Genomic DNA, 72089 nt, shown 5'->3' with positions numbered 1-72089 from the left:
CGAGGAAAACCCTGGGCGGGCCCCCACGACCACCATGCCTTATGTGACCTACATCTAAAAGCTATGGATACACCGGTGTGCCAGCAGGGTTTGATCTGGTGCCTTGATCACAGCACCCTCATAGCTGGCCACTCCCATGGTAGTGTTATATATAATGTATATTATTTATATAATATATATTATATATAATATTATGCTATATATAATGTATTATATTATATAGTATGTATATTATGCTATATATAATGTATTATATTATATATTGTGGTATATAATATATATACTGAGAAATGAACATACATGGCCCTCTTTTCTCGTTCTGCCCTGTTAGGCCCCATAGTTTGAAGTGTTTTATGATAGATTTGAACCATTAGATGTGTTTAGCATGCTCAATTTAGTGGGAATCAATTCTTGGATCATGTTTTTTTGATGAAAAATATATTTTATGAGCCTAGAAAAATTGATGCCTTCATAGCCATTGATTTTGGATCACAGGAAAAACCTGTATACATGTCAGATTCTCGTAATCCAAAAGTCTGTCCCACTAAACAAGACTTATAAATCACATCTATGATGCTAGATGTGAGCAAAAATATAGAAAACTATGATTTTTTAAGGAGCCTAACAGGGCAGAACATGAGCATTACTCATATATATATATATATATATATATATATATATATATATATATATATATATATATACACACACGGGTTAAGCCGGGCCAAAAGCCTGGTTTGGGCCGAGCTTTGGCCTAATTTATAAGCCCAAAGCCTGGGCCGTGAAGGGCTGGGCAGGGCTGCCCGGCCTGATGCTCACCCTTAGGTACACCTCTCTCTCTCTCTCTCTCATAGTTGGAAGCTTCTTCTGATAGTTGGTAGAATCCTGTGGGACTTAAAAATCTTATGAAAATCCCATTGCCTAAGACCATTGTGGTTTTAAAAGAAATTGATTGTTTTCCTTCAGGCAATTATGGGATTTAAAACCTGTAAACCTAGATGGGGTTGGTATGCATTCATTGGCTCACCAGACTCAAAGTCAAGAGCAGGAGATTAGGTGCAAGGGCCCAAGGGCTTGGTTAAGTCAGAGTCAAGATGCAATTGCTAACCTGTTAGCGTGGAAATGAAGGCTACAATTTCATCATAGTTTGAACTAAATCAGGTTGTATTTGAAAAAAAGGAAACCTTGGCAAGAAATAAACACATCAGCATATGACTATTGCCAAACATATGCTGAATCACAAAGATACCAACTCTCATTTTCTTTTATTTTAAACCTTTAGGCCCCCTCACCCACAATAGTTTAATGGTTTAAGGGAGAGTTTAGGTCCACCAACTGGTTGTTAGAGGATTTTAACACCTTAACTAGACTTCAACCACAAGGGTAGTAGCAACTAACAAGCCAACCGCCAACCCTTAACCAAACACAAGAAAACTCAAGGACATTGATGGCCCTTGACTTTGCCAATTGACAAAATGACCCTCGAAAAAACCATAGAATCCAACTCCCCCTCTTGGATTTGGAAACTCATGGCTCAATGCAATGATCCAACATAGCCATGTTAATCTAGTGCTCATAACTAGCATTGCATTTGATTGCCTGGGATCTTAGATATGATATGAAAATTAAAATCTTTTTAGTATTTTTTGCTTACATGGGATCTCAGTTCCTCGAATCTAAGGCAAAAAAAGTACCTTTAAATTTATGAATCTCTAGCTTGAGGGGCGGTTGCAGGGACAAAGATTCGTGAATTTCATGTTCATGTTTTTCTCTCTTATCAAATATCTAAGATTCATATCCAGTTTAAAACAATAGGATCTAAGATATTAGGATATCTCACATTTGTATCTGACATCTAAGGCAATCAAACAAACCGTATGGGTAAGAGTGTCAACGGGTCGGGTTTGGTTCGGACCCAGGTGGTACCAGACTTAGACCCAGTTTTCAGGTATGGTATCCAGTCCGGACCCAGGTATAATCAGGTCCACTATAAGAAAAACCATACCCGAACCCGTTAAAAACTACATGAACCAGACCCGGACCATACCTGGTAAAACTATATTTTTTTATCATTTTTACATTGAAAATTTGTGGGTTTTAATCAGAACTCGGGTCGGGTCCAGGTCTGGTATAAAATTTTACAAACTATACTTGGGTCCATGTATTAATCGGACCTTCGGGTCCGGGTCTTAATCGGGTCTTATTATTTATCACCATACCCGAACCCTATAAGGTTTGGTTGGGGTTGGGGTCGGGTCCGGGTAAACCAGGCCCATTGACACCCCCTACCTATAGGACTTGGGAACACAGCTAAGTGCCTTTTTTTCATGCCAAGTCAAGATATTAGATGACAAATACTAGAAGCTCCAAGATTTTCAAGATTTGTGATTTTGTGCTTTACCAGTACAAAATCCGATTTTGCGATATCATCCCAATGTTTAGTCAAATCCACTAAACATTCACAACCCTTCAAGACCTTAGCACTCTCGTAATCTCACTACTAGTGTAGGAAATTAAAAAAAAAATCAAGGAAAAAACTTGAGTTTAATAGCATCCAACCTTGTCATTATGACATTCATAATGGGGTTGAACTTAAAAGTAGGGGTGGCAATCGTGTCGGGTTGGCGGGTCGACCGGACGGGTTGGCGGGTCAGCATACATCAACCCGAACCCGACCCATTTATTAAACTGGTCGGCTGTGGCAAACACGAACCCGACCCGTTTAATAAACGGGTAACCCGACACGACCCGCCAACCCATTTAATAAATGGATTGGGTCGGGTAAACGGGTTCTCAGGTTCGCGGGTCAGGTTGACGGGTCGGGTTGATGGGTTGACGGGTCGGGTTGGTGGGTCGACGGGTCGGGTTGGCGGGTTGCCGGGTCGGGTTGGCATGCCCCCAACCCGAACCCGACCTGTTTAATAAACGGGTTACGCAGGTCGACCCGTTTATTAAATGGGTTGGCTTAAACCCAACCCGAACCCCCCTAAGAGGCGGGTTGGCGGGTCGTGTCAGAAATTGCCACCCCTACTTAAAAGAGCTCTTCTAACCCTATTTGGAGCTCTTGCTATCCATCAAGCCTTGGGCCCTACAACTGACAGAAGCCAAGCCAGTGAAGACTTAAGACCCATAATGGTCACTTAAGAATTGAGGGTTGTGACTGTCCTAAACAGAGTAAAGGGCCTTTTTGAAGGCTACCCTTTAAGAAAATTGAGTTCAATTGGTACTTGTTGAGGGGAGGAGCGTAGGGTGTCCTTTGGGGAATTCCTACGATAGGGAGGCCTCGTCTTTAAATTGGTGATTTTTTATATATTATTAAAAGAAAATTTGTTGCTTTAGGGCGAAGTTAGGGATGGCAGTGGACGGGGAAATGGGTTTCGATCCACCTCGCTCCATGAGGACATGAAACAGGAATTGAGTCGGGGATGAATGTTAAAATCAAAACCCGTGCGAAGATGGACTTATGCTTTTTCTTGCCCCATTCATCCTCTATTTTTGTTAATAAACTCATCAAAATACCTTTGGACTGAAGAGAACTTTTTCCTTTTTAAATTGTAGAAGAAAGATATGAGACCGGAATGGAGGTTAAAATCAAAACCCGTGCGTAGAAGAAGGCAGAATTTTGAGACGGGGCGGTGGTGAAGACCCGGTCCACTGCCATTTGAAGTCTCACCTGTGAAGTGTGAATGATTTGATCATTAAAAAAAATAAGTGGAAAAAGGGGGCAAAAAAATGAGGAGAAAAATAATGTATTTAAATGATTTGCGTGTCTTTGTATCTCCCCGATGATTGCTCTGTTTCTTTGCGAGTTCTTTAATCGGATTTTTTAAAAATTTTGATGGTCTCGGGATCGGGTTGTCTCCGTTTAGGGGGTCGTCTCTCTTGCGGATTCTCTGCAAATTTCTCTCTTTTCTGCCACCCATTAGACCCACACAACGCACAAAGACAGAGCCAGAGAGAGGTATGTATTTTTTACTTTCCTTTCTGGGCGTTTCTTTATCCATTGCCTGAGCACCAACTTGATAAAATTTTGTTTTCTTTGTATGGTGATTCTTTTTTTGGTGTGAAATAGATTGAGGAGTATTTGGGGTTTTGAAAGATCGGATTTTTATCATGTTTTTTGTCCTTCTTTTTGGATTATTTGTTGATTTTGCGAATGCCCACTTGGTATGTTTGGTGTCAGTTGTTTAATGGAGAATTTGAAATGGTGGATATTGTTGTTGTTGTTTTTAAATGTTTTTTTTTTTTGGGTTTCTCTCTGAGTTCTCTATGGATTTTATGAATACCAACTTGATATTTGTGGTGGTTATCCATGTTTGGTTATAGCTGTTTATTGGAGGATTTGAAATGTTTGGCGTTCTTGTTGGGTTTTAGGTGCTGTGGTGTCTGTCTTTAGAAGGGATTTTTTTTTGGGTTTGTGTTCAAATGGAGAAAAGTTTGGTTATTTGAAACTGCTTTGGCTGGTTGGTTTTTGTTTATTTCGTTCCTTTCTGTGAGAACTTGGTACAAAAGATGTGTTCTTTTTGATACCTTTTGTCACTGTGATTTAGGAAGCATCTTATATGATGATTTTATGGGTTTCTTTATGGTTGCATGTTGTGTCCTATTATTGCCTTAAGCGTTGTTAGACTACTAACTTATTAGACCATCTTTCTTTCTCGTCTTTGTTAAGAAGCTAAATTTTGTTTTTGGTCTCCATGGTGCTGGATTTCTTTGGCCTTTTTGGTAGTCTCCTATCACTCATGGTGCATGAAACTGTTGTTTGCTATTCCTAACGGATAAGCTTATTCATTTTATGAACAGTGTTCTGCTACCTTGGAAACTACCTTTCTAAAGGCTTTGAATATCAGTCGTCGTTTGAAAGCACAGATTTTGGTGAGTGGTACGGAAAATGTTACAGTGGCTGCAGTTTGATTTTGCTGAAAGGAAGAGGTGTTGGAAGACTTCTGTTCTCTGAAGTTTGAATTTTAAGACTGCTGGAAATCCTTGTTCGAATTGGTGGTGGTTTTCTAGCTACCTCGGTCTGGAAGTTCACTCCTTGCCTACAGGTATGGTGGTGCATTTGATTGCTCTCGGTTGATCTCCTGGTTTGCTGAATGGTGTTAAACTTGTACGCTGACGTGTCCGTGGTGCTATTATTTGCAGAATAAAAAGAATGGGAAAAAAGAAGAATAAACACCTTTGATACCGTTTTGATCATTCTTCTAAGCTATTGTTTATGCTAGGAATATGCAACTCGTAACTTTTGTGCATTGGTGTTTGATGCATATGCTTCTTGATGCATCTCATGGTGTTTTCTTGACAAAAACATGACTCTGTGCTAAGCATTGGTTTTTATATCTCAAGTCTGATGAATTATTTCTTGTATATGGCCTTTTGCAGCCAATGCTTTTCTTCCCAAGGAAACACCCTGTATTTGGTGATTTAAATGGAACTTTAATTGGGACAGTGTTATCAATGCAAATTCATGTAATTGTTCTAGGCCACTACTGCTCTTGTTTTACGACTATGCTTGTTCAAAATTGAATCTTCCAAGCAGGATTCATGAAGCATATCATGGATACATACTACTCTGGTTCTAGTAGCCAACGAGAAGTTGTGCCTACTTTATATCTGAAGGATACTAGTCATTCTTTGTATCCAGAATCAACACTTCCTGGTAACATGACGTTTATGAACTATTCGACGGCCAACAGATATTCAGAAAGCTTGGCAGGTCATCCTCAGTCTCCACAAAATTGTGTTGAGCTTCCTGTTGCTGGTGCTATGGTATTACAAGATTCACCTGCCGAGGTTTCACGGCCAACTGCATCTCATCCAGGCATCCTCTCAAATTTAATTGCATCCCGCCTTGGGAACAATGTTTTTAATGCTTGGAGAGATGGTAAAAATGAGATGTTAATGCAACAAAGAGTTACCCTTACTGGTATGCAAGGTATTGAAGGACAAGTAAACAATAGCGATGATTTGGTACGCAATGTTGTTAGCACGACTCCTGATGTCAGCATGCGGATGCAATTGGGCATTTTGCAAGGTGGACAGAATTTGCAATTGCAGCAGTCAGATGTCTCAGCTGTGCAAGGGCAAGGACTATCTTTGAGCCTTGGAACACAAATCCCATCAGCTATTTCAGTGTCTTCTCTTCAGTATCGACATGAAAACCCTGATGTTTCATTTATGGGTTCAGAACATTCAAATTTAGAGCGCGATCACCACAAGGATGATAGCTCCAGTGGTATGCAATCAAGTAGCGATAAGTATCTGTCTGCCTTTGCTGGAGCCGATCACATAATAAAAGGGCATGTCTTGAACAACTTTCAATCTCCACCTGTGATGAAACAAATGCACATGAACCCCTCCCCATATGGATTGTCAAACCTTGCAAACACTATTCCAAATTCCAAGTATCTGAATGCAGCACAGCAGTTGCTAGATGAAGTTGTGAATGTTCGGAAGACATTGAAGCCTGAAATTAACAAGAACCCGAGCTTTCAGAATTCCACAGAAGTAACTGGTTCCAAGAAGATGGATGCGGGAAAAAATGCCTCTGAAAACCCATCCTCTGGAGGGGTTGTTCAGGAATCAACTGTGAATCCCTCCAGTGAGCTCTCTGCAGCTGAAAGGCAGGAGCTGCAGACAAAGCTGACACAACTTTTATCTATGCTGGATGAGGTGCATCTCTTTCTCTCATGTATATGTGACACCATATCTTGATCTTTAACTTGATATAATCATATTAACATGTTTTAGCTTACCTTCTACAGTTATGAGATATGTGTATCTCAAGTAGGAGTTTTCTTTCCTTTTCTCATGTCATTGGTTATGGCATTTTGTAACATCTTTCGTAGAAGAATGGCATATTGCTTGTTCTCTGTGCTAATCTACTGAGCTTCACATTTCTTTTCCCCTTGTATGGTGTCTTAACATAGTATATAGTGTATAATATATTACATAAAACAGAAACCACACCATCTATATGTGTTCATGCTTTCTTTGTTTCCTTGCTAATGTTGTTGCTCACATGCATGTTCAATTGTAAATTATTCACCAGTTTTGTGAGACGTGATTGTTGGTTTGACTTTTAAAGCAAATTTATTGAAATGGTATCCCTTCAGAGCACAATTTCAAAAGCCAAGACCCTACCTACCATTAGAGGCCATGCACCTTAAAATGCAGCAATGGAACTTAAGATCAAGCTTCTCTTCAAACGATATGCTGATGTGTTGCACATGTCTGTTAGACACATGCACATAAGGGCATCTGATCATTCAATCTGGAGTGACATACTCCACCTCCCACAATTAGTTTTTCAACTTGAACTGTACATTTTTCTCATAGTGATTCACTGATCAACATGTGCTTGTAATTACCAGTTGTCTAGGACCTTCTCGTTCTTTTCTATATTTTTTAACCCGATCTTTTTTTTAAAATTTTAATATATAAAATATTCATGAAATTTAACCTCTTGGGAAACAATTTTATGTTTAAAATTAACTTCACATATTATTTTTTGCTGTCTTTTTCATTTCCCTCTCATCAGTTTGCTTTTTCTATTTTCGAAGCATGAGATTGCTCACTGAAGAATGCAAGCTCCATGCCTAGTTTCAGTCAACCTAGAGTTTATGCATCTAGTTGGACGTGCAAGTTCCATGCTCCAAAATTTCTTGCTAAAGCATGGCATGGGTCTGAGCATTCTATGTAGCATGTGTTTTGCCACATTAGTCATGGAAATATTTGTTCATATAAAAAAGCACGTACCTAATGAGTATACAGCAAGCAGAATAGCTCATATAACATACTGTTCTTGGGTTTGGATTTCCATTGTAATGTGTTAAGCAATATGTTTGTGGATGTAATGCTTGAAGATGACAAGCCCACCAACCTGTCCTACATGCTATGCACTCAAAGTTACATACCGATATCGTTTTGGTTGAGTGACCCAACACCCCTGAATTTATGTTTAGTTGTCAAATTGTGGATGAATATATATCTAAGTAGTATGGAAAAAGCCATGGCATCTCATGGAGGGTCTTGGATTCAGATTACCCAGGAGTTAGCTACAACCTCAGTTTGACAAAAAGAAACTACATGTAACTAGTTTTAGGCATTGAGTTGTATCATGAAGGTGTATGTACATTTATTTCAATTTTCAAGATGAGGATGGTAGTGAAACTTTTCCCATCAGCAGTTCCTGGATTTTAACTTTCCGAATAGATATATTAAAGGAATGGCCAGGTTTGTGGATATGATGGCATACATGCTGCATTTTGTTATAATTCTTTCCTTTAATAATGTTTGATGCTAGTTTTGATGTCCAGAACATAACAAGCTATGTATGGAGTCTGGACGTTTACAGAAAGCTACCTGTACCACAAACTCATATTAGGATGTCTAGAACATAACAAGCTATGTATGGAGTCTGGACGTTTACAGAAAGCTACCTGTACCACAAACTCACATTGGGATCAGGTAGAAGACATGAGGAATTATTTTCAGATTTAAAGTAGCTGTCATCTTTGAGTATTGTATTAAGCTAGAGGCCAGAAGAACACACCTCCTTTTTTTGCTCCAAAAGAAAATAAGAACATCTTCTTTAAGCTGGATCAGGGTCATCACTCATCCTTCTTATGTCCTATTGTCCTCTGCTCAGTTCTTTTTTATTCTCTGGAGTCTGATGCAGCTCTTCTGCTGGATGGTTTAAACTCTCATCTTTCAGAAGGCCAATAAGCATCTTTTTGTTACATATGCAAAACAACAAGTAACACCAGCTTCATTTGGGCATGGAAACCCCTCTGCCTGTGATCTGTTTTCAACCAGTTTGATGTATATGACACTTATTATCGTGGCTCTTGTGGTCTATGTGTGTTGCAGGTGTTCGTTTCATAAAATTCTGAAACTTAGAAATTCTTCTATCAAGCTAGCACATGTTCCCATCTCTTATAGGCCATTGTTCATATTTATATAGAAACATAATGTTAAAACCTGTTTAAAGGTTAAGGAAAAAAATGGCAGTTTTTAGCACTTTGAGAGCATTCATGTTAATGTTCTCTAGCAAATATTTTAAGTCTAAATGGCTCTTTTATTAACCTCTCACTTCTTTAGGTGCCAAGATTGGTAGAGACTTGAATAGTAATATTATCATTGATCCATAGGTTCTATATCTTACATATCAGTCTGCATTGAAGATTATATTACTTCTAAGCTTGGACCATAATTTTGTGGTACAGGTTGACAGAAGATACAAACAATATTACCATCAAATGCAGATAGTTGTTTCATCCTTCGATGTAATTGCTGGATGTGGTGCTGCTAAGACATACACTGCACTTGCCCTTCAAACTATTTCCAGGCACTTCCGTTGTTTGCGAGATTCAATCAGTGGCCAAATACGGGCAGCTAGAAGAAGTCTTGGTGAACAAGACCCATCAAATGGCAACAGTGATGGCATTTCTCGTCTTCGTTTTGTGGATCAGCAGCTTAGGCAACAGAGGGCTCTGCAGCATCTTGGAATGATTCAGCAGCATGCTTGGCGGCCACAGAGAGGCTTACCGGAAAGTTCTGTTTCAATTCTTCGTGCTTGGCTGTTTGAACACTTCCTTCATCCGTAAGACATTTCATGGTCACTGTTTCTTTTTCTTTGTTCATATATGTGATCATTTTTTTGGCCTAACATTGTAATATTTCATTGCCAGATATCCAAAAGACTCCGATAAACAGATGCTGGCACGACAGACAGGCTTGAGTAGAAGCCAGGTACCATCATAAGGGCTCTCTCTCTCTCTCACACACACACATACTAAATGTGATTTCTGTTTAGGTCTCCAACTGGTTTATAAATGCACGTGTTCGTCTTTGGAAGCCAATGGTTGAGGAAATGTATAAAGAGGAAATTGGTGAGACCGAGCTGGATTCAAATTCTTCATCTGAAAATGCAGCTGGAGAAGGTGATTCAAAACGAGATTCACAGGAAAAAGAACTGCAGGGTGACAGACGGGTCGCTACAGACAAAAACCATGCCAGCCAACAGAGTGGAACAAAGTCAGATCTTGTAACAAATACGGAAATGGCAGGTACAACTGAATTCAATAGAGGTTCACATGTTGAAGACAGAAACAACCATGGAAACACAAAATTCGGGGACCAGCGGTCCAGCACCGATGAATGCAATCTTCTCCAAGATGTTCTCTTGCATTCTGATGCTAATGAGAGGTTCATTTCATATCAAATGGCAGGTTTAGGGAGGTTTGGGAACGATACCAATGCTGCCAAGGCACATGCAAACGGTGGTGTTTCACTCACTTTGGGTTTGCATCATAGTGAACAGCAAAATTTTATGTCAATTAGTGGGGAGGATGTGTATAATCCATCTTCTATTAGCACAAGCACTTCAAACTATGAGTCGATGGATCTGGGGAACAGAAGACAAACGTTTGGTCCCTCCCATATGTTGCATGATTTTGTGGCTTGAATGAAGCTTGTTAACCGTTTAATATGTTATTAATGGCAATTAAAGCTGTTTCTCAGCATTCTTGTTCCATGTCTAATGGGGCCCCAGTATGAAGCAGTGTAATATATAAGAGGTTAGAGGTTGTATTGTTACACACTGTAAAGTAGTTTGCACATTCCTGTAAAATTGTGATGCTGGGTACATGTGAAGAGAAAAAGGAAAATTGCTTCTGCATTGTAGTGGAATGTTGTTGTATGGAGAATGTTGTGTAGTTGAATTAGAGATCCACGTTGTGTCAGAGAAAGGAAGCATCATATGGACTTTGTAAATTGCAGTATGTGGTTGACTTAACCTTGTTCTGTTGCAATACCAAGTTAAAAAGCAGAGCTCTCTCTCTCTCTCTCTCAGCCCATGCAGACTTGGAACCCGAGACCCCTCAGTTATGATAATGCGACCTGATCATCCAACTCTCTCGTTCGACCCCAGCCAATGCCATGATCTGTAAGAAAGAAAATTGTGCATCTTCCAATGATCAAACTTCAAATCTTCTTTTGGTTGGCTTCTTATTTGAGTTCAAGGCACTGCATACAGTCATAACCAAGAGGTCCCCGGTTCCAATCTTATGGGGCCTAAACCTCCTCAGCTTGCCTCGGTCCACGTGCAGTTGCACCCCTGAAAACAAAAGTGATGCATGGTATGTGCCAGTGGGCCCCACAAAACGTGGTAAGGGTTTGTTAATGTTTGTGGGGCCCACAAACTGAATCCAATTCGGTTAGCAATTTTAGCTTGAATCAAGCTATTCTCTCGTGGAGACATTTTGTGGAGTCCAGTGTCTCAAGGGCAGTCGCTTGTGATGAGAGAACCATAGTGTGTCGATCATTGAGAGTGAAAGGTTCAAATAATGGAGTTTCAGTCCATGATGCTACTTGCAAATGCATCCATACAAGAGAGAGAGAGAGAGAGAGAGAGAGAGAGAGACCTCCCACTAAGTTCTCTTGTTGGTTTGCACGAACGGTTTGTACTTTGTACATCCAACCGATTCATAAGCAGCCTTTAATGACCATAGGGACCAATCATTAAACCAATAATTGTAATCTTGGTCTTAGCCGTACACTGAACATTAGCTACCATCAATTGTATGTACTGGAACCCATTTGTCCTTTTTTATCCTAATTCTTTTAATAATTAAGCTGGGGTTAGGCTGCTTCTACCATTGAAACCCCATGCTCTGGAAGCTTTAGTCTTAGTTGTCTTGTGTTGGTAACCATGGTAAGACCATGCCTTTTGTGGATGTGGTGGGTCCCACCAAAGCAAATACACTTACAACTGACACAATCCTAGCATGAAGATACCAGCGTCTTTTTTTTTTAGGATAAAAAAATATCAGGATATGACGCCAACATCATATTTAAACTGCACTGCTTTCAAGCAAACAGGCTTGTTTTGTTCTTAACGGCAATACTTATAACCACGTGTTGGGATCAGGTGCAATCACAATTCACAAATGCAAATAGCCGCTGAACCTGATCACCATCCATCTGCTGCTGGGCCCCACTCTAACAGGCTTACAACAGAAGATGGAGGGTGATCAGGTGCAGCCGCACATTTCAGTTGTGCAAAATGATTGCACCTGATCCTGACTCTATAACCACTGAGCAGGTGCTAATGCATAAATTTTGACGTGGGGAGTGGTAAATACGGCTCATTTTTTTAGAAAAAAATAATGGGTGCAAGTGTGGCCCACTGACACTGGTTCTGCAGACTGGGCCAGGCTCTTAGCTCAAAGGAGCAATGATGAAATTCTTGAAGAAAGCCAGGAATCTAACAGCGTGGGAACTTCAGATTCGGTGGTGGGAGAGGGAATTAAGGGCAAAGACGAAAGTGCTTTTAATCACAGGATGGATGCTTTAGATACAAAAGTTAAGATTTTGGAAAAGGACAGTCCTACGTCCCATCCCTTTCCATCCTTGTTTCACGGCAGGCGCCCACTCTCATCCTTGGGAAAAAGATATTCCCCTTTCCTTAAGACAAGCACATCACCTGCTTTTAACGTAGGGAAAGAATCATGAACCATCATTGGCCCTGCCTAACCCCCTGACCACTGATCTCGTACATGGAGCAACAGCAACAAAACCATTTTGTTTTTTTGTTTTGTGCTGTTAAAGACACGAGAGAGAGAGAGAGATGATTGGTGCATAACACTGAACTTCCAGTGAGAAGCAGATGTTAAGGGCATCGTTTTTAGTGAGAGAAAACGAAGTGTTGTGTAAGTTGGACGACTTTGGAGCAAGTAATAAAAGCATTTCCTCTCTCTCTCTCTCTCTCTCTCTATATATATATATATATATATATATAGAGAGAGAGAGAGAGGCAGTGATGGATATGCGTCACTGAGCTAAAATTTTCGATCAGGCGTTAAAGGCCAACTTCATCTAGAAAAAGGGAAAAAACATCTCTGGTTCCGAAAAGACAAAGATGCAGCTCACCAAGTTCTCTGTCAACTGCAATTTCATGCAGAGAGAAAATAAAGACATGTTGCGTGGTGGGGACCACTACCTCGCCACATTTTTTTACATGGTCTTTGGGTTTTCACCGCCTCGAAGGACACCTTACCTGGACAGTTTTGTAGGAAGGATTCCAAAGAGGAGAGATTGCTTTGTTTCTTTAAGCCAGATTGTAATTTCATGTAATGTGAGTAAGGTCGGTGTACACAAACTAGAATTTGGACTTAGTTCATGTGGGGTTATTTCTTCCTGTGATTCTTATCTTTCTTTTTGGTGTTCTGTTTTTAAATTTTAAGAAGGTTGGGATGTTTTTTGTGTCTTCTTATTCTCATATAGATTGTGGTACAGATTAAAAAGCAAAAAAGTTCTTTTTATTTGATAGTTTCCTTCTTTTTGAAATGTATTGTTACTTTTTTGGTGATTCTGCAGATGCTGTGCTTGGTCAGTGTTCTCTGTTTCTGCTTTTCCTGAGATTGTAGTGATTGTTGTATACTAGTCATGTTATGTGGGATACATGGTAACAGTAAAAAAAAGGGTTAACCTTCTTTTCTTAATTTTGTTGGGCTTTAGCCTTTGGAAAAAGAAAATTTGTTGGCCTTTAGATGTTTAGTTAATTTTTCTCTGCATATTTGGCATTGAACTGCACCTGTTCTAGTGATCCGCTTAGGGACCTTACAAGAGAGCAAAAGAAGTATTATTTTATCTCTTATTATCTGTTTCCTATTACTTCTTGTGATTAGTTATGGATGCTTTAAATGGGCATTAGAATGAAAAGTTGTGCAGATGAAATCTTTTCACCACAACTGGGTTTTCATGTTACCTGTGTCGTTTTTTTCTCTATTTTGATTTCCCACCAAGTTTTCATTCTAGTCAGCTCTGTTCATGAAAATTGAAGATTGTTTGGGAGGATTGACTGGTTATACCCAGAAAATTGCTTAAGTATGGTTTCTTTTAACATGATTTCTTCTGTTGCTACTTTAGTTCTGCTTCCTCTTCTTTAAGATTTGCTTGAAACTTGGCACAGAAAGAGGTAACTACTTATTAATCACCCTTTTTTATTTCCGTCCCTAACCCGTATGCAATTTTTGATGTAACAAAAAGAAAACTATACACTGCATCATTTCAATACTGTTGTGTATCCTTTCCTAAAGATTGCAATCTTGATCAACAGTTCAATTTGCAGCCAACTTTCAGCTTGCCAAGTACTATTGAGATGGTGTTGCAAGATTCACCCCGGGAATCCCCTTCATCTGTTCATGCTGAAAACAGTGAATATGATTTTCAGTGGGGTGAGATAAAGAGGATGACATGCGTTGAATCATGTATCTTGCCGAGTGTTCAGTCACTTGGCGAACGCATCTCTAGCTCCGTAAATCTTCTCCATACTCCAATTATTGAGAACACTGGGATGGATTTAGGTGAACGCATTTCCAGTTCCATGAATGGGCTTCATGGTCCAGCTATTCAGGGTGCTGAGATGAGCATGGGGAGACACTCAACTGCATTACAAGTTGGAAGTGAGAGAGATTGTGGGAATTGCTCTTCTGAAGATAGACATGATTTATCATTAAGCCTTCACTATTGTCGTCCATTACTAACCGGCATTCCCTCACAAATCAGGCAAAATGACTTGCACATGAGTTTCTCAGTATCGAACAATTTGACTGCAGAAGGCTCAAGGGGTGATCATCAGAGCCACCACATGAAAAAGATTGGGAGAAGTAACTTGTTTGGTGGGAAGGAGTGCATTATGTATGCTTCAGCCTCATCAGCGGCAATGCAGATCCATTCTGGTTTCACGTCATGGGAACTAGCATTGTTCAAAGCAAACATTAAGAATTCGCGGTTTCTAAAGCCAACCCAGTCCCTGCTTGATGAAGTTGTGAGCTTCAGCAAGGATGCTGACTCCGAATCATGCATGCAGTGGTTCTTGCCTACACCTAGCAATGCAACTGATAACCGGTCAGGTCTTGCTATGAGCAACTTGACAGGCCTGGTTGATAATCACAAACGAATCGTTGCAGATTGCCATCACGAGTGCTCATCAGCCAAAAGAAAGGATCTCCCCATTAGAATTGAGAAGCTCTTCATCTTGTTGGATCAGGTTTGCAGTAGCTTACTTTAGTGTTTACTTCTCGTTTTGCCTTCTTATGCATTCCCTGTTGCATATTTTGTGCTTCATAATTTTAGATGCTGCTATACTACAGCTACTGATCTCATGTATAATTGTTCTATACAAATAGCAGGACCATACCAACAAAGTCCAAGAGATTCTTCAGAGTTCAACCCCAGGTTTTGCAGGGATTCTCCGTAGCTTGACTATTAGAAAAAAAAAATGTTGGTGAATGTGTTACTAAGATTAGAGATGGTGTAACTCATAAACAGTAATGGGTTCATTGGCAACTAGGGCTGACTCATTAACAGACTAGAATGGCTGTTGACTGCAGTATTACCTTTATGTTGAAACTGAAGTTTGAATAACAGCATTTTACACAATCAACTGCTGCTTCTCTTACAAACACCCTTTGATTTTGTGATACTTGTGTCTGGCATCTTTTTCGAATCGTGAAGAAGATAAGGAGATGCGGGCAGCATGCCAATATTTTAATGCTAAATGGTCATACCATCTTGTGTATAGATTATTACATTGAGAACCTGATACATGGAGCACTAGAAGAGTCGAGAAAATGAAACTTCCAACAGATGAAAGGCATAAACCATCTTTTCTGTTCCACCATTAACTGAGCCACTTAAATTCGGTTTATTATTGCTAAATGGTTCTAATAGATGTATCATCCCTGGTTTCAATAAACTAATAGAGTGTGTCTAGAAGAGTTTTCTTTGATACATAAAGGGTACTAAAAGGATCAAGAAAATGGAGCTTTAACAGATGAAAAACATGAAAACGTCCTCTGCTCTACCATGTCCTGAGCCAATTGAACTAGATTTATGATTGAACTAGATGGCAATAGAAAAAGGGGGAAAGAGCAGAAATGCCAGTGAAGAGAATTAAATGTGCAGTAATTTATTCATTTCACCTCCAGATGTTCATAGGAAAAAAATAAAGAGCGTTGAGTAGAATACCAGCATGGTAGAGTTGAAATTCAACAAGTGCTTTTATGTTCACAAAGGTCCTGCTACAGTGGTGCTAATGATATGAAATAGGATGTCACAAGCAAACAATGATGATACATTTGTTATAATTTAATGGATTTTAGACAACTCAAGTGGGCCTTACTATAAAGGTAACTGGATAAAAATGGCCCAAAATGTATAGTTCCAAGTAGTGGGTTGAATGAAAGATGGACTAATTCACGCATTGTCATGAGTTGGCTCATCTTGCGTTTTCCTTGTAAAATATTTGGGAGTGATATCAAATAAGTTTCATCCAAGATCAGACTGTTACGTTACTTGGTGTATCATAAATAAGTATAAATAAGGGAAATATGCAGTAAAGTACTTACAAACCATTTACAGAGCTTTGGACAAACATATCACTGATTTGTCTCCTTGTAAGTCCTCAAATGCTAACGTCTAGCATCTTCTCCAGTTGACAACAAATTTCAGTCTGTCTCAGAAGTTTTTTATTTGTTCAATAACTTTTTTTTAAACATTAAAAACCTCAAAAAAATTGGGCTAAAATGCTTCATTTTGAAACTTGAATAATTGCAATTTGCAATTCGAACCTCTTAGGGCTAGGACTTGCATGGATCAGAAATTCTCATTTTTCACACCAACTTACAAGATCACAGCGACCTTGCCATGTGCCATCTGAAGCAGCAAATTTCTGTAAACTTGACATTCATCATTTGACATAGCTTCCTACTTGATTATGTGTCAAGAGAAAGATATCCAAGGAGAATTATCAATACTTATCAAAATGACATGAATAACTATATTTTGTCACATTTGAAAACACAATGTTTAGTGTCTCTGTGTTACCAAAGTCCAGATAATTTACCTTGTAAAAATAAGGACCATTCAGTGGCTAAAGTAGTCTTTTAGACTAAGTTGGTTCTTGAACTGTAGCTCAGGTTTGTTCTCACATGCTACCATATGTAAGAGTAGCTGCGCTTTCTACATAAGAAAGTTTAGGTTTCAAACTTGGAGATCACCGATCTATGCAAACTGATGAGCACAAAGATGTGTATCATATTAAGCTTAGGATTGCATGTTGCCTTTTAGTAGATTTTCGGAATACAAATTTGTGTCTGCACAAGTTTACATTCATCTTAACATGCTGCTGATGATCATTGTTTTATTTTCCTTTTAACATCTGAGTTAGAAAAGAATGCCTACATCACACAGCCATTTTCGCGGTATATTGATGCCTTTTCATTCGCATGTGTTTTCATTCTGCCTTCTTCTTTGTTTTCTCCTGTTCTTCATTGGGTATACATTTTCCTCGTCAGTGCATTGTTTGGCTCATATATTTTGGTTTTCATTTTGATTCATTACGAGTGGCATCTATTAACAACAGTTCACGTAAACTACTGATAGTATGGTTCAATTTGACAATCCTCTGCTTGCATGGTAGACATGATTCTTCCATCTTTGAGTCATTTCATCACTTGTCTTTCTTAGGTTGAAAACAGATATCAACAATACAGCTGCCATATGAAGGAAGTCATAACACTGTTTGAGGATGCTGCAGGCAGTGCTGCTGCCAAGTCATACACATCACTTGTGCTGCATGCAATAATCAGACAGTTTCAATGCTTGAAAGATGCTATACTCTCCCAAATCCATGCAACAAAAAAGCGTCTATCAGTAGATCCACAGAACTACAAAAACATGACATCTGAATTTTGTCCAATTGACCTGCACATCAGACAGAGAAAAGCTCTTCCGCATTTGGACATGTCCCATCCCCAACAAGGTTGGCGACCACTTAGAGGATTGCCGGAAAACTCGGTTGCCGTTCTACGTGCTTGGCTGTTCGAGCACTTTCTTCATCCGTGCGTACAAAACTCATGACTCCTGTAACTTTCTTCCTTGCTGTGCAGATATGCTAGCAGTTTTCATGCTCTTTTCTTTCCTTTTTCAGCTACCCTAATGATTCTGAGAAGCTTGCACTGGCATCAAAGACAGGCCTGACCAGAAACCAGGTAAATATCATCCCTGCTTCTGTGCCTACCTTATAATCAATCTAACATGGGATCTGGAGGTCCTTACTATCCCAAGGTCCCAAGTAGGTTATCCTGAATCTGCACGTGATAGTAATCTTAGAGCAGCAGTGACTTGGACTACTGTTTCTTCATTGGACCAGGTTTCAAACTGGTTCATAAATGCACGTGTTCGCCTATGGAAGCCTATGATTGAAGAAATGTATAAAGAGGAGATTGAACAGGCTGAAGCAAATGCCAATCCGTCATGCTAAAGTATGAATGTGGTGTATAGTACTGAAAGCATAGATCATGGACCACCTCATTCCTGTTACAAACACTTGACCACATCTGCTGAGAAATCCACCAATTCTGAAATTTTGTTTTTGTAGCCATGAAAAAGGCCCACTACCCTTTTCCCTATTTCATGCAGTGCGATATGGAAAGGCTGTAATGGCACTAATTCTGCATGCTTCGCCAAGACCCCCGTTTCATAAGAGAAAATGAGTTTGGCCAATCAAAAAAAAAAAAGAGAATGAGTTTACTGAAACTTGTTTCCACCTAATTCTGCAGAAATGAGAGGGATAGCACCTAAATATTTGATATTTTATCATTCATGGAATTACAGGAGAAGTATGAGTCCAGCCAAACTTCGACCAAAAAGAAATCTGTTGCAACTAATAGATTATGAGGTCACATAATCAGTCTCCAGCCAAAACTATCCGCTTGTACTAGGGCCCTACATAGGAACTGCATTTGCAGATGCATGATGAGCTCTTGAGCATCTGTGGTGCGAACCTTTTTTTTTTTGGCATTACCATCTTGAACCAACTAGGCCAAAATCATGCAGAATCCAAGAAACACATTTTCAGACCAGTATGTTTGAAATTCCATCTGTGTTTTGGACATCATGCAAAGTTTAAAGACTGTGTTGTGTGTTTGTGTGCATATGTGTTGCGTGCACAAAACCATCAAAAAATGAATTATGGTCTCAAGAAGAATCCATGCATGGCCGGAAAAGGAGATGGATGGCACGTAGCAAATTGCAGCAGGTGCGCAAGAACCGTTCAACACAAAAAAAACAGCAAATGTGCAAGACCAAGCATGATAATGCAGGATTGACTCCTTTAAACCAGGCCAGGCACCAACTGCCCACTGCATTTTATTATCCATCATAACATCTGCTCTTAGTGGTGTTTGTCCCCAAAACTGAAACCTGAAAATGCCATGCCAAGAGCTTTGTGGTTCATCAGCACCTACATTTGAAATGATCACGTGTTCCCATGTTGCAAGCTGGGTTAGAAACAAGGTTATCTGTATTTTACCGTTATCGTACGATACATATTGTTATTATATAAAAAAATGATACGATACATACTCATATCGTATTCATATCATATGTATAGTACGATATGGGGTGTATCGTACAATAGAGGCTCGACACACTTAAAAAGAGCCAAAAAAATAATATTTTCATTTTTGGGTTTTAAAGACCTCATGAGGGTCAAGTCCCTCGTTTGTGTACAGGTATCCACACACCCTAAGACTCGTGAGAGCGATTTGAAGGCCGATCTGTGTGCAAGGGAGAGGGCTGTTACAATTTCATGAAGTAAGAATGCATTTCCAACATTTTTTCACTCAAGAAAGTGGGTTAAGGTTAAAAAACCTTACTCTTTGCTTTTTATTGAGCTTTTTGAGGAGAAGATAGCATCAAATTATCTGGCATGGTAATGGGGCACTTGAATAATGAATGAAAAGTGGTTGAAAATATAGTACAACTATTATCATTTCGGGTGGTATCTCTAGGTTGAATCATCATTTAGTTGGGTCATATCTCAATATTGCGGCTTGTACGTCAAGAAAATTGTTGAATGATGTGAAATGACAATGTTAACAATTACTTACTGGTTTGAGAGAAAAAAAACAAGAAAAAGAGATGAGTGAGGCATAAATGAGGCATGTGGAGCCTTGAGAGGACAAAAAAGAGCTCCCTGCTTATGATCCTACAACCCTTAGCGTAGCATTGGAAGTAAGAAGTTCTGTAGCGAAGGAAAAATGTATGGCTGGTCCTAGTAGTAGTGCCGCAGGCACAAAAAGAAAAGAACGAGAAAAATAAGAGAAGAAGGGAGTTCTTGAAGAGGTAGAGTTATAGGCTCTATTAGGAGTTTTTTTCTTCTTTTTCTCCTAAGACTGCCTTTGGGATGCAATCCGATATTTGTATTGAGTCACTCCTTAGCATTTAGTCGAGCAAACGAATGTTGTAGTTTGAAGATAGTTTTATGATGCCTGCATTCATTTCAATGCGGCAAATTCATTTCATTTTCAGGTTATGACACTAGTATTGGGCATGCATACAAGATGCCTTCATATCACAAAAAAAATTTAGATGCTAATGTGAATGAAGTGAAAGCTTATTGTGATGAAATGAGGCAGTCATGGAGAGAGACTGGGTGTAGCATCACGACAAATAGGTGGACTGACAAAAAGTCAAAGACTTTGATAAATTTTCTTGTCTATTGTCCCAAAGGAATTATGTTTTTAAAATCAATTGATTTGTCTGATACGCCCAATACAACAAATGTAGTGCTTAGAGTTTTTGAAATGATTGTGAAAAAAGTTCAACCTCAAAACATTGAACAATTTATTAATGATAATGCAACGAATTATGGAGCAGCATGCAAAGAACGGGTAGAAAATTATGGGTCATTATTTTGGATCCCGTGTATTTCCCATTGCATAGTCCTCATGCTTGAGGACATTGGCAGCATAGATTAGATACGACATATAATCATGCATAGGTTTTGAACTTAATGAAGAAGTATACTAATAGTGTTGAGTTGATTTATAGCGCAATTACTAGATTTGCTAAGAATTTTTTGATAGTGCAGAGTCTTGTAAATAAGAGAAGTGCACTTAAAAAGATGTTTTCTTCGAATGAGTGGAATGCATACCCCTCTTCTTAAAAAAAAGCCAAGAGAAATTATAGATATTGTATTCAGAAGTGAATTATGGGATTTATGCGTGAAGTTGTTGAGATTCACTGTATTTTGGTGAAGGTGTTTCGATTGGTTGACAACGAAGACAAACCAGTTATAGGTTATCTCTATGAGGCTATGAATAAGGCAAAAGAGAGCATTAGAGATAATTTAAATGGAAAGAAAAAAATGTATTTGCTTATATGGAACATCATTGACCATAGGTGGACTGAGTAGCTTCATCAACCTCTTCGTGCTACAACGTATTATTTAAATATTGCATTTAAATAATCCCCTACATTTAAGATGAACAGGGAAGTCAACAAAGGTCTCTTGAATTGCATTAAAAGCTTGAACCCTGATAATAGCATTCAACATCAGATTCATACAACAACAACAACTACGCCTTCATCCCAAAACAATTGGGGTCAGCGATATGAACCAAAAAGAATTTCATTTTGGGTCTTCCACATGAATCCTTTTCCTCCAATCATTTCTATCCAACGCCATGTCCTCGGTGAGGTTCAAAGCATTCATATCCTTTCCTATCATCTCCATCCAAGTCTTCCTAGGCCTACCCCGACCTCTTTTAACTAATATATTTTCCCATTTCTCCAACCTTCTAACTGGAGCATCATTAGGCCTTCGCCGAATATGTCCAAACCACCGTAAACGATTCTCTCGCATCTTATTTTCAATGGGTGCAACACCTACCTTCTTACGTATCTCTTCGTTCCGAATCTTATCTTTTATTGTATTTCCACACATCCATCTAAGCATCCGCATCTCAGCTACACTCATTTTTTGAATATGATGTCTCTTGGCAGCCCAACATTCCGTACCATATAGTAAAGCGGGTCTAATAGTCGTCTTATAAAACTTTCCCTTCAACCGCAATGGCATTCTACGATCGCACAGCACTCCAGTAGCACTTTTCCATTTCATCCACCCAACCTTTATCCTATGATTTACATCTCCATCAATTTCTCCATACTTTTGAATGATGGATCCTAAATATTTGAAATAATCATTCACCGATATATCTTGCTCACCAAGCTTCACTACACTCCCATCACTACTTCGTTGCTTACTAAACCGACATTCCATATATTCAGTCTTACTCTTACTCAACTTAAAACCTCTAGCTTCCAATGTCTGTCTCCATAATTCTAACTTAGCATTAACCCCAGCTCTAGACTCATCAATCAAAACAATATCATCAGCAAACAACATACACCACGGTACATTTTCTTGAATTGATCTCGTAAGTTCATCCATCACTATCGCAAATAGGAAAGGGCTTAAAGCAGATCCTTGATGTAACCCAACCGTTATCGGAAAATTGGTTGTCACCCCTCCACAAGTGCGGACATTGGTTACTACTCCTTCATACATATCTTTAATTATACTAATGTACTTGAGAGAAACACCTTTCTTCATCATTGTCCACCAGAGAACGTCCCTAGGTACTCTATCGTATGCCTTCTCTAAATCAATAAAAACCATATGCAAATCTTTGTTCATCTCTCTATATCTTTCAATAAGTTGTCTAAGAAGATGTATAGCTTCCATAGTTGATCTTCCAGGCATAAAACCAAATTGATTCTCCGATATCATGACAACCTTCCTCAACCTAGACTCAATCACCCTCTCCCAAAGTTTCATAGTATGACTCATGAGTTTTATACCACGATAGTTTGTGCAATCTTGTATATCACCCTTATTCTTATATAAAGGCACCAAAGTACTCTTCCTCCACTCATTAGGCATCTTATTTGTTCGCCAAATCAAGTTAAAAAGATTTGTCAACCATTCTAAACCTTTCTCTCCCAAGCATTTCCAAGCCTCGATAGGTATACCATCTGGGCCAACTGCCCTTCTTGATTTCATTTTCTTCAACATCAGATTCATAAGAAAATAAAAATTTACGATAATGCATTGTATGATATGGGAAAACCTGCAACAATATGAAACCGTACCACAATGCGCCTAGGTAATTTATTTGTCTATTTCAATTTTAATTTTATATTGTTATTTAGTTATGATATTTTGTATGATTGTATGATTTGTATAATTTATCTTATTGATTTTTCATTTTCTTGTTTTTTCATACATGTGGTGGACTAGGTTTGGAAGTAATGTTCCAAACCTAAGAGTTTTTGTTTGCCTCCTAAGTCACACATGAATTGCAAGTAGATGCGAAAGAAATTGGAGTGTCTTTGTGCAGATTCATACAAAGTGACGAAACATATTAGAGCATAAAAGGCTCAATGACCTTGTGTATATTCGCTACAATCTACGACTGAGGCAAAGACAATTTTAAAATTATAAAATTTATTTGTCATATTCATATGTTATTTAATGTTTTTTTATCCATATAAAACTCAACTAATTATAAATTTTCTTAGGAAAATACAAAAGTTGTCATCAAGAAAGCACAAAGAATAGTTTTATCCCATCAATTTAGAGAACTTCGATGTATTAGATGAATGGGTTCAAGAAGAAGCATACCTCCTGAATGAAGAAGACATTTAATGGATAAACATGGAAGGAGCTCAAGACGTAAATGACGAAGACCCCACATATATTGAAGATGATTTGAATGTCAAAGTAGCAGTAGAAGAAGAACAAGAAGAAGATAATGATTATTGATGGTATACTTTAAAACTTGGTTATTATTGCAATTTATAATTGTTAAGTATTGATGAACTTGGCTTTTTTGTTTTTTGATAAATCTCGTGGCATGTTCTTAATTGAAGATATTACTATTTTTGCATTGTTCTTGTGAGATTTGATGATTGATGATGTGTTATGTGACTCATAGAGACTTATGTGACTCATAGAGACACGAATGCTTCGCATGTGATTTTATGGTTGCATTTTGTGCATTTCATCATTATTTTGTGTTGTGATTTTTTAAATTTTTTTGCTATTTTTTAAATTTTTTATCACTTTTTTTAGAATTTTAAGTTTTTTTCAAAATTTATGATTTTTTAAGATACATATCTTATTTTGGGCAGGAACGATACATACAACCTTAGTTAGAAATCTTCAAACGGGATAAAACTTAAGTAATTTAAAGAAGGATTCAGGAACATCTACATGTTCATCATGACTGATTGTCTATGATTTGCATGAATGTCTGCAGGTTTAAAGAACCTAAATTAGATCTTAAAGCTTTGAAGTTGCTGCAACTCCTCTAAGCTAACCATTTGCTGCGCCAAACTTTAGATGAGCTTAAAACTCCATGCACTTACTAATACTGGAATAAGTATATCTTTTGGACTCCAGAATATACTAATTACACAAGTGATTGGCCACCACAAACCAGCAAGCCAACTTTCAAGCTGTCACATAGGTGCAGGTGTGGGTGCGGCGATGCAGCACTTTGGGGTGCAGAAAGGGTATATATATATATATATATATATATATATATATATATATATATATATATATATATATATATATATATTAACATTTTTAAATTAACACTAAGTGTACGTGTGTGCATTTATGTATTTATATATATAAATATAATATAGATAAAACTAGACTTGATTAGGGTTAATTAAATCTACTTTTGAATAGAAATGGACCTCAGTGTGGTTGACTTCACCTAACACAAAGGAAGTTGTGTCCAAGTGTTGCACCCACCTGGGTGCAAGTGCAGTGCCCTGTTAGAAGAGTCCATGTGACATAGCTTTCAAGGTGTTCCCTCATTCAACGATAATCCAGTTCATTTCATTTTTGAGATAACTAAACATTGTTAGCTAAATATCCTCATTCAACGATAATTCAGTTCACTTCATTTTTGAGAGCTAAACATTGTCCGCTAAATAGCTTCCCTTTGTGAAATTTACAAACTGAGATCAATGGTATATATTTATATATACAGACATAGGAAACCCTTTACATTTGATACAGATCTTGTTTATCAGATTAACAGTATATCTGATCCACCTGAACAATGGTACACAGGAGACAACAGAGTGACAAGCCACTCAAGCATGCAACCGCATGAGTCCTCAAAGTTCCTGGAAAAAGTGGTGGACAAAGAAAATAAACTAACAATCACTGGAAAATGGGTTCAATAAAATTGCAGAACTGCATAATTTAATGAGGATAGAAGAACCAAAATGCTCACAGCAATGAAAAAGAAAGAACCACAATTGGCAGAAAATCAGTTCAGAATGCTTACAGTGAATACGAACCAGATACTCCTGAACTTTGAGACAGCTTGTAAACCAAAATTTAACCCAGATGCCAGTTCTTGCATTAAAGGAAGCTGCAAGCTGCATGTCCAGAGAGAAAATCTGCCACAAGATGAAAGCCAAAATTGATCCCAGATGGTAGTTCTTACATTTCATAGAAGCTGCATGCCCAGAGAGAATTTCGGCCACAAGGTGAAAGATAAAATTGATTCCAGATACCATGTCTTACATTCAGACAAGCTGCCAGCTGCATGTCACATAACCCCTTCACTAACAAGGCTTCTTCATTGCAAAATGTTGGAAAGGAAGATGAAAAATGTGAAGAAAAGAAGATACCGCCTCAAGCCTGTGTAATGAAGTGCCAAATGAGTGAGGCGATATCTCCAAGAGCAAGCACGAAAGCACGCACATACACAAGAAGCCACTAATGGGCAAGATTGCAACAAACCACAAAAGTGGTAAAACACACAAAATAAGGTGAAAAAATATATTCCACTCACATGAGGCTTCACAAGAAGCAATACTTTACAATGGGGAAAACCCCTTTATTTATAGACAAAAGAGGAGGCCTTGGAAGGGATCCAACAAGAGACGTCGGAGCCCTTCCAACGTCCTTCTAGGGGGGGGGGGGGCTTTCAAAGGTGGAAAAGAAAGAAAATAAGGAAAAGCGAAAAAGGAAGAAAAGAGAAAAAGTAAAAAAGAAAAGGAAAAATACAAGTTGCGTGAAAATGTAAAAAGACTATTTTGCCTCTAATGGGTATTTACAAAAGAAATATATATATATATATATATATATATGTGTGTGTGTGTGTGTCATAATCTATATATATAGACATATATATATGTATAACATATTTTAACAGCCTGCATTAACCGATTCAAGTCATGGTGATAGTGGCTAGGGGTGGGCAACGGGCCAACCCGCCCCACCATGGGTCGGGTTTGGGTCAAAGTTTTAGACCTGAGCCCGTTAGCTACCAGGCCGAAACCTGGCCCACAATATAGTGGGCTGGGTCTGGGTTGGACTGCAGGCTACCGGCCGGCTGAGCTATTTATTAATTATTAATAATATAAAGAATAAAAAATATTTAATTGCATAGTAACTTGGTAACTATTATTATTTACTTAATTAGTTGCATTAATTTTATGAAAACTAGAAAGATAATTAGTTGGGTATATGGGAACCTGTTAATTATTTATTATTTACCTAATTAGTTGCACTAATTAGTTGGGTTTGGGCCCGGCCGCTCCACCGGGTCATGGGCTGCTCTTCAAACCTGATCCCGCTACCACATAAGCAAATCAACTCAAATCAGCTAAATCAGGCAGATTAACCTAGAAAGTAGCAAGTTAGACCAATTCTAGCGACATCTGGACAAAACTAGTTACATCAAGAAAGCTTCTAATGGATCTAATTGCAGCTGGGATAAAAGTGTTGGGCGCAAAATTTAAGTTAAACAAACAAAGACTTGCCATAAAGTAAACCATAGCGAATCACGAGTCTAGTGCTACAAGATTTTATAGCTTTGCAAACCTTTTGCACTCTTCATATTTGCAAACCCGAATAGCTCAGTAGCTCATCTGCAAAAAACCATGATCTGTTATTATGATGAATAAAGAAATAAAGAGCAAAACATATGTAAGGCCAGACAGAAACTTCACCGAATATATAGTGCCTTTATATCATCCTTTAGTAGAGGGCTTTCTAAGAATGCATCCTCACTATCAGATATGTCAATCTCAGTCATCTGGAATGCCTGAGGGCCACAAAGCTCAGTCCACTCAAACCACACCTTAGCTATCAACTCCTTCCTAAAAGAAGTGATATGGTCTTCCTCTTCTGGGGAATCAGCAGCGACTAATCTATATACATAGACCTTCTTATTCTGTCCTGGTCGAAATGCACGCCCAACTGCTTGACGGGTAACAGACGGATTCAGATGGACATCCAAAAATAATACACGTGATGCCCCAACCAAAGATATCCCTTCACCGCAAGCTTTAATTGAACCAAAAAGCACCTTTGCATTTGGTGACTCGTTGAATTGCTCCTCTGTGATTGCTCTATCCCCAGGTTTAGAGTCACCTGAAATCACAAAAATTTCCCTTCCTAGAGTCCATCCTTTTTTCTGAATGAGAACCCTCTCCAAAAATAGCAAAGGACGAAGATACTGACTGAAAACAAGCAGCTTTTCTCCAGTGCTCTCAGTTAAAGAAAGGATGTCAAGGAAAAACTTTGATTTGATCCCATCATTCACATCCAGCTGTTTTATGAGTCCATCAAATTTCCTCCCATCAATGGTATGTGGGATCTCCTTCAAGGATGGATGCATATATACAGAACTCTCTAACCAACTTTTCTTAAACTTGCCACCTTCCACTTTTTTCATCTCTTGAACTGATGATTTTTGCTTAGGAGTTAAATTTAAAATGACTGTGAAATCTAGAAGCCCAGGAAGCTCTTCTAAAAAATCTCCCTTATAGTAATGAAGTATATCATTCGTCAGTTTCCTCAGTTCTTGTATAACGATGGCTTTTAGTTTTGGCTCATCGCTCTGCAATGCCTCTTCAACCAAGTCAAAGAAGGAGTTGTCTGTGTGGATTTTATACGACCTTTTACCACCAAATGACATCTTTATTCTGCTTGAGAGATGTCGAATAACAGTGCGAGAAGAGTCCAACTTGAAAAAGTTTGGTCTCACAAGTTTCACAATGTTGAAGACTTCCTTGACGTGGTTCTGAAACAAAGTCCCTGAAAGAACTACCTTGCGTGGTGTTAGAACTTTAGCAAGGGAGTGCAGCACATCTGTATCCTCATTCCTTGGGGTGTGACCTTCGTCCAGAATAAGAAGGCCAGGTACTTTCAACAGTATCTCCTGACAGGCAGCTGTAAGCTTATTAGGATTTGCATCACAGATAATACTTGAGAATTGCTTGTATCCTGAAAGTAGGATGCTCTTTTGATCTTTCCAACTTCTTAAGATCTCCAACTGCTGGGACCGAGTCTCAGCCTTGTACATAGAGCATAAAGGTATGTCCTCAATTCTCCATTTCTTGAATTCTTTTCTCCATGTCTCTATAATCCCTTTAGGGAGGATAATTAGTGGCCTGGCGTTCGGGTACTTAGTCAAGAAACTTTGGATAAAACTAATGACCAACATTGTCTTTCCTGACCCAGGTGCATGTGCCAGAATGCACCCACCTGGTTTATCTGTGAAGAGGTTCTTCTGCAGGAAACTAAAGCCCTCCAGTTGATGGGCCCTCATTTGTTTAGAATGTCGTGGGTGTATTGGAAGATCACCCTGATTGAAATCATTTTCAGACTCCAGAGGATTGGATAATAAATCTGATTCAGTTCTGTCAGGTCTGTTCCCAGTTGATAAGAGGTAGCAAGAGCCAGACAAGGAAGTGTTTGGAATCTTTGAACTCTGCAATAGACAAAATGTTAAGGTGAAAGTTACAAATTCATAGTTTTTATGCACTCTAAAAATAATCCTAGGGTGTCAATGCAAAATAAACTACTGTGAGGATTTACGGCAATAAGATATTTAACAGGATTTTTTAAGCAAGAGATTTATTCATTTCAACAAAACCTAAAAGAGAGGTCACCAATTCAAACAACATAAGAACTGCTGGAAACAATAGAACAACAAATCTTGGAAAAAGTAACCAGTTCAAAATTACTGAATGGATCTTTTATGCAAACTCAACTTTTTATCAAGAAATTTAATAGATAATACACAAGGATGGTGATTATAAATCCCTGACACTTGAGTATATAAATTTGTGTTCACACTGTTTGAGGAGACCACTTTGCATGCCTGAAGAACACAAACTGGTACAAGATAAACCTTTGGGAGAATAACACATTTTTAACAGTTTAGGAAGCCATCACACACGTTCCATTTCTGGATCCTAGTGTGCACTCTAATTCTGTTACTTAAACTAGCACACATAATATTGGTTAAGCTTGTTACTACAGGGAGATCAGTATGATACTGTGAAACACACACACATACATATATATATATATACACGTAGATCATTTTCACAGCACAATTTATTACATTTTGAATTCCAAAATGAATGAACAGATGCACCATTATTTTATAAAGAAAAACATCATCAGATATTTCACGACAAAAATGTAAATTTGGCAAAAAGGCTGACAAGAACCAACTTATGCACTGTGCTACTTTCTGTGTCCAGATGTCACAGTAATTAAATTATTATGTTGCCATTCACAAAGTAACTAAACCAGCCACTTTGACCAACAGGCACTGGGCCCACATCGCATCAATTACATCCCCTTCCAAGTGAAAATTCAAATATTATCAATACTAGACTCTAAGGAAGAAAGTGTACCACACATAAAGTGCCTTTAGTATAACCCCGATCATCAGGTTTGACAAGGTGGATGATGACATAAACTCCCTCAAAACTAGAATTGTACAATCTCACGTCTAGCAAAGTTAGCAATGTATAGAATCTAATCTCTAATAATGTGAAGAAAAGAGGTTCTGAAGCTTCACATGTAACAACTGCCCTATCATCAATAAGATGAGGTAATGTGGCCAAAATAGAAGCATATATAAGCAGTGGCAACTATCCTTTACTGGAATATGCCATGATCAATCCCATAAAATATCTCAATTTCAAGAAAACCAATCTCTTCATCTTGAGAGTAGTTTGCACCTGTTAAGTAATGTAGATCGCACGAGACGAGAGTCACTGACCCTAATTACAGTCAACAGACTAGACAAACATATATTTTCCATCTGACCGTGTTGACATGGGTACGGGTAACGGACACACCAATTTTGTGTGTCCTATATTATATTATATTATATATTTTCAGTATATAATATATATTTTTGATATATATAATATATATATATATACATATGTATCTGTATCCCCGTACCCACATTTTTTGCAGTTGAATGTTTCTGTCAGACGAGCTCTCCAAAAAAGCAATGATGAATGATCTAGTCCGTGCATACTATCAATTTTTACATTAGTGATTAGCCTACTTATTCTAGTAAAATGGTTACAGGTCTCCATTGTAGGTCACAACCATTATCCGCATTCCTAAATGTCTCACGATTTTTTGCAATTTTAAATCATATTTTTTTAATATTTTTCCTTTGTTCTACATAGTTCTTACTTTACCAAGATTTTCGGATAATTACTCAAAAGTACATTTTTAAAAAGTACAAATTCTCATTGCAGTATATATATATATATATATATATATATATCTATATATATATATATATATAACACTAGGGCAACCCATGACTGATGACTGTATTTATCATGAATTGAAATATTGAATAGTTAATCAACCAAAAATTTGTCTGAATTGATGGTTATTGATCAGCATGGCATACAACCAGCAAAGCTAGCTCTAAAATGCAGGCATTTTTGTTTATACAGGATAAATAAGTAGCACTGTCAAAGAATACAAAAATGATTCTGACTATTTTCAGTCATATGCAGAATAAAAAATTGAAGGAAAGATGGAAAAAAACAAACAGCATACAAGATATAATGCAGAATGTCAACAAGAGACCAACTGTGCAAATTGGTCAGTAAATCCAGTAACTGACATTCAAATCATGCTGCAGAAAATGTCTAATTTTTCATCTTTAAGATAAAAGAAGCGTGATGTGCCCAATGTGACCTTTATTTTCAACAATATAGCAATAATATACCACAATAGGTTCCAATTTGCATTAGGAAATACATGTTGTCTATGGTAAATGAATGGAACCAAAGGAAGATTTCAAAAAACAGCTTAAAATTTTTCAAAACTTATTTTTCTAGATCTTCCATACCTTATTCCATTGAAATTCAAAAATCATATCAATACTTTTCAGAATAACACCACATGACTTGCAATATAGGCCCAGGTCATCTTCCAGAGTAACAGAATGCTCACAAGTCTTCTTTTCATTTTCCAAGACTGAGGCATCATCAGGAGCAGAAGTCTACCAAAAGAACAAATTAAAGTGAGTGGAATTCCTTTAAAGGAATGAAAATGCTAAGAAAACAACTGAAGTTGGAAGCTAAAGCATGCAAATTCAAAAGGAACAAAAAAGAAAAACATTATGAAACTTTTACATTCATGAACACAAAAAGTAAAATAACATGCCCGCCCTTTTAAACTGGAATTTTGGGAGATCATGTCCAATGTTTTGAAACCCAGTGCCTGGGGACTTGGCAGAATCTGACTCGTGACTTAGTGACTCGGCCAAGTCATGTTAAGTTTCAAATGTATTGAATCAAATAGATATATAGGTAATTACATATATAAATATATACAATGTACAGTTACATTAGTATACTTACATATACATTATGCAAAGTATATACATTATTACATTGCATCTCATACAATATATAAATAAATACACAAATAATGTACATATGCATATGACTCGGATAAGTCATAAGTTGACCCAACCAAGTCATAGCCGAGTCATATGAAAACACAGCTCACTCGGCCAAGTCTTGTAGAAAACCTGGTCAAACAAGTTTTTTGTCCAGGTGAATGGGTGAGCTGAGCCGAGTCAACCGAGTCACTGAGTTTTTAAACATTGAGCATGTCCTTGATGCCCCAATAGTCAATCGTAGAACCCAATTCTCATGGACCCTAATTCATTATGCACATAGTTTAACCAAACAAAGGCCACTTTTTGAAACACAAGTAATTGTCTATGGATGCTATGAAATCTTATGCTAACCAAGACAGACTGAATAATGCAATTGCATGTCACCTGCTAACGCAGGGCATTACGTTACTTCTTAATTCTCACCAAAAATTTGTCAAGATGTATGCTCATGAACAAGTGTATTCAAATCCAATAAGACAGGAAACGAAAACAAAATGAATGAAAAATGAAATCATCAGCATGAAGTTTAGTGATTACTAGTGACAAAATTGCAATCTATAGAATGATATATGTTAAAACCAGATTTAACACATGAAGAATGCAATATAGAACAATCATACCATTGAACATCCCACAGCTATGTCCATATCAGCCCAAAGATCTCTATTATCATCATCTTTGATATCATTTCCATGATGATTTTCCAAAAACTCAGCTGGTATACCAATGTCCCTTTTGAAAGGATGCTGTGATTTCAGTGGGATATCTTTTCCCTTATGACTAACACCATCCTGTCAAAAAAGAAAGATAGAAACAAGCGAATAGACTCACCAAGGAATGTTTTAGAGATGAAGAATGAGAATGGACAATTTCAATGATAAAATACTTACTACAAAGACTTCTGGTGCTTCATTCCCAACCTTTTCATTGAGGTTGCCTGGTGAAACTTCTAATCCATGATCTTGAAGATTATTGATATTTTGTTGATAATCCCCGCATACAGGGTGTGACATGCCTCTGTCACTTCCAAAATCATCCAAATCATGTTGTAATAGCAAGTCAGATTTTTCAAGCAGTGAAGATACAGGTTGAATTTTAGGGGTAGAGAACTTGTTCTCAGACACTGGAGTGCTCCTAATTTCAGTGGGACCTTCACAATCATCTTCATCAGAATCAATAACTACTACAGGAGTATCCAATTGTTTTACAGATGTCACCAACTTATTAGGTGTGTTGTGAACTGAAGCTGAATGACGAGCGCAGCTTAGAACATCTCTAAACTTGAGCGAACAAGCAAAAAGTTCATTCATGTCTTTTGTAACACTACCATACTCTCCATCATCCACATCAGCGAAAAGATTGTTTTGCAACATAGGGTCAGGGGAGTCACAGAGATTCTTATCATACCATGCTCGCAACCTTTTGTTCTGACTTGAAAATAGTTCTAATCGAAAAGAACAAACAGAGAAAGAATACATTAATCTTTAATAAAAATAATATTATTTAAAAAACAACAAAATTCATATATAGAAAAATCAACTAATAGAAAACGTTTCAAAGATGGCGAGAAAAGAAACTTTCTATTTAAATATAGCAAACCTACAGTAGCTGGAGCGAAAATCTCTAACAAACTCGCAAGTTTCAAGAGGGGAAAAAGGCCCTCAAAGAAAAACACAAACAGAAAACATGTTTACTGAGAATACCAACTCATGACAAAAGTTTCAAAATTAAGATTATTTCAACAGCATTATGATTTTCAATGAAAGTTATCATGTTCATCCAGCATTCAATAGCACAAGCAAATCTGATACTGGCAACAATATCATTTGCATTCATAATCAAATCCTTGAAGCAAGACACAAAATCTGAACCTCTGAGGAAGTGTTTTCTATGACGAAGAGATAATTCAACGAGTAAGTCCAAGTATATGGTTATAGGTCCAAAACTCAATATATGGAGTTTTAACATCGATAATGATGATACTGAACCAAAGGCGTCATATTTATCTTAAAAGTAGGCATTTTTACCTATCCCACAGGTTGGCAAGACCAGCGTTACTAGTCGAGGAAGCGGGAGCGGGAAGCGGGAGCAGGAAGCGAGGCACTTTCAAAAATTTAGGAAGCGGGGAAGCGTGGGACTACTTAGAAGAAAATTCCGAACCGTCTCGGAAGCGACCTAGGAAGCGAACTGGAAGCGAGGGGGAAGCGAAAAAATAGAAAAAATGGGGAAGCGTGTTTCCCATAAAACGGAAACGCGCTTCCCAAAAAAAGGAAGGCACTTCCCCTCACGCTTCGGAAGCGTGACGTTTCACGCTTCCGAAGCGTGCTTCCCCTTTTACCTAGGCGCTTCTGGTAACTCTGGGCAAGACTTCATAGGCTATGAAACAATATTCCTTTCAGACATGGCGGGTATACAATGAAATTTTGAAGACAATGAATAAGAATTACTCCATGGCTTTATCACATCACACTCATATTGTCATGGACATAGAATTTTTCGCAAACCCACGATGCGCCAAACTACTCAGTCTGGCCAGCCTAACGGCCAAAAGCAGTGCACCAACACTTTTCCCTATACTGAATCGTTTCATTGGCCCTACTCGATCAAGCACATCTCCTCATGCATATATACCTGTTCCATGCCACTGGCTCTGTGTATCTTTCCTTAACGCATCATCAACGTGCTTCGATGAATAACCAAAGGGGTCGTAGTCCAAGTTCCAAGGAAGAGGTGATGCCCACACTCAACCAAACAACCAACCAATCCAAATAGCAACGACGCACCTCTAAGGCTGCAGCGCGACCTCCTAATAGCATCACTCAAGAAGGCCTTGCGGGTCTATAATGGACAGGGAGAAAATTAATCCCAAGACCACCCAATCTTTCAGCCAGTTGATAGTTGTTATGTCATAACAAGCAACGCTACTCAGATTGCTCACCGACGCCTAACATTCACTCGCTTAACCCCGAGTCACAATACTCGGTTGGAACCACCTAAGGTGATCCCTGAGAGAATTAGCCCTAACCTACACGCACCCCGTGCGTCCAAACACTATGCGTGGGAAAACTCATCAAAGTCGAGAGGTCCTTAACCAAATCCTTAAAGGCAACATCCTCTGATCCGCTGGCACTACTTAACCAAACAACGTTCCACGTTTGTATCGCTACACACCGGTAAGAAAATTCAAGTGTCAAAAACAATGTCACATAGTGACTACAAGAGGGCACAATCACATAAGCACAATGTCTCTAGTAGACAAGATACAATATGCCATAAAGAGCAAACACCAAAAACACACAAGAGAGAAGAAAACTTGAAATAATATTGAAACGTTTATTGCAGTGTTGTGAAAAGCGTTGAGGCGTAGCGAGGCGCTCCACCAAAATCTGAGGCGAGGCATAAGCCTCAAGGCACAAAGCGTAAGCCTCAAAAAAAAAATTAAACTTAAAAAAAACTATAAAAATTATCTAAAATTATAAATAAATAAGAAATGCTTTATTGATGAAGCACCAAACAACACAAAATAAAAAATCTCAAATAAATACGGAAAAAATATGAGATTAACATGTAATAAATCATACCCGACTCATTTAATAATCAATAATCAGACTTCATGAATCGGACCTAGATATTTAATCAAACCCTCTTCTTTATAACCAAACTCTGACCCTATAGGACCTGGTACAGTTGGGTCGAGTCATACTTAATCTGTTGGCACCTTTAATTTAGATGCCATTCATCTTGAGATCAACGGCATCCAAAGGAGCTCTGACGGTATTCCCATCTCGATAGGAGCAGGTTAGGGGAATATGAACGGTTAGGATAAAGTTGCTTGAACGGCCAGGATCCACGTATGATGGGGCATATATCAGCAGAGGATGTGATCCTTTAGCGCTGCCTTGATTGTGCCGCACCCAGTTGACACTATTTTGATTCGGATCCAGTTCCTACATAATTCCCACACCCAACTTTATCCATTTTTACACATGGACAGTGACAGAGATGGTTTTGGATTTAGTTACGGATCTCCAGATCCAAGTCGAGAACCAACCGGGCTTCTTTTTCTACTACTTTTAAATGTCAAAATAGGCAACCCGCAACCAAAAGTCGGAACGATCCTAGTTTGCCATTCTCCGTTTTGAATCGTCCATCCATAGCTGAATTAGGCACGAGGTTCGTTCATCGGGAGAGAGAGACAGTCATTACTTAATCTTTATAGGGATATTTTTGTCACTTTTAGGGAAGAGGACTACAATATAGAATATCACTCAAGCGTAAATCACCATATTACCCTTTTCTATCACCCCAATCGCGTTGGCTATGAAAGCTAAACTAGGACATTTTCAAAATTTCATCATAATAAAAATACGAACAGAGAGAGAAAGAGAGGGCTAAAGGAAGGAGGGTGATGAGAAATAATGGGGACGCGGGAGGTCGGATGGAAGGGTCGATGGGGGACGTGGGAGGAGCTGGTGCTGGCGTGCTCCGTAAAGCAGCACGAGACCAAGAGATGGGATTTCATCGCCATGGAGGTCGAGACGCGGACATCATCGTTCCTCTCCCAATTCCTCTCGGCCGATGACTGCAGATTGAAATACAGAGACCTCCAGAGGAGATTCAGAAAGAAAGGAGGGAGGAAGGGGGAAGAGGAAGAAGATGAGGAGGAGGAGAGCCAGAGGAGGATGCCGTGGTTGGAGGAGTTGAGGAAGATCAGAGTCGACGAACTCAGGCGAGAAGTAGAGCGTTACGACGCCTCTATGCATTTGCGCTTCAAGCCTGCGCCTCAAGGCACAAAGAACCTCGCTTTGAGGTGAGGCGCACTTTTTGCGCCTTGAGGCGCGTTTTTAATAACATTGGTTTATTGAAATGCTTGAAAAAGCATTAAAGAAGAATAGGGGAGAAGTCCCCTTTATATACACCACAAGAGGGGCCAAGAAGAGCTCCAAAAAGAGTCGTTGGGAGCTCCCCAACGCCAACAGTCACATTTGTGACCATTGGGGAGAGTCCCAACGACTCTTAAGGGATCCCCCTTTTACCCCTTTAATTAACCAAAAAGAAAAATATAAAATACAAAAATACAAAAATGTCCCTAATGGACATATTTATTTATAAGATGATAAAAAGACCAAATTGCCCGTAGTGGGCATTACAAAAGATATATATATATATATCATCCATATATTTTAACACCCTCCCTCAAATTGAGGGTGAGATCACCGAGAATTTGTTTAGGAGAAAGTAGAAACAGAGTGATGGCAAGGCTTTGGTAAAGAAATCTACGAGCTGATACTCTGTTGAATGGTACCCCGTAAAACTTCATCTCAAACATAATGGCAGTCCATCTCGATGTACTTTGTTCGTTCAGGAAAGGTGTGATTGCTAGCAATGTAGATGGCACTCTTATTGTCGCAACACAATTCGAATGAATAGAGATAATGACTCATATTTTTTAACAGACTTTTCAACCAGACAAGTTCAATTATAGTTATGGTCATTGCCCTATACTCAGCTTCCATGGAAGATAGAAACACATTTTGTTGTTTCTTACATCTCCAAGAGATTAATGTTTCTCCAAGAAAAATGCAATAACCTGTGGTAGAAATACGATCATTGGGGTTACCACCCCAATCAGAATAAGTATAAGCAATTAAATTAAGAGACGAAGAAGAAGATAAAAATAGTCTTTTGGTTATGGATTCCTTCAAATATCTGATAATTCGCATGATGGCAGCCATGTGAATAGTAGTAGAAGCATCTTAGAATTGACTTGCAATGTGAACAACATGAGCAATATCTGGCCTGGTAATAGACAAATATATTAGTGATCCAATCAATTGACGATAAGGAGTGAGATCTTCCAAAGGAGTTTCATCATCAGTTCTCATCTTGGCGTTGATTACTTCTGAACTCTCCACTTTCTTTCTGTTAATTAAGCCAGATTTAGCAATAATATCTTATGCAAGCTTCATTTGAGACAGAACACATCTCCGAGAAAAATATGCAACTTTAATCCCTAAAAAATACCTTAGAAATCCAAGGTCAGACATATCAAAATTGCTTTTAAGAATATTTTTAATAAACTCAATGCCCTTTTTTATCATTCCTAGTGATGATCATGTTATCAACATATAATAATAAAATATTTATGTGATCACCTGCATTCTTAAAAGAATGAGCAGTATCAGTATAACAAGAGGTAATACCATTATCAAGAACTTTACTAAAGCGATCATACCAAGCTTTTGGAGCTTGTTTAAGACCATAAGGAGCTTTATTGAGTTCAAGAAATTTTCCTTTCTCAATCTTAAGATGTGATGGAGGATCCATGTAGACTTCTTTACAAAGGTTCCCATTTAAAAAAACATTTTTAACGTCTAATTAATAGATAGGTTATTGTTTAATAGATGCTAAAGCTATTAAGGTTCTTACACTAGTCATCCTAGCAACCGAAGCAAAGGTTTTCTCATAATCAATTTCATATTCTTGTGCATACCCTTTAGCAATTAATGTAGCTTTGTATCTTTCTAATGTCTCATCACTCTTAGTTTTAACTTTATAAACACATATACATCCAATAGCCTTTTTCCTAAAGGGAGACCTACAATTGTCCAAGCGAGTCTCCTAGCATCAAGTGAATGTTGTTTGGCTTCTTTAAAGATGAAAGGCTCATTATAGGAATGGATCATCATTAAACAAATTCTATAATTGGGGAAAAAAGAATCATATGACACAAATTTTTGAGGTCTACCATTCCTTGAAGATCGCCTAGGTAGGAATTCTTCAACTTGGTTTTCGAAGGAAATGTTTTGAGAATATATGTCGAAAGCATTTTGATGTTCATTTCTCTCTCGTCGAGTATACACATGTATATGAGATTCTCATTGTGATAATCATCATTTTGACGAGAATTGTCATCACAAACATTATCACAAATAGTATCATTAAAATCTTTAGACTCATTTCTAGGCAATAAGTCAAAAACAAAAGAATAATCAACCTCTTCTTTAGCTTTTTGAGATTTAAATCCATTTTGTTTCTTCAAGAAAAGTCATATTTCTTGAAATATAAAGTTTGTTATTTTTAATATCATAACACCGATATCCCTTTTGATTTTCACCAAAGCCAATAAAAGAGTATTCAAGAGCTTTTGGTGAAAGTTTATCTTGTCCTTAAAAAAAACAAAGCATTTACAACAAAAAATTCTTAATCTTTTAAAATCCAGAGACATTTTGAATAATTTTTCAAAGGGAGAAACATTTTTTAAAGATGAAGATGGCATCCAATTTATAAGATAAATTGAAGAAAGAGCTGTTAAAATGTATCTCCTAAAAATCATTATTGTAAATATAAATATATATATTTATATACATAGAGATATATTTACATATAACATATTATATGTACATATATCTCTATATATATAAATATATATATATTTATATATATTTACCCGAAAGGGTATTTTTGTCATTTCCTGTTTTGCGCATATTCCCTTTTGGAATATGTTGTAACTTTTTTTTTATTTTTTGTAATTCTTTTTTATTTTTATTTTTTACATTTTTAATGTGCATTGGGGGTCCCCCAATAGAGTCGTTGGGGCCCCCCCCCTTTGCACTCTCTTGCATTTGTATAAATAGGGGTGTTCCCAACTTGTATTTCTTAAGCTTGAGAGTCTAAGCATTTGGTTCTTTCTATAAAATACATGTCATTGTGCATGTTTATTATTTTTACGCTTTTGCGTACTTTGTTCAAGTGTTGAGAGAGTGCCTTCGTGCACATCTTTTCTATATTATTTGTGCTCGTTTGCGTATTGTCTTTTCATAGACAATTTTACATGGTATCAAAGCAAGGTTGATTATTGAAGATTGTGAGATTCTCCATTTTTGAGTGCCTCGAAAAACGTGTCTTTTGATCTTCGAAGTTTGAAGTGGTGGATCTTTCTTCTCAAATATTTCAGAAGAATCTTGTGCAAAGTTGGTGTTGGAAATATTGTGTTGGTACGTTTTTTTCTCTACCTCTTTACTCTCTAATGGGCGAAAAAGAGTCCCATTTTGCTCTTGGTTTCAAATTAAATGGGTCCAACTATCATGTTTGGGCCGGAAATATGGTGGCTCATATAAAAGGGAAAGGCTTATGAGGATATGTACTTGGCACAATTCCGAAACCGGAACCCAAGATTACCGTAGTAAATGGAGGCGAAATAAAGATTCTTGAGGGAGAAGAAAGAACCAAAGCCCTTGAAGAATACTCTAAGAAACACGATGAATGGGAAATGAAGAATTTCAAGATTCTTTCATGGTTTTTCTCATCTGTGGAAACCAAGATTAATGCCAACATTATTAAATTCAAAAAGGTATCGGAAGCTTGGCATTATCTTGAAAAAATGTACACCTCAAGGGATCTCTCTCATAAGTATTACCTTCAAAAGAAGGCTATCTCCCTTACTCAAGGTGAAATGACGGTTAGGGAATACTTTGTCGATCTTTCCTCTATTTGGGATGAGCTTGCAATGCTTGAACCAAAATGGAGTGGAGAGGCAATTGAGCTCCGTCACAAGCAACTTGAAGAAGATCGGTTCTTCAACTTTTTGAATGGGCTAAGGCCCGAATTTGAGCAAATAAGGTCATCTCTTCTCTCCTCTTTTTCTCACCCTTCTCTTGAAGATGTTCTCACCAAATTAAGTGATGAAGAGACTCGTATGAATTTATGTAAACAAGGACCAAATGTTCTTGCGGTCCCTTGTAATATTGAAGAAAATAGTGAGGTCAATGCCATATCCAGACCCGGAAACAATGTAAGAACCTATCGTCCCCCTCACTTTAAATTTCAAAATCAAGGTGAAAATGGTGGTCAAAGAGGAAGAAGGGACTATAGCAAAACTATTTGTCATTTTTGTAAAGAACCGGGGCATATCAAACCCGTATGTCCCAAATGGAAGAAACTTCTAGCCATGGCTACCACGGGTGTACCGCAGAAGGATGAGGCATCTTCGAGTGGGACCCTTTCTATAAATCAAATAGTGGAAGCTCTTCAACCTCTCCTCAAGGGATCTACCTCCGGTGCGGCCGTATCCTCTTCTTCCTCTCCAGGTAAAATCTCTTGGCTTTTGGACTCCGGTGCATCCTTTAATATGTCCCCAAACATTTTTTCACTCTCCGATTATTCGAAAAATGGTTCCCCATCTTATGTCTCCACTGCTGATGGAACCTCTCTTGAAATTAAAGGAATAGGGAATTTTGAAACTCAAGAATTTTCTATTCCAAAAATCAGATTTATACCTAAACTTAACTTAAATCTCTTCTCTGTTTCTCAACTCACGGACCATGGCTGCGATATTAAATTCTCTTGTGATAAATATTTAATACAGGATCGTCAGTCCAGGAAATTGATTGGGGAAGGCTTTAGAAGAGAAGATTTATACTATATGAAATCTCTTCAAGTTCCAAAAGTTTTGTGTAATGTTGCCCGACATAAAGATATAAATGTGTGGCACAAAAGACGTGGTCATCCTATTATCACCAAGTTATCATATTTACATTTTGCAAAAAACCTATGTAAAAGCTTTTTTTCTTGTAATGACTGCATTCTCGGAAAAATGCGAAGTTTACCTTTTGAGCAAAGAACTATGTTCTCTTCTAAAACTTTCGAAATTGTTCATTCGGATGTTTGGGGACCTGCACCTGTTGTTTCAAAAGGAGGTTTTTCTTATGGATGATTTTTTCAGATATTCGTGGATATATTTTCTTAAGTTTAAACATGAAGTGTTTTCATGTTTTAAAAATTTTCATTCAATGATTAAGAATCAATTCAACAGCAACATAAAGAATTTTAGAAGTGACTCTAGAGGAGAATATCTCTCCAATCAATTTAAGGTATATCTTGAGGATCACAGAATTATTCACCAAAGGTCTTGTCCTAAAACACCTCAACAGAATGGGTTGGCTGAAAGAAAACATAGGCACATTATTGAGACCACTAGGACCCTTCTTATATCTCAAAATATTCCTAAAAACTTTTAAGCTGAAGCAGCTCTTGCTTCTGTTTATTTGATAAATCGCTTACCGTCTAGGATATTAGGAAAAATATCTCCCTTTAAGGTATTACATAAGCTTGAACCTGATTATAATAGGTTAAGAGTCTTTGGATGTAAGTGTTTTATACTTACGGATAAGAATGACAAGCTATCTCCCAAGGCTATTCATTGTGCCTTTCTTGATTATTCTGAAACTCAAAAAGGTTTTCGTTGTTATGACCTTAGAGATGATAAGCTATATGTCTCTAGAAATGTAACTTTTTTAGAAAATGAGAGTGGTTTTGAAAAAAATGTTTCTCAACAAGAAAATTTTGATTACTCCTTATTTGACTTATTGTCTAGTAATGATGATATATCTAGTGATGATGAGGTATCATTAAACCATGCTGAGGAAAATGATGCAGATATTGGTGAACATAACTCACTCAATGAACAAGAAAGTAGAGTTCCAAGTGAGCCAATAACCTACTCTCGCAGAAACCAAGACACCTTTAGAAGTGCTATTGATCAATATAGTGAGCTTTCTCCTATTCTTGACCATAGAAGATTTGAAAGGAATAGAAGACCTCCAACTCGTTTTGTATCCTTTGACTCTTTTTCACCCCGATATAGGGCTTGTCTTAGTGTCATTCACTCTTATTTTGAACCAAGAAATTTTGAAGAAGCTAAAAAATGTATAGAATGGCAAGAAGTCATGCAAAGTGAACTTAATGCTCTTAAAAGGGAAGAAACTTGGGATTTCCAAACTCTACCTATAGGAAAGAAAACTATAGGCTGTCGATGAGTCTTTAAAGTTAAAACTAAGAGCGATGGTTATCTAGAAAGGTATAAAGCTCGCTTAGTTGCAAAAGGGTATGGGCAAGAGTATGGAATTGATTACGAAGAAACCTTTACCCCTATAGCTCGAATGGTTACCGTTAGGTGTCTTATTACTATTGCATCTATTAAAAATTGAAACATTTTTCAAATGAATGTTAAAAATGCCTTCTTAAATGGTGATCTTAACGAAGAAGTATATATGGATGCTCCACCAGGCATGAAGATTCCTAAAGATAAAGTTTTTCGTCTTCGTAAAGCCCTCTATGATTTGAAACAGGCCCCCAAGGCCTGGTATGATAGATTTACTAGTGTAATGTTGGAAAATGGTTTTTCCTCATGTTATACTGACACTGCTCTATTTACCAGAAGATCTAATGCAGGAATTGTGATTTTATTACTCTATGTTGATGACATGCTAATTACAGGTGATGATGTTCAAGGAGTCAAGGGTATTAAGTCCGTCTTGAGTTCAAAATTTGACATGTCAGACTTGGGTTTTCTGACATATTTTCTTGGTATTGAGGTTGCCTATTCGCAACGTGGTTATTTTTTATCTCAGTCTAAGCTTGCTTGTGAGATTATTGACATATCAGGAATTTCTGATGACAAAGTATGCGAAACTCCTGAAGTCGTGGGATCAAAAATGAAGATTGACGATGGTGTTCCCCTAACAGATCATACTCCTTACAGGCAGTTGGTAGGCTCTCTAATGTACCTTAGCATTACTCGACCCGACTTGTCGCATGCTATTCACATCGCCAGTTAGTTTCAGCATGCTCCTACAACCGTTCATATGAGTGTTGTCTTTCGCATCATCAGATATTTGAAAGGAACCATGAACAAGGGAGTTTTTCTATCTTCTTCCTCTGAATTAAAATTGTTTGCTTATACTGACTCAGATTGGGGAGGTGACCCTAGTAACCGTCACTCCACCACTGGCTTTTGTATTTTCTTAGGAGAATCTTTGATCTCGTGGCGATGTAAAAAGCAACAAAAGGTCTCCTTATCATCCACTGAAGCCGAATATAAAGCCATGGCATCTACCACCATGGAAACTGTATGGATTCAACGTCTTTTGGAAGATATGGGAGTAGTTGTCAAAGAACCAACAAAGCTATGTTGTGACAATAAAAGTGCAATCTACATTGCCAAGAACCACACCTTTCACGAGCGAACAAAGCATATAGAGATGGATTGCCATTATGTCCGAGAAGAATACTTGAAGAAGGTCATTGATCTACCATATGTGACATCTGAGTATCAACTTGCCGACTTCTTCACAAAAGCTCTATGTTCGCCCATATTTCATTTCCTTCTTGACAAACTTGCGGTTATCACACCGTAAGTTTGAGGGGGGGTGTTAAAATGTATCTCCTAAAAATCATTATTGTAAATATAAATATATATATTTATATACATAGAGATATATTTACATATAATATATTATATACACATATATCTCTATATATATATATATATTTATATATATTTACCCGAAAGGGTATTTTTGTCATTTCCTGTTTTGCGCATATTCCCTTTTGGAATATGTTGTAACTTTTTTTTTATTTTTTGTAATTCTTTTTTCTTTTTCTTTTTTACATTTTTAATGTGCATTGGGGGTCCCCCGATAGAGTCGTTGGGGGCCCCTGACCGTTGGGGGCCCCTGACCGTTGGGGACTCCCAACGACTCCTTTGGGAGCCCCCCCTTTGCACTCTCTTGCATTTGTATAAATAGGGGTGTTCCCCCCTTGTATTTCTTAAGCTTGAGAGTCTCAAGCATTTGGTTCTTTCTATAAAATACATGCCATTGTGCATGTTTATTATTTTTACGCTTTTGCGTACTTTGTTCAAGTGTTGTGAGAGTGCCTTCGTGCACATCTTTTCTATATTATTTGTGCTTGTTTGCGTATTGTCTTTTCATAGACAATTTTACAAGAGCACCTTCAGCCCAAAAGTTATTTGGAATATTTTTAGAAACAAGACGAGTTCTTATTGTTTCAATGAGATGCCTATATTTTCTTTCGGCAAAACCATTTTGTTGAGGATTTCTAGGATAAGACCTTTGATAAATAATATCATTTTGTTTAAGGTAGTTTTGAAATTCATTTGACATGTATTCTCCTCTGAAATCGGATCTAAAAATGGCTATATTGTTTTGAATAAGGATATGAAATTCTTTAAAAATAGAAAAAACATCGAATTTATTTTTAATAAAATAAACCCAAGTGTATCAAGTAAAATCATTAATAAAGACAACATAATATGAATATCCTCATTTAGACATAATGGGTGTCGGTCCCCGTACATCCGAATGCACTAATTCAAATGGTCTCTTAGAAATAAAGTTGCTATATGGATAAGGAAGATAATGCATTTTTCCAAGGATACAATCATTGCATGTAAATTCTTTTTCATTACAAAATTTGTTCAAAAAAAAAGATACAACTTAGAAACACTAAAGTGACCAAGCCTTTTGTTCCAAGTAACAATATCTTTAGATTGGACATGATTACAAAATTATTTGGATAGCAAAGACAAAAAAATCCATGTAACATAGGTCTCCTCGTCTATGACCTTGCCCAATCTGTTTCCCGAACCGGAGATCCTGCACATAGCAATTGGTTGGTGAAAAATAGACATTACATACAAAATTGGTTATTTGAGAAACGAAAAAAAATTAAGTTTTAGAATAATCCTAATTTTTGGAACATAAAATTATTTGCCTTGACTTAAAAAATTTTAAAGGTTTCCCATCCCTTTAACATCTAATGATATTCCATCGGTCGTGGAAACAAATGATTTAAAATAGTTAAGACTTGGTTTGAATAAAAGAAATGCATTTGAAGTCATATGAAAGAAGGCACCCGAATCAAGGATCCAAAAGAACATATGAGAGTTGATGAGACTGCGGCACTGGAGGTGGAAGGTGTGAAAGAGTTGATTCTCATGAATTGTTGGAGAGTTTTCGTAAGTTAAGCAATGGATTCTTTTATGTCTTCAGCTCTTCTTGATTCTTCACTTTAATTGCTTGGATTCTTTTTAAGCTTAGGACAATCGGGTCTAAAATGGTCATGTTCATTACAATGGTGACAAACAATTTTTTTTATTCCACAATTGTTATTTTTTCAAAAATGAAAAGGTTTATATGTCCTCATGTTATTTCTCGATCTAGATACCGCATAGACATTATCAAAGTTTTTTTAAGAGTCAAGTGAATTTCTCCTTTGCATAAATCGGCAAGGTCACTAAGAGGAGAATAAGCCCTATCAAGAAGGGATCCTCTTAGTTCAAATTCGGGACGAAGCGCATGAATAAATTGAAAAAATCTTTCTCTCTTCATTTGTTCTTGCCTCATGGCAATTGCGTTTCATTTCCATTGTGGTTCAAGGAGAGAAAGTCCATCCTATAGACGGGATAAAGTATTATAATAGTCTATAATACTTGTATCCCCTTGCTTGGTTCTTATTTTTTCTTGCAAAAAAAAATGTCTAGCAAGGTCCTTTTGAGCGCACATACCTTTAATGGAAAAGCATGCTTCATTTGCCTTCTTAAATTTGGCTAGATTAGCACAAATCTTGAACTCCACATTATTCATGAACCATCACTTTCACAATCTTTAACTTTGGATTGGTATTCTTCAATAGCTTTGGCCTTTTCTTCATCACCCAAAGTTTTTTCTTCAATCCCTTCATTCTTGGTGAGCTTCAATTGTAGTTTCAGAACGGTTCTATGTACATGTCTCCAAAGTTTCTTACCTTTAAGGTTGTTTTCCATAGCAGCTGCCCATATTATATAGTTGCTCTCATTTAATTTGAATGAGAGGTCGAACTTTGCATCTTTGTCGATAATTGCACAAGAGTTAAAGAAGAGTAAGAGTATGAAGCTTAATAACACTCAAACATAAGAGAGAGAAGTCCCAAGAGTGCTTTCAACACCTAAGGGCTTTGATACCAGGTAAGAAAATTCAAGTGCCAAAACTAATGTCACAAAGTGACTACAAGAGGGCACAATCACATAAGCACAATGTCTCTAATAGATAAGATACAATATGCCATAAAGGGCAAACACCAAAAACACACAAGAGAGAAGAAAACTTGAAATAATATTGAAACATTTATTGAAATGCTTGAAAAAGCATTAAAGAAGAATAGGGGAGAAGTCCCCTTTATATACACCACAAGAGGGGCCAAGGAAAGCTCCCAAAAGAGTCGTTGGGAGATCCCCAATGGTCACATTTGTGACCGTTGGAGAGAGTCCTAACGACTCTTAAGGGATCCTTGTTTTAGCCCTTTAATTAACCAAAAATAAAAAGTACAAAAATACAAAAAATGTCCCTAATGGACATGTCTATTTACAAGATAATGAAAAGACCAAATTTCCCTTAGTGAGCATTAATATATATATATATATACATATATATATATATATATCATCCATATATTTTAACATCATCGCACCAACGACAATATTGTTGCCTATCGAATGTCATGCTACTGTTGCACGTCACCGATCAAGCCAACGCATTTCTTACATTTCTACACTCGATGCATTTTCCACTCAGTAGAGCTCTGCACTGCACATGCACCATTCCGAAGGCTCGGTCCAAAATATTCTCTCCTACCCAAACCATTGTCGTCCTCGACAATGTTGATAGAAATAAGAGCACAACATTTACTAATATGCCAACTTCCCTTTGCACTTATCTTTGGCCTTCATTTTTTCACCATACTCAACTTGTTCAGGTTTTCATCCGCCATCGCCGTAACCTTTAGCACGCCAAGTATCATTCCTCAACGTGCCTCAAATCACTTAAATGACTTGTCGTCTTCACGCTGATGGTTGGGGTGTCTTCCAACCCTAGCATCATTCGAGAAGGCCATTCGGGTCTGTAACGGACGGGAGAAGATTAATCCCAAGACCGCCCAAACTTTCGACCAGTTGATAGTTGTTACGTCATAGCAAACAATATTACCCAGATTGTTCACCAACGCTTAGGCATTCACTCGCCTAGCCCCGAGTCACCATACTCGGTTGGAACCACCTTGAAGTGATCCCCTGGGGGAATTAGCCCTAACCCACACGCACCCCGTACATTTAAATGCTACGCGTGGGAAAACTCATCCAAGTCGAGAGGTCCTGAACCAAATTCTCAAAAGCAACATCCTCTGATCCGCTGGCACTGCTTAACCAAACAACGCTCCACGTCTCTGTTGCCACACACCATCGCACCAACGACGATATTGTTGCCTATTGCATGCCATGATACCACTGCACGTCACTGATCAAGCCAACGCATACAGCACGTTCCTACACTCGATGTATTTTCTACTCAGTAGAACTATGTACTGCACATGCCCCATTCTGAAGGCTCAGTCTGGGACAAATAATTCCATGATATGAACACATGAAGTACAAGAAGGTAATTCAACACCACATGAAAAACCTTTTTTCAAGTTTTTAAAAAAAACTCAACACTCTCTAGCCTCTTTTGTGCCTTCTTCGGTACTTTCAATTTCTAAATGAAAGTACGAAACTCAGTGGTCTTCTAAAAAAGTTTAATAGCCACCATGGATAACTCTAATTGAGAAGATAATGTTGACCCTCCAAGTGAAATGATCCATTTGCACATTTCATGCTAAAAAATTTTGAATTGATGATAATCAATCTTTTTCAGACAAAAGAGAGTATATTTTTATAAGGGCACGGAATGGAGAAATGTCATAAGACCTAATACGTCCAACAAGAACTATATAGAAATGTCATAAGACCCAATACGTACAACGAGAACTATATATCAACCCGAACTACATCTCCCTCCCCAAGACCCCAAAAAGTAAATTTTGGAACACCAACGGATTTACATTGAAGCAAACAAGGTTAAGTGCTATACTTCACTTTCAATATGGAAATAACAATGGCTTTATTGTCATCGACTCATTATGTGTCAATTGAGAGGAGATGAGCACAAGCCACTAAGCATCACCCACAACAAAAGTTTTAGACAGAACCTATGTAACAAGGGTGCATCCCTACATTAGTACATGTGTCAGTATTGGTTGGGTTGGGTCAGACCCAATATCAAAGCTCCATTTCCTTCCTTTTTTTAGGCCAAAGGGTCCATCCCTAGCTCGACAGCACAAGGCATCCCCAACCCTCTTGCAACCACCGATAATCCCTCCCCTCCACTAGTGAGTCAGTGGCAAAGAGAGAGAGAGAGAGACCACTTTTCTCTTTTACCTAAATCCTTATAAAAAGGACAAAAGTTAATATCGATCCAAATACATGCATACTCACACACGTATATGTAATTGTACTCTCATACCCACATTTCAAAAATCCCAGTTGTATCCTTCGTACCTGAACCCATACCCATACTTATGTGACATAGGATGGAACTTGTTTTTTTATACAATTTTCCACTCAAAGTAAGAGCACTTTCTCCATGAATACCAGCCAAATGGTTGTAACATCCATCCAACTCAAATTTAGATTGTAGAGTAATTGTACCCAGCAGGAAAAAAGATCCATACACCTCAACTTCATGGGTCAATCCAAAAGTTAGCGACGACAGGGAGCATATTTATGGATCAAAATGAAACATCACCAAGGAAATAAATCATTAAGCCCATTAATCTTGCAAACAGCATGCCACAACCAAACAACATCCCAACAAAGTCGTCCTACAATAAAATTAACTTTAATTAATACCAAGGCTACTATATACAGACAGTGTAAATAATGAACTGCAATCAGGCATAGAGCACACCGCTCTAGCAAAAACAAGAGAAGATGATCAATAGATACAAATGCTCAGGCATACTCGGGTAACAAAAAAAATCACAGCGATGGGAACACACAAATTGCACAAATTATGTGTCGTTTACTTGATACAAAGAGCATGTCTCAACAAAAATACAGGAAAGAGATCTAGCATAAGGCATAAAGGCGTATTTAATCTTTGACAAGTCAAACATCAATTAAGACCAAAAACTCAGATTTTCATGCAGATCTATCCTAAATTTTGAATTCTTTTAATAGACAATATATCCACTTTATCATGGCTTATTCCCAGATAATTATTGGAAAAAAAACACTTGATAGAACAAAAGAGAGAGAGAGAGGGGGGACAAATACAAATTAGAAAAAAAAAGGAACATTTAGATCACCAGAATTCTTCTGAAGAGAACTAGATACCTTCATAACTGCATGAGTCAGCCATCTCAGACTAAAGAGTAGCAAAAGGAGCTAGACCTACTTAACAAAACTCAATACCTGCCATGGGATAAATGTCACATCCATTGGTTAACCACCAACAAAAATTTGGCATCAAAACACAACAAACAAGAATACACATACAATTAAAAAATGTACAGAGACAATGTATTTAACGCATAAAATACATTATCCACTCGTCACATACAATGAAATTGAAGAGCTAAAAGTCTTTCCCCTCTGAGGCAACAAAGAAATTTTCATGGGTAGCAAAGCAGGAAAAAATATATACTGCAGTTCAAGATGATGACGACCATGGCGACGCTGACAAAGATTGAACAAGGGAAAAGGCAGGATCGTATAGAATGAAAAAGGACATTTCTCTCTTACAAGAGGAAAGGGACATGGCTCGTCAATGATTGAAATGGGAGTGTTCAAGCTGGGTCTAGATCAACCTGACAACGACTCAATTCGGCTAGGTTATAAATCATTCCCATGGTAATACTCCCAAAGAATGAGAAACATTAGGTCTAACATTCTTAACAAGTTAATGTCGAGAACCTAAGTAATAACTGATCTGTAAAATGCACAAAAATCAAGATGAACTACACGTCAAACTGAAATGGGTGTTCCTGATTCCCGTAAAATTAGCAAAAAACCAACTACCAACAAAGGAAAACGTACACAAACACTTGCCTTCTCAAGTACTGCAGTGCTGTTCCATCCGCCGAACGTTTTGAAGCTAACCGTATAAATTTTAAAGAATATAGCACAGACCAAGTACCTCAAAAAATAAAACAAATAAATTTGTTGATCGAAGTAATATACAAGAAAATCACTAGAAATGCACGAACCAAGATATACAAAGAGAGAAATATTGAGCATTTTCTTGCTTCCATCAAACAATGAAGTCCCAAACAACTTCACAAATATTATGTAGAGAGAGAGAGAGAGATTACTTGTTCTGATGAACGATGGTCGCGACTCTCGACCATCTCTCTCGCCAGAACGAACGAGCGATAGAGCCGAAGAGAGATAGAGAAAGTTTCTCTCTCATGGCGCTTTTATATTGGCTAATTTTTCACAGAAAGCATTGTTCCTATACAGCGAATGCTTGTGAAACAACTTGTACGGGTAGATCTACAACACATGATTCCTGGATGGACGGTGTAAGATCATAATTGCATGAGCGTTGTGCTTTCTCGTGATGGAATGAGCCGCACCTTTTTCTTGCGTAATGAGAACCGTTCATCTTTTCGACGTGGTGGGGATCGTGACAGTCTCGAGTTCGACGAGGGACGGTGGCGGGGCCATCATCTGTGCATTCTGCACCGTTCATCTTGTTACGTGTTGGCACAATCTGACACTGCATTTTTGGAACGCGGGAATATAATGGACATGGTGCACAGACAAGTTTGGGTTGGATTTTACCCATAAGTGCAGAGACAAGTTTAGTTTCTACAAATTTACAAATTTAATGTGTCTAATTAGGTAAAATAATAATAATTATCAAACTTATCATGCACCAAAATAATTATCTTTCTATTTTTTATAAAGTTAATGCAACTAATTATATTAGGTCAATAGTAATAGTTACCAACTTGCATTATAAGCAATTATTTGGTTAACTCGGGTCAGCCCGACAGCTTGTGGATTGACCCATGCTTAACCCAACCTTGACCCAAACCTGACCCATGGTGGGCTCGGTAGGCTTGGCTCACCCGGCCACCCCACCCCCTACTTGTAAGAGGCGTCATTGTTTAAAAATCTGAAACCCAACCCCGAGGGGGTAGTGGGGTGAGCCCTTGGCTGTGAGATGGGCAGTCAAGGTTCGATTCTCATGAGTGTCGCTCTTCTAGGCAAGTTGATGCCTAGCATAAGCTTTGTGATAAGGGTTATAAAAAGAATATCGTGATTTTATCACGATATTTATAAATACAAAAACTGAAGTAATTTTTTGCAAATTTTAACGGCATTAATGCAATAAAAATGTTTTTGTGATATTTTATTTGTTGTAGTTTATGTACTTTCATACATTATTTTGGAGTCATTTGATTATTTGTTAATGGTTATACCTTCAAACATTCTTTATGTTTTACATTGACGTCACGAGATCTCCCCTTGCTGAGATTTTACCGAGAACGGGATTTACGACATTGGTTAAAAAAAAAAAACTATCCGATATTTTGAAAATATAATGGTTTTAACATGATATTTTCAAAATCCAATATAAAGCTGAATAAACACAACCACGGTTTCTCATACAATCCGCTCCGCTCGACTTCTTCCTCAAGAGCTTTATTAGGGATGTCAACGGGTCGGGTTTGGTTCAGAACCAGATAGAGCCAGACTTAGACCTGATCGTCGAATATGATATAAGGTCCAGACTCTTCTGGTCTGATCAGGTTCACTATAAAAAACCATACCCAGACCCGAAAAGAACTATATGAACCAAACCCGGTAAAATCATATTTTTTATCGTTTTTATATTGAAAAATTACATGTCTTAATCAGAACTCGGGTCAAAACCGGCTTTGGTATGGTTCAGGTCATAAATCAGCCTCCTGACACGTGTCAGTCAACACATCCTTCTTCCCTGAAATGGACGTATCTAGTCTCCACGTTATTTCAGATTTGACCTCGTTCCCAATTGAAAAAAAACTCAACAACGTCCCCACTCTTTGTCCAAGAATATATCATCCATTTCATATCTACCCTTGCTCGAGCCGAGCCGAGCCGAACCGAGCCGAGCTAGTAGAGCATTAGATAATTCATTTAACAAAAAAACAAAATCTCAAAGTAAAAAATAATAAAATGTAAACTCTTCAACCATCTAAACTAGTCCGTTTACAAAATGACAAGCTAAACGCTTCAAGTCTTCAACCATCTAAACTAGGGTGTCAACTGGACAGGTTTGGTTCTGACCCAGGTGAAACCAGACTTGAACCCGGTTTTCAAGTATAATATTGTGTTTGGACCCTGGTCTAATTGGGTCTACTATAAGAAAAACCATACCAAAACCCGATAAAAACTACATGAACTAGACCTGGACTATACTTGGTAAAACCATATTTTTTATCATTTTAACATTGAAAATTTGTGGGTCTTAATCGAAACTCGGGTCAAGTCCAGGTCTGGTATAATATTTTACAAACTATACCTGGGTCCATTGTATTAATCGAACCTTCCAGTCCTAATACAGGTCTTATTACTTATCACCAAAACCAGACCAAATAGGTTTTGGTTCGGGTCCGGTCGCCCCCTAATCTAAACTATGCTATAAAATAAATGAAAATATAATTTTATTAATTAACGAGTCTATACAATCTAAGCCGAGTCAAATATTGGTTGTTCGTGTCAGGCTATGACCAATGGCTTAGGGATAATTTGGTAGTTTCTCGTGCCAATGGGGGTAATTTCAAACCCTCAGCCAACCATTTGGTTGTGTAAACTCTGCAATTTGCGCAAAAAATTCCCTCTTCGCGCTCTTTCCACGAATTTCCCTCTCTCTCTCTCTACGAGAGAAACCCTAGTTTTCCAAACATCCCCTAATTTTTGAGCTTCTGTGATGGCGCTGGAGCAGCAGTTGGAAGCAATCAAGGTTTGGTTTCTATTCCTTTGATTGCTCCCCTTCGTAAATTTCCGGTTAGGGCTTAAGATTAATCGATTCCGGCTCGAATTGTTGGGTTTCTACTCTGTTTCTGATTCGGTTTTCTTTTTTTTTTGGCGATTTTCTTTTGGAAAAGCGAGCGAAGGTGCTGATGGTTGGTGCAGGAGGCATCGGTTGCGAGCTTCTCAAGACGCTTGCTCTCTCTGGCTTTCGAGATATTCACATAGTGAGTTTTCCTGGGGTTGGTTTTTCTACTTTTCATCGCTTCTTGTGTTGATTCTTGTGATTGTATTGACTAGTGTTCGATTGTTCACTCAGGGCGTTTGATACGCCTTCCCGCGGACGCAAAAACTGCGTACGCGGCTGTTCCGTGTCCCCCCACGGAACAGCGGAGGACGGACAGTGCCGGAAGCACGAAAATTGGTTTTTTTTTTTGTGGGCGCGTGGACAGGGTGTCCTGTCTTAACCGCGGACAGTACAGAACAAGACGCGCTGTTCTGTCCACGCGCGTCCGACAATCAAACGCGTAGTCACACAAATCTAGTTATCGGGAAAATATCGCGACACTTTCGAAAAGATCGTTTTTCAGGAGAATATTGGTGTATATGAAACTATAGAATGTGCAAAACATATTCAACATAAAAACAAAAACTAGGAAAATTATATTTTATGGCGTCCATATTGGGTTAAAATCACGATATTTAAGATTGGGCGATATTTTGAAGATATGGGTTTTTCAGTATAGTATTATTATCTCTTGAAAATATCGTCATATGGCAATGATATTTTTTCCAAATATTGGCGATATTTGTGATTATGATTGTTCGATTCGATTTTGCTTTACTTGCTGGTTTAGTCTTCTCTTTATTTGATTTTTATGACTTGGTTTTTGCAGATTGATATGGACACCATCGAAGTGAGTAACCTGAACAGACAGTTCCTGTTCCGGAAATGGCATGTGGGTCAGTCCAAGGCTAAAGTAAGTTGCAGATTTTACCGATCCCTTTGTTCTTGCTCGTACTGCTAAATGCTTGCATGATGGGTCACGACTTATCCTTTGGATATTTGAACCAGGTTGCGCGAGAAGCGGTTTTGAAATTTAAGCCCGACATAAATATTACGGCGTATCATGCTAATGTTAAGGATTCAGAGTTCAGTGTGGATTTCTTCAAGCAATTCAATGCAGTTTTGAATGGTCTGGACAACTTAGACGCTCGCCGGCATGTTAACAGACTGTGTTTGTCTGCTGATGTTCCTCTGGTTGAAAGCGGGACTACTGGATTTCTGGGACAGGTGATGGACTCTTTATGTAGTTCAATACTTCGATGTAGCTTAGTCGTCACTTTCCATAATTGAAGTTACATTTTCTCGTTGATACGAGGTTGTTGTCATTCCATAAGTGCATTCTGTTTGTTAGTTTCCTTTTTTTCTACAGCCTTGTGGCGTTGCATTACCCAACTTTTTGTTGTCAATGAATTTTTCTCGGCTTATTCAATGTTGCGATTTGTTACCATACCACTTAGTGGCATTTGCTTCTAAGTTGTCTGCTTTATTATGCTATCTGGCTGCCTTTTATCAAAAGTTTATTGTTTCTTGTTCTTTTTTCTGTGAGAAATAAAATCATAATGATTCAGTTAGAACATGATGCAGCAAGCCATGATAATGGTAGTCAGGTGTCAGGCACATAAAACTTTATGTGTGTACTTGACCTGCTTGAGTGCACTCTGATGTGAGATTGTCAACTGAAGTTTATTGTGATTTTTTATTTGTAAAGTGTACTGGGTGAAAATTAACATGATTTTGTAACCCGTTGAATCTTTGATACAATATATGCACTATGTGGACAAGACATGGATGAGAGAGAGAGAGAGAGAGAAAGCGAGAGATGTTATGTTACATACATTTGCAAAACAGATATTTGAAAATGAATTCACATGGCAATAGTGACGGGGCTCCTCATGAATTTTCCATCAATAGTCCCCATGGTTCATCTGCCCGACAAATGATGAAGGTAGTAGCCAGTTCAGCTATGTCTTCCTCATAATGATTTGCACATTACGAGGTTCAGAAGAGGTTACATGTTGATTAGGGATGGCAGTGGACCGGGGCGGAGGCGGGGGAGAAGGTGTCCACCCCTGCCCCATCTCAAAATTCTGCCCTCCATCCTCGCCTTCATCCCTGCACGGGTTTTGATTTTAACCTTCATCCCCGTCCAAACAGGGCAAGGCGGGTCGGGGGCCCGTTTCTTCCCGGTCCACTGACATCCTTAAAGGTATTTTAGTTATTTCACTAACGGGGATCAGGGAACCGGGACGGGGCAGGGCGGGGGAAAATATAAGTCCATCCCGGGCACGGGTTTTGATTTTAACCTTCATCCCCGCCTCCATCCCCGTTTCATGTCCTCCATCCCCAGTCCAAACTGGGCAGGGCCCTGTTTTCCCTCAGTCCACTGCCATCCCTAATGTTGATAACTCATAAATTACCATTCTTATGATATCTATGAAGCAGTAGTGAAAAACTGATACTCCCCCAAAAAATGAACTTCAAACACATAAACATGTGCTGCGTACAAAACACACATAAAAAGAAAAGCCAATGTTTTGTCTTTGAGTATTTGATAAGCTCTTCTGTGATTTAGATATTAGGTGAACATAAGAGTTGATAATATATCAAGTTATCAACATCTTTTCTAATGACATGTTTTAGTGTATTTTGTTTACATATTTTCTTTGGGTGTATGGTAGGTTCTTATGTGATTCATTTGATAGCAAACTTAAGAATTGGTACTATACCAGCAAATACATACTTATACAATTAGTGATATGCTGACCTAGATAGAGTTAAAAATGATGTGCCCATCATTTCATTTTGACAGTCATATAGCAATCACAGGCACTTTTCCAGCTAACAGAAAAGGTGGAGGTATTGTGGGATAAAAATGTACTATGTTGTACATAGTCAGGAGTTATATGTCTAAACATTCATCTGGGTCAAGAAACCATTTCTGTGTTTCTACTTCCATTATGCGTCACATTTCCCCCTTGATTGAAAGATTTATTTGGTTAGGGATAGGCAGTGTTGTATTCATGGCTTCACGGGTTCCTGTTGTGGTTTCTTTATTGCCATTTTTTCAGAATACATATATGTTTCTTTTAGTACCTTGAGAGTCCAATTGACAAGATCCTTTAACTTTGTCAGAAATTTTGGAAGCAGAATCTAGTTGACATTGAAGAGCTGAGACTATCAAATGTTCTCTGCTTCCCTTTTTCCAAAGTGCTCAACAGGTTATTCATGTCCGCAGACAGATGATGTTGCATGTCTGACTGGTTACTGCTTTAAGCCTGTCATGCTTAATTGACATATATACTGTAACTGTGGATTTTGTAGATTTTTATATGTGAATCCATATCGCTATATTGTTTCCTTATCTTCACTTTTTTGAGGTTTTTTTGCATGATATTCATGTTCAGGTGCTAACCTATTTTATTGTTCTTGTTGCTCCCTTAAACTGACTGGCCGTTGCTTGCCTTTGGAGGAACTATTATATCATACTTGTGATTCTAAAGGCATTCTACATGTTCTTAACTGTTTTTTGTTATGGATTTATCATTTTATTTGATTCACATGCATGCACAGGTCTTGGTTATTTGACAGCAGATATAATTTTCTTTTCATTTTTCTGTGCTTTCTTTTATCCCCACATTTAAATAAGCAGGTAACGGTTCATGTGAAGGGAAGAACAGAGTGCTATGAATGTCAACCAAAACCGACCGCAAAGACCTATCCTGTTTGCACAATCACTAGCACTCCATCAAAGGTGATTACTTTTGCTATGCATCTGCATGGTGATTCTGTCTTTAAATTAATTTATTTATACTTCTATGCAAGTTGTTTTAATTAATGACCGCACAAAACTGTGAAATGTAGTAGATATGAAGAATGCAGAAAAGAACTTTTTCTTCACATGGTGATATCAGCCATATAGTTGTAAGAAAACAGTGATTGCCTTCTTTGATATATGAAGAATGCGGAAAAGAACTTTTTCTTCACATGGTGAAATTAGTAATATAGCTGTTAGAAAACAATGATTGCCTTCTATGATACTGTTTTCTTTTCGTGCTCAAAATAAGAATGACACCGTCAAGTGTTTTATTGAAATTGTGCATGTTAAAATACGGAAAAATAGAATAATGTGACCAATTAACCTAGAGAAAGATGATTAATTGGTAACTTTTTGTCTGTTGACATTAAAAAAGAGTAACACAGAAATCTACCTATGAGCTACTATGGAAACACTCCTAATTTTTCTTTCCTTACATTTTGCTGTCTGCTGTTATTAGTTATATTCCAAAGTCATGTTTGTCTTAAAATCAGTCTTGACTTTTCTTTAGTTAAAAAAAAGTGGCTGAAATGTCGTCATTGTTGATTTGTTTAACAAAATACCATATGATGACATAAGATGAACTGTTTTAATAAAAAGGACAAAAATGTTATTTTGTACCTTAGTCTGGTATTTAAAACACATTCAGATAAACTAATTTTTAAATGTAATAACTGAAATATTGGGCAGCTTTTTGCAAGTAGCTGATGAGCTACGCAGCTTGTTGTAAATCACTCCATTAAAAGCTCATTGTCTAGTGTACACTTGATCTACTTGGATATCTTCAACTTAAAATATGAAATATGCCCAATGAAAAAGATAAACAATATTCTAGATCAAAGGACACTACAGTGGACATAACAAGGCGCTCTTGTATCCAGGTGTCTTGTCAGGTATTTCCTTCAGTGTTGGACATAGATATTATATTTGAATCTCTTTATGTTTGGAATACTTTTCAAATGTAATGTATCTCTTTGAGGTTTCTTGCAAATCAAAATGAGGTGCATCATGTGTTTCCATCGTTATTACTGCTCAACATTTCATCTTATGCTGACTTGATGACTCTAAATTAATGCTGTATATTAACATATGGTGGTTGAAAGGCAGTATTTATCAAACAATGTGAATGTGATAGAGATCATAGTTTATAGCATGGTTGTACATATCGTACGATACAATATGATATGTATTGTTACTTTTGTGTTTTGCGATACAATACACACTTATATCACAATATGAGTGTGTATCATATCTGTATCGGGTGTATCGTACTTTATCGTATGATATAGTGTCAACACACTAAAAAAAAGCCAAAAGTTGTCTTTTTTCGTTTTGGGTTTAAAAGGCCTCTTGAGGGCGAGTTCTCCATATGTCAAGAGTCTGTTAGAAGGGAACCCACACACCCTAGGATATGTGAGATCGATTTGAAGGTCGATTCTTGCGCAAGAGAGAGGGCTTTTCCGATTTTATTAAGAGTGCATTTTCATCATTTTTTCACTCAAAGGAGTGGGTTAAGGTACAAATCCCTATTATTTGCTTTTTATTGAGTGTTTTTGGGAAAATGTGTTTGATGCTTCTTATTTTTTGTTTCTTATTGAGTTTTTTAATTGGTTTTGTTTTATTTTAGATCCTTCGACGTCGTTTTCACGTTCATGTCATATTAGAGATTATCCTGCATGACAATACTTCAAAAACATTGATGATGTACCACGACTAGGGTTATCATTGAATTTGAGATGTTTGTTTTATGGTGCTATTATTAGAGGTGGGCTGCATAGATTTAAGCAACATATTGCAAGTCAAGGACAAAATGTACATCCATTTGATTTTTATTTATTCTTGCAACTTTTGGTGCTGATGTTATTGTTGAACTAGAAGAAATTAGAAGATGAAGGGTTTTGCAAAAATGCAAAGTTGAAGGACTTTCAACCATTGTTTCAGGTTCTGAAGATGATGATGACCCACTTGCCAAAAAAATGACCCAACATAAAAAGATCATCGAGTGATAGTTGGATGCAAAACCGAGGAAATATTATCCTGATGTTTGACAAATAGGCTCTAGGCTCTAGCAGATAGTTTAGTTTTAGGATCTTTATAGTTTAGAACTTTAGAACTTTAGAACTCTAGGGATGAAGATTGACATGTAAGGCATTGGTTAAATGTAATGTTTGTAGTTATCATGAACTCTTATTGGTTAAATGTAAGGCTTTAATTGTGTTTAGAATTTAAATTATGTAGTTGTCTTTTATTTACATTGTCAGTTATCAGTTGCATGGTTTGTTATTAATTTAGATTATGTAGTTGCCTTCATATGTGAATTTATGGTTGTATTTTGTGCAATTCATCATTGTTTTATGTGATATGATTTTTTTTATAATTTATGCTAAAATTTTCTGATTTTTCTAGATTTTTTTGAAATCTTTTTATTAAAAAATTATGATATGATACGGTGTTACTTTGGGCCCAACCAATACGGGTAACGATATGATACTTACAACCTTGGTTTATAGGTATGCATTGGCATGTTTCCATTATCTAGGAAAAGCAAGTAAACAACTGCAATTCCTCTTTGTATAACAGGACCACGTAACCCACATCCAGCAGGCATTATGTCCATGTTCCATTGGGCATTTCTATCTATATCCTTATTTAGAAGGCACCGATATGCTTTGTTTGAAAAGCATATATGATAGATCATAGGAAGGCTTGACATTGATTCATTATTTTCTACTCCATTGTTTTTCTCTTTGTTTCTACTCATTTGCAACCATGAAAGGCAATTCTATTTCATGAACATCTTTTCTAGTTTTCTCAATATTATTTTACTAACGGAGAAAGGATTGTGTCTTCCATCCAATATCAATTCCTAAATGAAACTCCAAAGAAAATTAGTAGGATGAAAATTTATTTCTTTCTGGGAGGGAAGGCCTTGAAAATTCCACGTGGGGTTATGCGCTAGACTCATACTCCAAAGCTTTAGGTATACATTCTTATGGTATTCAATTTTCAATGGCATTCTTATTGCAGTTCTGCTTTGCAACTGATGATTTTATGACTGTCTATGCTGAAGTCCATAAACTTCATTTTGTATGATGCATGCTGATTTGCACGTGCTATTTAATCTGGAAACTAGATAGTAATACTTCCCAATGCTAATTTTTTCATATTAGCATGTTATTATATGCTTCCAAAATGCTGTACTGAAAATTGATTACTTATGCTTTTAGAGCCTTTCCAAAAGGAAGAAAATCTTCTGGTCTCTGTGTCTGTTGTTTTTGCTGGGTTCTTTTTCTTCTCATTTCAGCATAAAAGTCTATAGCTTATATAGAAAACTATGTGTCAAACTTCTTGAATTTTAAACTCTATTGAATGTTACAGTTTGTACACTGTATTGTGTGGGCAAAAGATCTTCTCTTTGCAAAACTTTTTGGTGACAAGCGCCAAGACAATGATCTTAATGTGCACTCAAGTGATGCTGCAAACCCGTCAAAGAATGTTGAAGATGTATTTGAACGTAATGCAGATGAAGATTCTGGTCACTATGCTAGAAGAATATATGATCATGTCTTTGGATATAACATCGATCTGGCTCTTAGTAATGAAGAGACGTGGAAGAATAGGAAAAAGCCAAGTCCAATATATCTTAAGGATGTTTTGCCACTTGAGCACTTTGAGCAGAACGGGAAGGTGGACAGACAGCACAATAGTGATCCTGGTGCTCTATCTGCAATGCCTTCTTTGGGACTAAAGAACCCACAAGATGTTTGGAACCTTGAAGAAAATACTAAGATCTTCCTGGAGGTTATAAAACTCTTTATTGAGGAAAGAAATAAGGTCTTACTATAACTCTTTGTGTTGCTAAAATTGCTGCTTTGCGGTTATTGTTTTCACTATCAGATGTCTCACCACTGCTGAAGCACTTTGTTCTTTTTGTGACATTGTTTTCAGGATATTGGGAGTCTGACTTTTGATAAGGACGTCCAATTAGCTGTAGAATTTGTTACCGCTGCAGCAAATATTAGAGCTTCTTCTTTTGGTATACCCATGCACAGTCTTTTTGAGGCAAAAGGCATTGCTGGTAACATTGTGCATGCAATTGCAACGACCAATGCAATTATTGCTGGACTCATTGTCATTGAAGCTATTAAAGTGCTTCAAAATGATGCTGGCAACTATAGGTGATGGTTTTAAATCATTTTCTCATGACTATTGTTTGCATGGGCTTTACAAACTTGTTGTACTACAGAATTATGCTTCCAATTGCCCTAGTGGCCAAAGCAGTGATTTGAACAAATATAGACAAATATATATATATATATATATATATATATATATATATATATATATATATATATATATATATATATATCATCCTTCGGTGAACCTGCATTCTTAATAAACATATTCCAGGTCTGAGAAATTTTAGAATTCTAAGCAACTTTTGAAGCAGGCAATATGTTCAAAAGTAGGTTTCTGTGACTTCTCTTTTCAAGATTTCTATAAAGAATGATTGCATATCAAACCAGCGGGAGCATGCCAATGTTTTATTTCATTGTTTGAGTAGCAGTTCTTTTGTTCCAAAATTAAGATGGAGGCTATGGGAACTCTATCTTGAAGGACAAAAGGACACATTGGACCCTCTAATAAAATTTATTTGCATGGAGATATATTATGTCTATTACAATATTAGTGGGAGATAAATTTGTGTTTCCAAAAGTGATAAATCTCTCTTTATTTTGTGTTCTATTATATTATTGGTTTAAATAGACATTCCTGAAGAAACTGATTGATTTTGGCACCCTGGACAACCGTGGTTTCTAAGACACCTCTTAGTAACTACTAATTGGTATCTTAATTTATACATCAATGACAAATGATTCATTTGCAATAGTTCCAGTAAAGATAACTGTTTCCCTTAATCTCTCTGCACTCTTTGCTTATATGGCTGCAAAGAAGAAAACACATGAGGAAGACATCCTTGCTTCAGTCACCAACCACACCTTACTCTAATTTAGCTACCCGACAAGGGAAAAATTGAATAGCAGATGTATCTTTTATATTACTTAATTAACCTATGAAAACTGTTTCTTAATGAAACAAAATAATAGTTAACTAATACCTAGCCACAATCCATATATTGTTTTTGTGAGGCATCAACGAAATCCTTCCACTGACACATTAGATTTTTTAAAGGAAAATGAACATGTTGAAGAAAATGTTGCCATGATCTTTTCCCGTCACCTGTAAAGGTTTAGCTGATCTTTCCGAAAAGTCTCCCCAAAATCTTATGTTAATTTCTTGACTGCCCCTAGCATTATGTCACTGTATGCATAGCAGAACCATGACGTTTGTCTTTACTGCTGGCTGCTGCACATTATCAACTCTCACTGTATCATGACTCTTTTAAGGGTAGTCATCTTTAATGTTGTTTCCTTTATTTATGTTTTTTCTTTTCTTTTTTTCGATAATCAAGCTGGGGTTTCTTTATGTTCTTTTGATCTTATAGTTTTATAATGGATGCCCATGAAGATAATGTGCATCTGTTTGTTCACCATCTGAAAAGTTTGTAAAATACTCTTACTAAACTATATATAATCTGCTCATGCCATATGTACAGAATGACTTACTGCTTGGAACACCCATCAAGGAAGATGCTTCTAATGCCTGTTGAGCCATTTGAGCCTAATAAATCTTGCTATGTGTGTTCTGAGGTGAATTCTTAACTAGTTGTACGTCTCTTTACATTAAGCCTCTACTTCATATACTAAGTATTCAAACATTTGATCATTTGTTATTGGAAGTAGACTCCCCTATCACTTGAGGTCAATACTTTTTCTACAAAGCTTAAGGATGTCGTGGAGAAAATTGTGAAAAGTAAACTTGGGATGGATTTACCAATGATCATGCTTGGCTCATCCCTTATTTTTGAAGTTGGTGATGGTCTTGATGAAGTTGAAGCTGCCAATTACGCTGCGAACCTTGAAAAGGTCCACAAGTACTTTCACCCTTGTCTCTGTTTTGGTTTTGATGGGCGTTTTCTGCTAAACTTGCTGGAGTTTTAAACTTCTTTCAGGTATTGGTTAAACTTCCCACTCCAGTTACTAGTGGGACAGTGCTCAAAGTTGAGGACCTTCAACAAGAACTGTCATGCAACATCAATATCAAGCACAGGTTTCTTTTTAGCTTGCTTCTCCATGTTATGATTTTATGTACTGATCTTGCTTTTAGTTTGACCTCGCTGTTGAAATCCGATTCATATAAAGAAATTGATTTTCACTACATAGTTTTTGTTTTGAGATATTAATTTTTTTCTGACCTGGTTGTTTCTAATCTACTACGACATTGTCATGACTGTCAACTTCTAAATTTAGGCCCTCTTTATATGACCATTTTAAATCATAATAATGTCCACAACGATAGCCACTTGTATGAGTAACATGTGCAAATGTTATTTGAGGAATACGAAGGTAGGTTAAATGCGTGGTGGAAAACAGCACAACAGTTGATGCAAAATCATATTAGACAACATTTTTGAGACACACTGTTCAGTTGCCACCTGTTTCTTGAAAAGAAACAGCCCTTCAGAAATTCTACCTCACTTTTTCTTTGATGATGAAGAGAAGCCACCATTGTGGTTAGGACATCCCTTTACAGGCCGACCCGGATGAGAGGTGCCATGTTGACTGTGGCCCTGTTTTAGAGTCCATGGTGAAGAACTCCACAGGTATTCCCCTCCTGCTGAACATTATTAGTTTTACCATTGGCTTTGGCCTTTGCGGCAAGGGACACACACCATACGTACCTAATTCGCAATATCCTTAGGGACACACACCATTTGTACCTAATTCGCAACATCCTTCAACTTGATAGCCTTTAGCTGTCCTACCTACCCAAGTGTGCAAAGCCCTGTGGTCTACAGAAGCGGACCCTGTTTATTTATAAAATTGCGGTCTGTCTAAAAAAATATTATTGAAAATGCGATTGTGCTGGTCAGTTCTACGTGCATGAACATTCTGAGCATGTTTTTCATCTCCAAAATTTGATTTTTGTATCAGCATATCAGCAATTAGTGGGAGTTTACATTCTTTCTGGATATGTTGCCCTTCCAGCAAAATTGAAATGAAACAGTGTGAGAAACAGAAAACCAAGGAAAATTACATATTTTCAATAAATTATTGGCTGATTTTCATTTCAACATATAACGTACTTTGGATTTATTATTTCAATAGGTATAAGATGTCCCTTTTGCAATTAATTGTGCAGGGATGAATTTGACGAGGAGAAAGAACCTGATGGTATGGTTCTTTCTGGATGGACGCCAACACCAATTGAACAGCAAACCCAGGTCACCAACAATGGAGAAGCTACATCGGGTGCTGCGGAAATTATATCGACGACTCCGAATGATTCTGATGAACTTGAAATGCTCCCAGATGAACCAAGTACTCTTAGTGGGAGTAAGAGAAAGATGGCTGAGATATCAGAATCAGAGTGCTCAGACCCTTTCAACAAATCATCTGCTAAAGCTAACTCGGTTATTGTTGATATAGAAAACGAGGACAGGCAGCTTGGACAAGATGATGATGATGATGTGATCGTTGTGACCGATGACCAGTCTAACTTTAGGAAGAAGGCAAGGTCACAGTAGCAGCTATTTCACTGACCTGGTTGTGGGCTTTGCCCACTATTTTTGTATCATGCCTGTAAAATTCTAGCTCTTGTCAGAGAGAGAGAGAGAGAGGTGGCAATGGGTAGGATCTAGTTCGAACCCAGGTGAGTCCAGACCCGGATCTGAGAGAGAGAGAGAGAGGGTATCTGTTGCTCAAACCCTGTACCATAGTTGATCAAACTCGAATTGGGTTGGTGGATTAATTTTTTGGAATGGCGGAGGCGGACACATGGAAGACATGGAGCCATGGCAGCTTGATTAGAATTGTATTAGTGCGTTGAGCAGCACCAAATGGTGCTTCAAGTTCCCATTCAGTTGGAAGTTTAACCCTTGTCATGAGCAAATACTTGTCAATTCTTAATTTCTTCTATGGCACATATTTTATAAATTCTTATGCACTGTTTTCCTTTTTTCAATTTTCGTGGAGAAACCACTGCTATGAGTTGGACTCGTTTCTGGCTGAGAGGTGTCATGTTGACCGTGGACGTGTCTGCAATGTAAAACTTTCAGTTCTTCCTCTTGGCCCATCAATGTTAGTTTCTCGAAGCTTAGGCTTTGATAAGGGACTCATACTTAGGTATCAAGTTATTGACCTCCTTCAAGTTGAAAGCCTTGAGCTAAAGTTCGGTTCCACTCATCCCCCATTTTCATACCCCTCTTAAGTTGTAGGGAAATGACAGTACAAGTTGTTTTGATCAAATCTGACCCTATAGATGGATTAAGCATGATTGGTTTAATATGAATAGACTCTTCGATCATTTTTTTTTTTTGCGAAAAAATATGATTTTTTGAATCACAAAATTGTGTTTTGTAAACTGTTGATTTTTTAATCAACAAAAAATCCAGCACAAGTTGGATTTGATCTTCATTAAATGAAGTAGATAACATTTATATGTCCGATTTAAAAAAGCAGCTTGCATCAATGAAATCTCTAGGATACGAAGATAAATGAGCAGAACCGATTTGCTTAAGCTAACCCACCTAAGCAAGTGTCTTGTGGTCTATTTGTTTACCAGCATTTGTGTTATTGAATTGATATTTGCATTCATGCAATTTCATTTTGGGCGAAGGTGCTGTATTTTATAACTCAGTTATAAGAGAGCATCTGAATGCATATTTACCCAAGAAGGTGAATTTCATTGATTGATCATTATCTCAAATCTCAACTAAGAAGCAGTACTGTTAAGTAAAAATTATCGTTACAGATTATGTAATTAGATACAAAAGTAATGGTAACCAAAATTCCTTATTGCACTCCATTGTTTCTGCACAAATTCTGCTATCCATCTCTCCATTAAAATTTCTCTCATATAAACATTCAGGCAGCTTGGGATTAAGATCATGGGTTATTAATCACCACGGTATCCCACGGTGACAAAATTTCGCCGGTGCATTAAGAAATGTCTCTATTTATCTTCAATCTACACGCCTACCCAAGGCCTGCAAGGGGTGTTCAACACCAGCCTGAAAGAATCAGAAGGCAGGAACATGCTTTGATCGTTGCTGTACTTCTTCCTCCTCTTCACACAAGGATGCTCAGGCTTCTTAAGATCCTCAACACTCTTTACATCCGAAATGCACATAAAAGATTGTGATTTCCCTGAAAAAAAATTCGACAGGCCTCTCCTGCACAAAACCAATAACACACAGAATCAGAAACAGGATCATGGCACCATAATTCAGCAACACCTACAGTTAGAATCATGATCAAGATCACCAAGAAAAACAAAAAAACAAAAACCCGCAAAAATGTCGGGTTCGTACTTTCGGGGAAGATTGGTCCTCAGTGAGCTCATGTCGAAGGCCTGTGACTCATCTTCATTGGCAATGTGAAGGTGGTCAGGATCTGAATCAAGAGTCATGGATAAGGGGGGGTGGGTGGGGGGGGGGGGGGGGGGTCTTCTCTCAATGTGGAATGTTAGGAAGGGTGTTGTGGTTGAGGGGGGATTTTAAACTGTGTATGACCAACGGTAAAAGTGTGGGTTTTGGATAGGTATACACACGTCATGAGTGTAGATGGGCTTGTTTTTGGCAGAAGAAGATATGTGGGTGCACTTTTTCTTGGTCCTCAATTGGCTGGCACTATCACCTGGAAAAGGACATGGTGTGGGGTTCATCCACATCCTTATCTAAACCTATTCTTGTTCACTTTATTAGGCTCCTTTTTCATCTTTGTTTCATTTCTAAGGCTTTGGCCCCTAGTTTACAAAAAACAAGGGGCTGTAAGAGGCTCAACATGGAATAAGGAGATTGGCATAAGGCATATGCCCTTCTAAATGACATCATTAATTTTATCCATATGCATTCAAGCAACCAAGGATTATTCACCAGGTTAGCTGACAGTTTAGGTTAAAACCTCATAATTTTTTTTATCAAATGTAGAAAAGAAGGGATTTTGCTCTGTTGATATGTGAGGTGTCTGAGAGGTAGAGCTGATGAGACTGGACCCATATCCAGACCCAGTTGGGTATTTGTAAGTGGTTGGGCCCTGATCCATTCCAAAACACATTTTACATCTCATGGACAAAGGAAAGTCTGTAGCCTAATTGTAGAGTCTGGTCTAGAAAGGTATCCTAACTGTAGAGACTGGACTAGAAAAGCTGAAACTGTGCTTGGAATTTCATTGATGCGAGTTGTTTTGATCAAATCGAACTCTACAGATGTGATCTATATCATTCATTTAGTGAAGATCAATGTTTAAATCGCAGAAACCTGACTTGTGTGCAGGATTTTTTTTGGTGATTAAAAAATCAACACAAAATTTTGTGATTTAAAAGATCATATTTTTTTATGAACCAGGGGTCAATTCTTATTGAATCGATAGGGTCAGATTTGATCAAAACAACTTACATCACAAGATTTAAGAGGGTATGAAGATGGAGGATGACACAGGGGATGAGTGGAATCAGACTTCCTACAGAATAGAATGGCCGTTCTTTTGTGTTTTTGGTGATAAAAAATGATACATTAGATAACCATGGAAAAACTGCCTCTGTCATTGAGTTCATTAGCCTAAAACCCTACCTCTCCCTCATCCACTAGAGAGTAATTTTTTTTTTTTTAAAAGGCAAGCTGGTGTTAGACCGATCCCACCAGTTATAAACTATACACACCCATGCACCAGTGGGGTTTGATCTGGTGCCTTCACCTCAAAACCCTCCCAACTACCCCGATGGCCATGTGGGCAACCCCATATTAAAGTATTAAATACATTGCAAAACCACAATGTTTGACTATTGTACAATTTTATCAGTCAACTAATACTACTTTAAGGTACGTTTGAAAACAAGAAAATAGTAGCAAAAGTGAAGGTAGGAAAGAAAAAATTATAACTTTTTGATCCGTTCCAAACAAGAAAATTTTTGAAAGAAAAGTTTTTCTAAAAAAATGTGATTTTTTATAAGAAAAAATTCTCCTTCTAATCTGACGGAGGAATATTTTCTATCAAAAAATCTTGTTGCCATTCCATGAGCTTTCATAGGAAGAGCTTCCTCCAAGCCATAGCTATCACACGTGTGACACTTATCACTTATATTTTGAAAAATATCATGATTTTAACTTAATATATAGTTGATGCTATATCGAAAATAACATGATATGTTTTTAAAAAAAAAAGTATACTGAAATTGTCATGCTTAAAGCAACTTTAACCCATCATTGATGCCTATATTAAAATATCATGATTTTATACGTACTGATATTTTCTCGAGAAAAATGAGGTTTCTGAAAAATATTTTGAATTTTCTCCCATCAAGATTTGTGATTATGACCGAAATTGTAGTAAAAAAAATTTATCACAATATTTTCAAGGGATAACATTATACCCAAAAAATCGCCAATTTTAAAACATCACATTTTTAACCTGATCTTAACTCGGCAACCACCCATAGGTTCTGTTCCGAATGGTAAGAACCATTAAGGCAAAATCCCAATCTTACGATATTTTTTACATGTAAAGAGTTCTTGGATCTTCAATAGCATCTTGAGAGGTGAGTCTCACTCGGGTCTGGGTTATAGATTTCCGATCTAGCACATTTTAGATTCTAACCTGACGAGTGATTGGACCTATACTTTAGTGGGCCCGGGCTAGGGATGGCAGTGGGGCGGGGCGGGGCGGGGCGGGCGGGGGACAAGGTCTCCACCCCCGCCCCGCCTCAAGATTTTTTCCTCCACCCCCACCCCGCCTCCCTGGCGGGGATGGATTTTTTCCTCCACCCCCGCCTTCATCACCGTTTCATGTCCTCTATCCCCGGTTCAAACGGGGATGAGGCGGGGCGGGGCGGGGATATTGCGGGGAAAAGTGGTCGGGGCGGGGATGAGGCGGGGATCAGGACGGGGACGGGGACGGGGCAGGGTGGGGAAAAGTTCACGTCCATCCCCGCCTCCACCCCCGGACGGGGATGGATTTTAACCTTCGTCCCCGCCTCCATCCCCGTTTCATACCCTTCATCCCCGGTCCAAACGGTGCGAGGCGGGGCGGGGCCCCGCTTTCCCCCGGTCCACTGCCATCCCTAGCCCGGGCTCTAATAATACCATCGGGTTGGTATTGGGTCTGGTTGGGCAAGATCAGACCATTGACAACCCTGAACCTGTGTGACAGGGATATTGAATTTATTCTCATATGCTGTTCTTAATGGAAAACTAGACAAGAATAACACGCCACTGTGGCCCCTTATATAACCACACAATAAGAGCATTCCCCCCTTTTGTGGCAAATTCCACATTCAAATGGGTTGGATTTCTCTATTAAAAAAAAGGTTTGATTGGGTAATAATTCAAAATGCCTGGCACTGTTAGGCCTTGAGAGAGAGAGAGAGAGGTCTTAAGAGAACACAGGTAATAAATTTGGATCTGTCAGCAAATAAATTTGGATCTGTTTGAAAGTGCAACACAATTAGGAGATGGGATCAATTACCTGTAGAGGTGGGCAATGGGTGGGGCTTGGGCCTATAAATTAGGCACCAGCTCAGCCCGATACAGGCTGGGCTGCAGGCTGACACAAGCCGGCCTTAGCGGCTCATGTGTGTATTTCTGGCCGGCCCAAATAGGTCCATGGACCTAATGGATAATGGGCCGGTCCAAACTGGGTTTTTGGCCTAGCCCGTCAACTTATGGGCCAGACTTTGACTGGGCCGGCCCCTAATTACCTGCCCATATCATGCATGGTGATCTTGAGAATTCTCAGTGGGTTCCATAGTTTCCCTCTTTGGGGGCTTCTTCTATGAGAGCTGAACTTCATTAGGTTTAGACATGTGAACAGTTCGGATTCAGATCCCAATACCATATTCAACTAATCAAATCTTGGCTAAATGGATTCAAATTTGTATTCGACTTCATATGGAAAACTCATACCAAATCCGCTTTTTTACATTTAAATGGATTTGAACATCCATCTAATTCAAATATTTGTCGGATTCGGTAGCAAAAAATGAAAACCATATTGCATCCAACTATAATCGGATATGGTTTTGCCTTACCAAATGCAACCAAACAGAATTGAATTTGGTCAGATATAAGGTAAAATCTGATTCATTGACATCCCTAATTAGGTTTTTCGTTACTTCTCTAAGATAAGGACAAATGTAGACCTTTAAAGGGCGTTTGATGGTGTGGACAGGACGATTGGATCCCGCAATACTGGGCCCCACATCCCGCATCGAATAAAGGACTGTTGTGTTTCCCTCTAAAAGCCTTGCACCCCATTTGGAGAGGAAGCAAGACTCAGACCCGCCACACTACGACTCTTGCATCCCGGACGCACTTGTTCAGAACGAACAATGACTTTGGCTTGTGTTCAGCTTATAAAGAGCTCGTTCGGACCCGTGAAATGGGCTTGATAAGCAGAACAAGTTGGGCTTGGTTTGGCTCATATATAGGCCACCAATGATTGAAGTGTTTGGCTTGCAAGCAATAAATTTAGGGTTCAAATCATATTGCTTACAACTTTGAAACAATGTATTTAGGTGTAAATGAGCTTGAGCTTGGCCCAAAAGATTGTGAATACAAATTTTATCATTTTATTTTTTGAAAAATGTTTTTTTTAGCGCGGGCGGGGTTGGCGGCGGGGGGGGGGGATACATGAGCCAGTTTGAGCTCAGCTTGTTTAACTAGGGCATGTCATGAGAGTGGGCTTGGGCCAGCTGTCCTCGAGAACGAGCCAAGCTTGAACAACCTCTGTTTTGGAATGTTGGACTTGTTTACCAGCCCTAGAGCTAAGAAAACCCACGAATTCACTATCACTTCATTGAGAATTCACCTTTACCTACTCAACCCTAAATCCAAAACACGCCCTGGAAAGTTCTGTTCCAAAAATGGAAACAAACGAATCAAAATAAATCTGATGTGGCTATCAAGTTGTGCAAACCCCCAATCATGTTTCTTCAGCAGAATCCAATAATCCATTGACATTGTATTCCTTTAAGCAGCCTTAAAGAATAATTTTAATTAAACAGGTCGGACTCGGGTCTGATCTCGGCATTACCGAGTCCGACTTAATTGGTCCTGACCTATCATATTTGGATTTGGATGGAATCAGATAAATCGGATCTGGATCTGACTAACTTAAAACCCGATATTTATACTTAATTGGGTCAGTTTTTAGTAGGATTCGAGTAGGGATGCACAACGAGCCAAGCTAGCTCAGGCTCATCTCGTTTAAGCTCGGTTCGAACCCGTTTGAAAAATAAATGAGCGGAGCTTGAATAAGGTTTCAGGCTCAAAACACATAAATGAGCCGAGCTTGAACTGACAGTCCAGCTGGAACAAGCTCGGTAAGTTCAATTAGGCTCGGTTCACATAGTTATATACAAAAATAGATTTATATATCTATGTATTTTGTTCATAATCATAATGCAAAGAAGGGTCATACCATAATGGCTAATGCATTGATCGTCTCTGAAAGAGGCATGACTTCAAATTCCACTGTTTGCATTTCTTTCAAAAAGGCATTTTACACCATTTTCAAAAAATTTAAGAACATTTTTAAATTAAAGGTTTTCAGCTCTACTTGAACGATCCTGAGCCATGGTTGTTCAAGCTTGGCTTGAGCCGAGCTTAAACAACCTGTTTTCCTTCATGAGCCAAGCCAGTCCAAGCTCAGTTCGAACCCGGCTGGTGTGCATCCCTAGATTCGAGTTGTAGTTGGATTCAGGTTTGGGTTTGAATGTAAAACTCAATACCAAACCTGAATGATCTGATTATTAATTGGATCCAGATTTGGCTACTGA

At 37.9% G+C, this 72089-nt stretch overlaps 4 protein-coding genes and 1 long non-coding RNA gene across 7 annotated transcripts; 3 read left to right on the top strand and 2 right to left on the bottom strand.

The window, feature by feature from the left end:
• The first annotated feature begins 3782 nt into the window (after positions 1-3782).
• On the top strand, positions 3783-10681 carry LOC149829175 (BEL1-like homeodomain protein 7). 2 transcript variants are annotated; one of them, XM_090017939.1, is made up of 7 exons: positions 3783-3961; positions 4804-5048; positions 5383-6672; positions 9228-9604; positions 9693-9753; positions 9818-10070; positions 10233-10681. In XM_090017939.1, exons 3-7 carry the CDS (start codon positions 5545-5547, stop codon positions 10466-10468), a joined length of 2055 nt encoding a protein of 684 aa, XP_089874065.1. In that variant the 5' UTR covers positions 3783-3961; positions 4804-5048; positions 5383-5544; the 3' UTR covers positions 10469-10681. The 2 variants fall into 2 exon arrangements, with proteins under 2 accessions (XP_089874065.1, XP_089874064.1); XM_090017938.1 differs by having other exon boundaries at positions 9818-10681.
• Positions 10682-14164: 3483 nt separating this feature from the next.
• On the top strand, positions 14165-18499 carry LOC149829174 (BEL1-like homeodomain protein 11). Its single transcript, XM_090017216.1, has 4 exons — positions 14165-15055; positions 17536-17909; positions 17999-18059; positions 18221-18499. The coding sequence occupies exons 1-4, from the start codon at positions 14165-14167 to the stop codon at positions 18329-18331; spliced, it is 1437 nt and encodes a 478-aa protein (XP_089873342.1). The 3' UTR covers positions 18332-18499.
• A 6303-nt stretch (positions 18500-24802) lies between these two features.
• LOC149829173 (protein CHROMATIN REMODELING 35-like) lies at positions 24803-49766 on the bottom strand. Of its 2 annotated transcripts, XM_090017936.1 has the most exons (9): positions 49687-49766; positions 32531-33084; positions 32261-32431; positions 31083-31235; positions 26905-28670; positions 26777-26823; positions 25472-25588; positions 25230-25344; positions 24803-25065 (listed from the first exon to the last, which is right to left on the bottom strand). In XM_090017936.1, the coding sequence occupies exons 1-6, from the start codon at positions 49709-49711 to the stop codon at positions 26820-26822; spliced, it is 2673 nt and encodes an 890-aa protein (XP_089874062.1). In that variant the 5' UTR covers positions 49712-49766; the 3' UTR covers positions 24803-25065; positions 25230-25344; positions 25472-25588; positions 26777-26819. The 2 variants fall into 2 exon arrangements, with proteins under 2 accessions (XP_089874062.1, XP_089874061.1); XM_090017935.1 differs by having other exon boundaries at positions 25230-25588.
• A 3409-nt stretch (positions 49767-53175) lies between these two features.
• Positions 53176-65217, top strand: LOC149829172 (SUMO-activating enzyme subunit 2-like). The gene is made up of 11 exons (XM_090017937.1): positions 53176-53305; positions 53451-53540; positions 54210-54293; positions 54389-54607; positions 57030-57131; positions 60573-61028; positions 61143-61372; positions 62812-62905; positions 62999-63181; positions 63268-63365; positions 64458-65217. The coding sequence occupies exons 1-11, from the start codon at positions 53273-53275 to the stop codon at positions 64840-64842; spliced, it is 1974 nt and encodes a 657-aa protein (XP_089874063.1). The 5' UTR covers positions 53176-53272; the 3' UTR covers positions 64843-65217.
• A 767-nt stretch (positions 65218-65984) lies between these two features.
• On the bottom strand, positions 65985-66738 carry LOC149829171 (uncharacterized). Its single transcript, XR_016434212.1, has 2 exons — positions 66628-66738; positions 65985-66489 (listed from the first exon to the last, which is right to left on the bottom strand). It is a non-coding gene; the product is annotated as an uncharacterized LOC149829171 (long non-coding RNA).
• Between the last annotated feature and the right edge of the window lie 5351 nt (positions 66739-72089).

Source organism: Nuphar pumila, chromosome 9 (genome assembly GCF_984573655.1).
Source record: "Nuphar pumila chromosome 9, dmNupPumi1.hap1.1, whole genome shotgun sequence".
NCBI classification, from domain to species: Eukaryota; Viridiplantae; Streptophyta; class Magnoliopsida; order Nymphaeales; family Nymphaeaceae; genus Nuphar; species Nuphar pumila.
The sequence above is the reverse complement of the archived record's forward strand: the minus strand, read 5'-3'. Positions and strand labels throughout refer to the sequence as shown.

What these genes read in the sequence shown, in the direction of transcription:
- LOC149829173 (XM_090017935.1), bottom strand. Translation starts at nt 49,711, where the DNA reads ATGGCTGACTCATGCAGTTATGAAG. An exon ending in TGACTCATGCAGTTATGAAG is followed by an intron (nt 33,085 to 49,686) that starts GTATCTAGTTCT and finishes CTTTTCGATTAG; the next exon opens with AACTATTTTCAAGTCAGAAC. An exon ending in TTGAATTTCAATGGAATAAG is followed by an intron (nt 28,671 to 31,082) that starts GTATGGAAGATC and finishes TGTCTATTGCAG; the next exon opens with AGTTCAAAGATTCCAAACAC.
- LOC149829172 (XM_090017937.1), top strand. Translation starts at nt 53,273, where the DNA reads ATGGCGCTGGAGCAGCAGTTGGAAGCAATCAAG. An exon ending in AGCAGTTGGAAGCAATCAAG is followed by an intron (nt 53,306 to 53,450) that starts GTTTGGTTTCTA and finishes CTTTTGGAAAAG; the next exon opens with CGAGCGAAGGTGCTGATGGT. An exon ending in TCACTAGCACTCCATCAAAG is followed by an intron (nt 57,132 to 60,572) that starts GTGATTACTTTT and finishes TGAATGTTACAG; the next exon opens with TTTGTACACTGTATTGTGTG.
- LOC149829174 (XM_090017216.1), top strand. Translation starts at nt 14,165, where the DNA reads ATGGTGTTGCAAGATTCACCCCGGGAATCCCCTTCATCTGTTCATGCT. An exon ending in TTCGAGCACTTTCTTCATCC is followed by an intron (nt 17,910 to 17,998) that starts GTGCGTACAAAA and finishes TTCCTTTTTCAG; the next exon opens with CTACCCTAATGATTCTGAGA. An exon ending in CAGGCCTGACCAGAAACCAG is followed by an intron (nt 18,060 to 18,220) that starts GTAAATATCATC and finishes TCATTGGACCAG; the next exon opens with GTTTCAAACTGGTTCATAAA.
- LOC149829175 (XM_090017938.1), top strand. Translation starts at nt 5,545, where the DNA reads ATGAAGCATATCATGGATACATACTACTCTGGTTCTAGTAGCCAACGA. An exon ending in TTTTATCTATGCTGGATGAG is followed by an intron (nt 6,673 to 9,227) that starts GTGCATCTCTTT and finishes TTTGTGGTACAG; the next exon opens with GTTGACAGAAGATACAAACA. An exon ending in TTTGAACACTTCCTTCATCC is followed by an intron (nt 9,605 to 9,692) that starts GTAAGACATTTC and finishes TTTCATTGCCAG; the next exon opens with ATATCCAAAAGACTCCGATA.